At 32.3% G+C, this 72,089-nt stretch overlaps 1 protein-coding gene and 1 long non-coding RNA gene across 2 annotated transcripts; both read left to right on the forward strand.

Annotated features, from left to right (window-relative positions):
• The first annotated feature begins 10,678 nt into the window (after positions 1 to 10,678).
• On the forward strand, positions 10,679 to 11,105 carry LOC133201812 (uncharacterized). The gene is made up of 2 exons (XR_009723148.1): positions 10,679 to 10,904; positions 10,938 to 11,105. It is a non-coding gene; the product is annotated as an uncharacterized LOC133201812 (long non-coding RNA).
• A 15,746-nt stretch (positions 11,106 to 26,851) lies between these two features.
• Positions 26,852 to 35,257, forward strand: LOC133201726 (monocarboxylate transporter 10-like). The gene is made up of 6 exons (XM_061337516.1): positions 26,852 to 27,123; positions 27,401 to 28,008; positions 29,125 to 29,491; positions 33,146 to 33,252; positions 33,544 to 33,628; positions 34,120 to 35,257. The coding sequence occupies exons 1-6, from the start codon at positions 26,862 to 26,864 to the stop codon at positions 34,260 to 34,262; spliced, it is 1,572 nt and encodes a 523-aa protein (XP_061193500.1). The 5' UTR covers positions 26,852 to 26,861; the 3' UTR covers positions 34,263 to 35,257.
• Positions 35,258 to 72,089: the final 36,832 nt, after the last annotated feature.

Raw genomic sequence — 72,089 nt, forward strand, 5'->3', positions numbered from 1 at the left:
TTCAGTTAGAGAACAACCTCTTCTTAAAGATTTTCACAAAAATTCTCAGATTAATCCTCATTAATCACCTGCGCCAGACTCTTTTATACACACAAAATAAATTCTACCTCCAACCACGGGTATAAAACAGAGTACATTTCAAAAGTATATTTTTCATAAGCGTTTTGAACATGCTGAATTTCATTCAAGGGTAGGTAAGCGGTGTATTTTTAAAATATTCGGACATATAAGACTTAAAAAACCTTTAACGACCCGTGAATTTTGCAATAGCTATCTAGCATTTTACATGCAGTTTGAAATAAAGTGTTAAGTTCATGACACTCTCCCCGACATAACACCTCAAGTCAGTGACTTGACGTCATTTTCCATTATGACGTCATATTTTGGTAGTTCAGAGATGTGAAGGCACAGAGTGCACTGTGATATTCTACGGGAAGCCTTAACCTACCTGCGTGGCTACTAATATAACACAGAACATGATCATGTACATACATGTTTCTCTACAGCTAAATAATACAGACTCCTATAGGTATTTAGAATTTCAATAATTTTTGCAATATTTTTTTAAAATATTTGTATACAATTCTTAGCAGAAATTACTTTAAAGGTTGTATGGTTTACCCCACACCAATGAATAGGGAAATTAAAAAAAAAAATACATTTAACAAGGGTGACACTGAGTATCAGTTGGGTTTGTAAGAATGAAGAAATATCTATGTTTCAAGGGAATGTAAATAATTATTTCCATATAATTATTTCCATATAAATGCTGAAAATTTTAATTGATAAAAGGTAATCTTGATAAAAGTTGTTGTTAAGAATCAGAGGAATCAAACATTAGGTAAAGGGAGTTAGATATCCTTGTCAATATCTTTATAAATAACAACAGGTCTGACAAAACTAGACACCTTCACCTCTCTCTCTCTCTCTCTCCCTCTCTCTCACCATGTTCGGTTATCAAAGTTATTTTGTTTCTATCGTATGCTTCAGGTCAGAAAATGTAAATCAAATTTTAAAAAAATCTTCTTTTTTTTCTTATTTAATTTCATACGCATTATCAGGGACGTATATAGTAGAGGATTTGCGTTCCTGGCATTACTACATGTGTAATGTGAATACTTGCATGCAAACATTACTTGCTATAATTCCCGTTTAAAAATAAAGTAAGACGAAAAAATATATAACAGCATTAAATTTATTTTCTAAAGTTTCAAATATTGTAATCGCTGGCGTATTTCTTTTTGATCTATCTTAATACGCTTTATTTTTATGGTAAACGCGATTGCTATTTCACCGAGGAAATTACGATTAAAATCTCAAAATATGGAACAGACATTTCCACAAGCTCCATTTTCGATCAGGTTATCGTTCATATCGCCGATGTTATTCATTCCTGATACTTTAATACATCAAAAGCCGTAATCAGTCATTTTATCACGTATATTTTCCAACAGTCGATCCCTTGAGATATTGAAAGAAATCTCTAATCGCGGAGGCGAAAAGAGTGTTGAACCTAAACGGTACATGCGCCACCTATATTTAGGGGCGGGTAACTTGGAGTTTATTTGCAATTCTGTTGTTGTCGAAGATTGGATAAAGTAACATTTCTTCCCCAAAAGGAGAATAGTTATTCTTGACGTGCACGCCGTGCTAGAAAGCTTAAAAGAATTATCAGTTTGAGCAAAAACATTTCGATTCAATAAGGATTTGAAAAAGGAATTATGCATCATTGTTAATCCTCCAAACGAAGTTTTTCTCCTGATAGAGTAAATCGTGCGACACGGAGTAGTCACATTAATTTTTATTAGCATCGTAATTGATTGATTGATTTTTGTTGTTTAACGTCCCTCTCGAAAAATTTTCACTCATATGGAGACACCACCACTTGCCGGTGGAGGGCTACAAATTTTGACCTATACTCGGCATTTAGGGCCATTGAGCAGTGAGGGATCTTTTTCGTGCCAGCACCTACTGCGACACGGGACCTCGGTTTATACGGTCTCATCCGAAGGACCGGTCTCTACGTCCCGCAGTGGGATTCGAACCCGCGACGTAAGGATCATATACATGTACTCCTTACACCGCGACTCTAGAGCAGACACTCTAACCATTGCGCCACGCGGGCGACTAGCATCGTAATTAACGATCGTCGAACGCAAGACTGTGAACTGTTCTCATTGTCGAGCGAGGATAAATAAGTCGGGCAACTATTGCAGACTGTCGCCCGATCGTTTCGCAAGTGACTTTCTACAGTTAGCTTTTTTGAAAAGCTCCAGAAAAAGAAGATAGGAATTTGTAAATATCGGAAAGAACCAACAAAGGTTTGGTAAAAAATACCCACTAAGTATAATGTTTTCAAGAAGATATGTTGTTGCTGTTATCGGCCTGGCAAGAAGTGACCACTTGTCGATCGTAAGTAGTTTGTAGATTGTCGGTGCACAGTCTTCAACCACTGACAGTTGGTCAATAAATTGCAATCGCCCAACAGATTTATCAACCACCTCTGTCTGTCTTCTGATTTTTTTAGGAGCCTTAAACATTTAAAGTTGTCCAACAGTCTGTCGATTGTAGCGTGGTAGTGGGTCGCTTGGCTATACACATATTATCACAGCTGAAGAGATAACACAGTTGCGGGAGAAAAATTATAACATGACCTGGCGGACACAAAAATGGTCGGTCGACAGAAAAACATCCAAAATCAACAAGACGACGGCTGACAGACTTTAGACAGTCGCTCGAAAATTTTTATGTTATGCCTTTATAATTGTCGGTTGCTGGTAGGTTTTGGAAAAGGCATTTGTCGTATTTTAATACTTTATATATATTTTAAATTTAAACGTGTTTATTTTTTTTGTGGAACCAAAACATAATCCATATTTAAATTGACAACAACCGACAATTTAAATGTAACAGATCGTAAATAATGAAAGTTGATGGTGGAAAATCACCTCTAATGTTATACTGTTTAGTTGTTAGTTGGCCATATAATCGTCTAGTCAGTAAAATATCCAAATCTGAAATAGATGTGCCACACTTTGTGATGTCTATATTTCGGATTCGCTAGCATATTCCCAGTTGAATTATGAATTATGTAACTATTTCTAATTGTAGATATATCTGAATGTCGAGATGAAGGCGACAGCAAGTATTTCCTTTTTCTCATGTAGAAGTTTTTGAATAATTTGTGAAAACACAAACTGAGACACTGTCCTTTTACTTGACTCAGAGTCATTCAAGCATTGAAATCCTTGTCTATTGGCTTGTCAGTTCAGCGGGATGGGCTATTTTATTTTGTTTTTACTTTATTAAATTCAGGTAGGAATGGTTTTTCAATTCCTTCCTACATTTAAAAAAATCACTGCAATGAATATTTTGATATGGTGTTCCAAAAGGTTATCTGGGGCAAAAGTTAGAGAGAGGTTTCCTAATTCAAATTTAAAATCTACATCTGTTTTTGTTAATTGGGTGCTGCTTAAATTCTTTATCCTATTTTAAAACCCAAGACTAAATTCAAGTAAACTTCTTTTAAAAAAGCTAATTATAATGTGTTCAAAACTATTAATAATTTCTTGCTCAAAATGCTTAAATCATTTAAAAAGCTCCAAAATGAGGTACACCTTTGCCACACAGCAGCATTAATACTTTAGCTCAATGCTTTCTCCGAAGACAATATATTATTGGTGTTAGGTTTCTCTTTGGAATAATGGTTTCAGTGTAAGACTTTAATACTTAAAGCAAATAATGAAACATTCCTTTATGATCATCTGGTTATGAAATGGAATCCAATAATGATTATAGATGTAATTTATGTGCATCCACCAAATCTTTCTGCTCGTGATCTTCTGGAATACAAGAGCCACGGCAGTATTGGTATTAAAACAAAGCAATTTTAAAGAAGTGTATTTCATATTTGGTTTCGTAGAGCATTAACGTAGAACCTAGTCGTTTTACGTAATAGTTTATTTTTTGCTAGGTCTAAACGAATTTGTACCAATCTCAGCTAAGAACAATACACAAACATGATAATGGAAACATCGTGCAACTACTTAAAAGGCATGTAAAATTGCTGTAAAAATTTCAATTGCTATCAAAATAGTACACAACATGATGATGTGTCATCGGAATCATAGGTCTGTTTAAAGGTTGTATTTTCTGTTTGTTTTAATTTATATTATGGTGATATTTCCCTAAAAAAATAAATTTAATAATGTAATTTTTTTTAAAAAATATTTTCGCAGTAAATCTGAAAGTAGCCCCAAAACATTCTTACATGTATATTCATTAAAACCTCTCTAAGTGCAAAAAGGTCAACAGTAGTATAATATATAGGTATTACATGCGGGGAAAAGTATATATCTTATTTACTTTTCATAATAATTTTTGTATGTTCTTCATTGCATTAAAGATTGAAAAAAACCTGTGACAAAGATGATTGGAAAATATTCATAGAATCAGGATGTTTGATTGACTAAAAATCCTGTGACAAAATATTGAGTGTTATTGTCCATATTTGTTGATATGTGAGCTGGATCTTTTATGTCATTGGAAAAAAAGAAGTCATTGTTATATATTATTGCTAAATTCACTTAATGGTATCAGTCAACTATGCTATTTGAAACAAAATGTGTTTTTATTAGTTCTCGTATTGTCTCCAAACCGTGTATCGCTAAGATGGCAAAAAAATTTAGTAGGATCAATGATTTTCGTTCCAAGTTACACAGGCTGAACTACATTTAATACCTGGAAAATGACATTTATATTTAAATTATTAAAAAAGGGAGGGTAATCTGATAATTTTAAAAAGTTTGAAATCCTGTAATAAAAACGTACGACAACCATATATGGTCCATGCTTTGATCAAAAGTTTCCTTTTATCATTTATGATCAAGTCTCATATCAAATAATTGTTGTGCATCGATCTATACGGCCAATACATATATTCAGGGAAATTAGTTTTAAAAGCGAAAATAAAAGTCCCTAATTACACGTGGTTTTTACAATATGATGTCAGAAAAAAATATTTTTCAAGTTAGTTAGAATATCTTTGTATAAAAATAATTTATTTTTATCCAATTCGACGGAATATGCAGAAAAATGCATTACACATCCATGTTGGTGAATAAATATTTCATAGATATTATTATTATTATTATCGAAAATCAAATACAAACCAATATAACGTTATATATTTTGCAATTTACATTCAAGAAATATTTTAATTAATGGATTTTGAAGACACTATCTTTATTCTTTTGTTGTTATACCCGCACCTTCTAAAGAAAGTTAGGGTATATTGTTGTTACTCATGTCCGTCCGTCCGTCTGTCACACTTTCTTCTTCCTCAAACTCCTCTTCCATTTTACACAGTAGTCTAATCATCTTTTGGGAGATGGTTGGAGGTGTCCTGTAGATGTGCAATAAGGTTTCAAAATTTTCTTTTTCACCATTGGTGTCAAATGGGAGTCGAAAAATGGCTTTTTTTAATGCAAAAAGCCCCTGGTTCGCTGAACTCCTCTTACATTTTACCCAGTAGCCTAATCATCTCTTGAGAGATGGTTGATGGTTTTCTTTAGATGTGCAATGAGGTTTTATATTTTTCATTTTCACCCTGGGAATCAAATAGGGGTCGAAAAATTACGTTTTTAATGCAAAAAGCCCCTAGTTACGAGAAATCCTCTTACATTCTACACATTAGCCTAATCATCTTTTTGGAGATGGGTGGTGATGTCCTATAGATGTGCAATAAGATTTTAGAGTTTTCATTTTTACCTTGGGTTTCAAATGGTTTTCGAATATAATTTCACGGTTATCTCAAAACATCAGCTATCTCAAACTTTGATATTGATCCCATTTACTTTCAGATTTTTGAACAGGTTTGACTGTATCTATTTTAGTAACAATTGCAACACTGCTCATAAAAACAACTGAACAATGTATAAAACAATTGTTTTCTAGAGATTTAAACTGTTTATGCATATTAATTTCGTTATGTAATTAAATCTGAATGTTCTCCACGATCCCATGAGTAGATAATGCTTAATAATACGATCATCCAGCTTAAATAGCCGTTATTACATAAAAAGACAGGTATGTGCATTTTAAATGAATAATAAATCCGTCTATGTTTCCTCCTTTTTTCACTTTTTTGAACCTTAAAAATTGTAAGTTTGCTTTAAACAGTCCTATAGTATATTTGTCACAACGAGTATACTGGATGGACATCTTCTGTTAGCTATATATATTTCTTTTACTAGAATTTCTCTTACAAATACTTAAGTTCTGACAAGAAGGATCGGTGTTAAAAAGTAAGTTAGAGGTATATGCGAAATTAATTTTGAAATTTTTCAATGCAAGTCATAATTCTGACATTAGAAACAAGTTAGAAGAATGTGAAGCAAAAAAGGTATGCCAACAAACTGGTGCTTTAAAAGTTATCACTTTTTTCATAGTTACTTTGAATTTGTTCAATTCTACCAGTAAACAAGAGTAAATTTATAATCATCATGTGTTCACTTTGTACTTTTTCATTTTAATGAAATATGATGACCCTATTTTTTGGCTACAATACAAGGGCAATTGATATTGGTCCCTGAAATCTCAAGGTAAATAGTAACTGATGAAGGAACATATTAGTTGAGAATTATCTGAATAGGCTGAAATGCGTGTTTTATCGTATAAAAGTGGCGTTTTGTGATCTAGAATCACTTTGAGTATGGAGTCTCGAAAAGGATGCTCTTAATTATATTTAATCAGATACTACTGCATACATGTATTTGTGTCACATTCTCTTCCAATTTAACTTTGAGATTTATAATCTGAACTACTGTTGATTTTTGCAAAGTCATGGATAAATGAATTTGATTGGCGTCTGCAGTTACAATGTCCGTGAATTCTACTAGAATAAGTCAACTTAAAATAAAGGACAATAACATCCTCAACTTGACCGTCAAGGTAGCTCAAACGGTAGAGCGCTCGCTCCGTGATCGGAAGGTCGTGTGTTTGAATCACGGCCGCGACTGACCTAAGTTGATAAATAATAGGTAGCAACTGTTCCTTCTCCAAGCGCTCGGCACTTTGAAGTGAAAGTTGCGGGTCTTTCGGATGAGACCTTAAAAACCGAGGCCCCTTGTCACGGTAGATGTTGGCACAATAAAGAACCCTTACTGCTCAATGGCCTTGAGTGCCGAGTAAAGGTCTAAATTTGCTAGCCCTTCACAGGTTTATGTTAAGGTCTCTATATGAGTGAAAAATTCTCGAACGGGAGGCAAAACAACACACAATCAACCAATAAGTCAATAATTAACTTGATATAGGATTCCTAATCTTAAAACGGATATCATCTTATTCTCACCTTAAAAAGTTTTCGTTAAGCTGTTTATTTTAAGAATCGACTACGTTTTCCAATAGATAAAGTGTATTTTCCCGCGTAAACCTCTTTTGTTTTATGAACAGTGTTCATGTAGAGGGAAAAAAACACACTGCCCATAAATATGTGTACAGTGCAACAAACAAGATGAACAAATTACGCATACTTCTCAAGAGCACATTTATGATCAGATTAAGATATTGCATGTATAAACAAAATTACTTCCTCACATACAGATTATCAATTTAACAAAGAAATAGTGTTCTCATTTGTGGTACATATACGTATAAGAGTCATAAAACGTGTAAACAGTGTAAACAGATTATTGACGAACGATTAGATTTACTGTATGTTTCTTACAAATATTTGTGTCGTTGTTACATTGTCATAATAATTTATTTAAGTTAAGTATTCTCCACATTTTCTAAGGGTGTTAGGGATAGCGGAGTGCAAAGGGCTTAAAAATTAATAAGATGATAGAATTCCTGGTAAAAAACACCAAAGAAAAATTTCAGATGAACAAATTAAAATACAAGAATTAAATGAGAAAAAGAAGAAGAAAACAAAAATTATGCTTATTACGTATTCTTTAAGTATATCATGCAGCTAAATGTAATGAGGAAACTCTCTACACAACAAAATATTTAAATATGTCAAGTGCCATTTAAAAAATTAAAATATTGTTCAAAGATATAACTCTGTTCCAGATAAGGTTAAAACCTTTAATTTAAGTTAATTTTAAAACTTTTCACCTATTGTGAAAAAAGCATATATCGTATGACCGCGGAAAAACAACAATAGACACTTGATATGACTATAGTTGCAATATGTTTTTCTATCAAGAGAAAAGCTTACAATTGGAGAAATATCAATGATGTTTAATTCCTTTATCAAATCCTCACTGAATTCAAATGTATTTTGCTCCAACTGATAATTAGTTCGATTTTTTAAAGATTTTCTCAAGCCTATAATAATTTGCCTCATTGTGAGGAAGAAATGGAACTTTTTCCAATCGTCAACAGCGACAAAATTGAAAGTAGACATATATTAATATAATTGCTAAACTGAGGGAAATTTGGATGTCAAAAAAATTGCTCCCCATAACTGTTGAATGAAAAAACGACATGTGATACAACCACTACTGGTGGAAAGCGAACACTTCACGGATAAGTAGAATCAAAAAAGGTAGCTAGTCCTTTGTAGGAAATATAAAAAATCCAAAACCTGCGCAATATATGCATTAGTGTATATAATCTTCATTCTTTATCATTTTTTTGTAATTCATACTACGGGAAATAATCTAGCATGTTGTAAAACCATTAAGTCGGAACAAATATTAAACAATGAGTTACAATGAATTTGCTGCAAAGAATGTTTTGCTGAAATTAAAACCCTTGAGACAGACAAAGGAGACAAAAAATGCTTGATTTAATATAAAAAGTGCGACATTGCCCTCTTAACCTTTTTTCATACCGGTGGTTAATGAAAAAAAAACCCTCTTCCTTTTATCAAGACTCCAATGTTTTATATATAATCTTTTATTGACAATTTCAACTGCTTTCTCTGAGTTAATTTGTTGAAAGGTAAGTGTGTTGATTTCTCGATATTTACAACTGAATAACTGAATATCTGAATAATTTCACAAATGAATAATTTTACAACTGAATAAAGTCAAAGGTCAAGTGCCTAATATGCATGTCAATTTTCTACGGCTGTCATTGAGTCTGACATTAGTGTGAACATTTTAACAGGGTGAATTCTAAGCTAACTTAATCAAAAGTTGTTGGAGGCTGGCACAGATCAAGCACATGAGAATTATCTGTTACTTATGATAATGAAGTCTGTTCGTTTGTTTATTTGTTTGCTTAACGTCCATTCGAGATTTTTTCACTCATGTTGAGACGCAACCTTTTACAGGTGGACTGCAAATTTAGACCTGTACTCGAAATTACGGCCTTTGAACAGTAAAGGATCTTTTTCTTGCCAGCACCTGTGGAGCACGGACCCTCGGTTTATACAATCTCATCCGATGACCAATCTTCGAGTCATGCAATGGATTCGCAAAGTAAAGATCAACTCCTTACTCCGCCACTCTAGAGCAAATCCTCTAACCATGCTGGCTCAAGAAAGACATCAACTACAAAGACACTGTTTCACAAAATTCACCAAAGAAACTGGGCTGAAAACTAGACAAAAGCATTAATTAGACTTTTTTACTAACGTCAGGATGAAACTCTGTAATTCAGTTAACTGAAATGAGACTGAACTATTTGCTGAAAGGTGACTGAATGGCAAATCTCTGCCATTCAGTCGCCTTTCGAGACCTTCAGTGACCGTTCACTTAATTGAAAGATGCAGTTTTATCCTGTGAACGCAGTTAATCTCTTTTTGCTATTGGTTCATTTTGATATTATTGTTAATGTATGGTAAAAGAGAAATGTTTGGATTAATTCGAAATCAGTTCATTGATATGTGTGTCATGCAATTAGTTGCCGCTAATAATCTATTTTCTCATATGTTTTCTCTTTCAATATTTGGGGACTGGAGCAGCGGATTTGGTCATCTTAGTACTTTATCATTAGATTATCATTTTTAACATCTAAGTTATACATATTTCCTCAGTTTGTAATTATTTAGTTTGTTTCTAACGAGTTAAGTAAAATCACAAATACCAAAAGCAGATATGGTCAATTATAAAGTTTGAATAAAAATAAATCTGAAATTTACCTTTCGAAGCCCTAAATATAGGGTAAAGATTCTCCTTTCTTTTCAAATCAGTATATGACTTAACGCTTCAAAAATTCTATTATTATTTTTAGCAATAGCTATATATAAACATAGCTGGCTTCTTCTAGAGATTTAAACCTTAAATGAAATTTGACGCCATTACGTAATTGGGACAGAATATTCTCCAAGATCCAAGGAGAAAATATTTAACGTACGATTAGTCAGCTTAGATAGCCATCACTGCGTAAGGAGACAGGTATGTGCACATTTATCCATTATAAATCCATCCTGAATTACCCCCCTCTCTCTCTACTCTCCAGAATCTAAAAACATAACAGATTATTTGTAAACATAAAGTATTGTCTTCCTAAATTGGAGGGAATCTTTGCTAAAATTCATCTTATTCTGTAGAACAAAAAATCTTTCAGGCGAAAACATGCCATTTCATTCACTAAAGTCCAAAAATTGTATCAATTAAGGGTTTTTAAAATCAGTAACTCCCCAAACGAAAAACTGTAGTAGATAAGCAGGTGACACTATAATCTTAATTACATGTCATGATGAGCACATTAATCAAAGAAGAAGGTATGGTTTTAGCTTTATTGTGCCCTAAAAATTTAATGTTTTCAAAACGTTTTGAAACTGGCTTAAATATTAGTTGAGTATATGACTGTAACAAATCAGGAAAGAATATAGCATGATGGAGTACCATTCTGGATATATGACGTCATTAATTTGATGCATTTCTCTATTTCAAACAGAAAAAGCCTCAAAATGGCACATTTCAAGGGTTAATTTCCTTAAGAAAATAGTGTCCACAACCGTCGCCCACGTTAATTTTTAGATATATTGTGTAAAATTCTTTGAAAAATCACATATCTCAAAATCTTTGTGGGCGATGCCTGTGGACAATATTATCTATAAGAAAATTCCATTGAAAATTGATGTCTTCTGCAACTTTTTAAGAAAATACGGGAAAATGCACAAGTTTATGACGTCACAATTAGCATTTGGAAGGTCTTGTGAGAAAAAAGATTTGTATGATCTTTCTGCATGGAATTTCAATAATTCAAAAAGCATGAGTTTTAATTTTTTACATCACTTTTATTTTTAAGAAAACACAGGGCAAGATTTGTATTGAAACCGTACCTTGTTCTTTTATTTTTTTTTTATCTGGTGTTTTTCCTAATGATTTCGACAAATAGAAAATCGTCATTGCTTTTTTTGTTAATCTTTGTATCATGATGTTAATTCTGGATTTCATTCAAGAATAAGTAACAAACAATTGCTCCAGATAAAATCTGAATGAAAATAACGTGACAAAAAGATTTTACTCTGGAAATTCCATCATGATTATGAAAACTTCTTTTTTTGTACGTAGATAATGAACATTCTATCTACAATTTAATTTCATTTGTGTCTTTCTTGTTTAACTAGTCATGGTAGTCTAGTGGTAGGGCGTTTGCTTCGTGTTCGGTTCGATTCTCGTTTGGCGCTCCAAGTCAAACCTTAGGTGTAAACATAGGTAGTGACTGTTCCTTTGCCAAGCGCCTAGCACTAGAAGCATTATATATACTTTAAGACTCCTTGAATCTTACACTCTAATAGCCATCTCCTGCCGTCATATGTCTGTTTTTATTGATTGCCAAAGAAGATACGGTATTGGTTTTTCAAGTCCTGAAAATGTGTTAAATCATGTGATAAATCATGACAGAATTTTGCATAAACGAGGACTGCTCTGGAAATATGACGTCATTAAGAACAAGGTACAGTTTCAATACAAATCTGGCCCTGTATTTTTCTAAAATATTGAAATAATGTAAGAATCAAAATTCATCCTTTCTTAATCATAGGAATTTCATGCAGTAAAACTATACAAATCGTTTTTCTCATATGACCTGCCAAATGCTAATCGTGACGTCATGAACTTGTGCATTTTCCAATATTTTCTTAAAAATTTGCAGAAGACATCAATTTTCAGTGGAATTTTCTTTCAGATAATGCATTGCCCACAAAGATTTTGAGAAAATTTGATTTTTAAAGGATTTTTAACAACATATTTGAAATTTGAAATGGGTGATGGCTGTGAACACTGTTTTCTTAAGGGAAAAAACCTCTAAAATGAGTCATTTTGAGGCTTTTTTGTTAAAAACTTAGAAATATACCAAACTAATGACTTCATATTTCCAGAATGGTCCTTCTTTATGCCGTGTTCTTTCATGGTTTATCACCTTCATATACTCAACTTTTATTTAAGCCGATTTTATAACTTTTTTGAAAACATTAAATTTCCGAAGATGATTTGTAAAAATCATTGAGAAATCGAATTTCTTAATTTTTTGTGTGCGATGCATGTGGTCTATATTGTCTGAAAGAAAATTTCACTGAAAATTGATGTTATCTGCAATTTTTTAACAAATAACTGGAAAATGCTATGGAAAGTTTATGACTTCTTAATGGGCATTTAGGAGGTCATATAAGAAAAACAATTTTATGGTGTTACTGCATGAAATTTGAAAAAACTGAGAAAGGATTAGTTTTATTTTCCACAATAATTTCATAATTTGAAAATAATACAGGGCCATATTTCTATTAAAATCATACCTTCTTCATTCCTTTATTATATACTTCCCTCTAAAACTTAGGAAGTGTATCAATGATTAAATAATTTGTGCCTCCCAAACATGAAGATTGTAAGATATAAACTTATAAATAAGACGTTTTGAACTCGTTTGCATAACATAATAAATAGTATATCTTTATTGAAAACCAATATGCTTACTTTGGAACAATTAATTACAGAGTGCTTACATTTAAAAAAATCTGGGGCAAAAGTAGTTTTGAACCTTTGCCACCCCCACCCTACTGCCACACCTCAACAATAATTAAAATCAATTCTGTATCCTATTTCTATACCAAGGCCTCCCCATCATAAAGATATTAAGATTTGATATTTATTCAATATCAAATACCACAAGGTCCTAGTGATAAAAAAAAACAACAAATATTTAAATGTGAAAATCTTGCGTCAACAAAATAGTATAATTATATACATTTGAAACATTTATAACGTCAATAAATGTCACTTTCAAATTTCGATACTATATGAAACAACAGATAGAGGTAAAGTCAATAAGAATAAGTCATGACTGTATACATGGTTTATTTTTCTTCTCTTTGAGTACATTCTACTATAACAAAATATATGTTAATCTACCCACAGTTAAGACGCAATAGAATGCAATAATTCCTTTGTATTATGTCCAGGTAAACATGACTGATTCATCAGTTGTAAAAAGGAAAAAGATCTTTAGGTGTACATATATTGACATGAAAATTCTCCAAGGTTAGTTAAAGGATATTACTTACCATTAAGATTTTAACAATAAATATCCTAGAGTCTTCCATTCTTAATCTAAAAAGAGGTATTCAACTCTTAGCATTAGCTTTACTTATATTATTAAGGGCTTATTCATTTTGTTGTCAACAAACGGTATTTTTTAATAATCGTTTTCCTTTTTCTTCTGTTTTCATGAGAATGAATTGCAAATTTTATGTGTTATAGAAATATAAAACACTTGACATTATTTTATATCAACAAGTTTACATACACTACATAAGATTTACAAAAACAAAAGCTATTGGAATTTGAAGTTCCTCCTTTTCCCTCTGTCTTTCTCAGTTGGTGTTATCCCTTCAATGAAATTAAGCAGAGAAAAAACAACAGCCAGATCATTGTATTTAAGGAATTACATTATAAATCTTCATGAATCTTATTTCTTAAAAAAGAATGTAAAGTTTAACTAGATGTACAAATGTCATATGCATGTCATTCTTTTTAGTGCAACGTAACAACTATGTATTGAAATTATATTCTGTTCATATTGAAAAATTTACATTTTCTATGCTTTTTTACCACGCCAACTTTGAAATGCCATTTTCGTGTATATGAAAGCGAAGCGTTTTTTCGAAGGAAATGTAAAAAAAAAATATTACGATATAGGGCAGCAAAAACCAAAAATTGGAAATATTATTTTAGGCTTATAGCTTTAAGGACATACGCAACGTAATTTTAATTGTGTTGTCTTTTCCCCCTGGAGTTGAAGAGTTCCAATACTTAAAGAAACTGTGTGCTACATTTTAATGTCTATATATGCTGTTGTACACTTCTTCTAAAACAAGTTTTGATAAACAAAACGTCCAGAATATATGTTTAGTAATTTTTGTATATTTTTCTTTAAATCATACAAGAATTTTCATCAAATGGTATCTTTTCAAAACCCCTGGTAATGCATGCTGATTTTTTGTCTGTGTATATCTGATGGCACTATAATCTTAAATCCAGAATATCTTGAAAAATTATCAGTAGGTAAGGTACGTTGCGTATATCCTTAAAAATGTAAATATAACGAATGCGGTGAGTTTGTGAATGTTATTGGTGTGTAAATCACACGGGCGTGCACGTAGCCATATTTTTTCATGAAGTGCTAGCGCACTTCATCAAATATCCATACGTGACAAGTCAGTATGATTTATACACTCTAATAACACTCACAAAACTAAAAAAAAATCCTTCTATGTAAATCATAAACGGTACCAATTTTGATGCACCAGATGCGCATTTCGACAAATTATATCTCTTCAGTGATTCCCATGCCGAGAGGTTGGAAATCCAAAATATTTAAATGAAAATGATTTTGAAGAGCTGAAAAAAGTGCCAAAGACTGGAGCCAAATACGTCGAAGGATCAGAGCTATACAAGAGAGTGATAATCCTTAATTTTGAAATAAATTTCTAAAAATTTTACCACAGCAATTGAAGATATGTCCGTATTTTTAAACTAGTACTGAAGTACTTAGCTACTGGGCTATAGAGACCCTCGGGGACTAACAGTCCACTAGCAGTGGCCTTATTTTTATCAAACACTTAGAATCATTAAAATTGACTGTGTCTTCACAAAATACTCCAAACTGAAAAAAGAAAAGTGTAATTGTTTAAAGACATTATTAAATAAAATCAAAACAAGTACATGTTGTTTCCCTAACTGTTCATCACAACGCAAGGCCCTAATTATAATTAGATGTTAATTAAAATATTTGTAAAGGAAGGTTATTGCTCTCACAAGAAGTATAAGAAGGAGATTGCTGCTAAAATTCTAATATCATAACAATGAATAGCGATTATGATTCAATAACCCAAATTTCTCCATTGAATAGTTTACAGAATTTGATATATAATCACTCGACATCTTGAATATTTTTCTTTAACTTAAAGTTCGAAAAAAATGGTCTTTTTCCTCGTTATAAAATATACTGTAGAGTAATACGAGGCATAGATCAACAAATGGAATACATGTTTTTATACAGTTTTAAATCTCCATTAAGGTACATTTAAATGAGTCATTGACAGGTGTGTATGCACTTCTCAATGTTTCCTTTTGGAGATACAATTTTTCTAAAGCGATTAAGTTGAATTGCATATGACCACAACCGAATTACAATACTGATATAAGTTTAGTTGGAAAGTTCAATTTTTAAATATTCGAATTGCGAGTCCTTTCACTTTAATATAATGAAATATATGGAGATAACGAACAGTATTCAAGCTCAAAAGTCCATTACACAATACAAAATAGGAGCAGAGCAAACACGGACCTCCAAAACAACAGAGGTGGGTTCAGGTGCCATGGAGGAGTGAGCATCCCCTGCCGACCGGTCACATCCGCCGTGTGTTCCTTGTCCTAATCGGGAAATAACGGAAAGATCCGTCGACAATTCAGACAATTCAGATTTAATATAAAGTAATTCAAAACTGGTGTGTATGGAATCAGCACAAAAAGTTCGATACAACAGCTGAGAATATTATTTAACTTCTTGAAAATGTTTCTAAATTAGTCATGATACTTTACTACTGTCATCTTAATTCAAAATACTAGACTTAAAATTGGAATACATACTTTTCTTTACCTGATTTTGTTTTTATAGTGTTTCTTTGAGAAACATTTTAAAGCAACATTGGTCAAAAACAAATACATGTTACTCATCCATTTGTAAGATTAGAAATCCTGATCAGTTAACGCACCTTATTTTCAAATCTTTATGTACACTAAATAGCCCTTTTAAGGACCCTTTTGTTAACGGATTTTCTTTAGCATACTGAGAACAGTTTTGACTAGATGCATGCCGTAATAAGACAATAATACCTGCATGCAAGTATTTGTAACTAGAAACGTAGCTTGGTAACTAACATTTATTCTATAATTTACTCAAATATACATGCACATATATAAATCTTAGCATATACTTGTTAAATGATCAGGTGAACATATGTCCGATAAACATCTTATATTAACATTTCAAATAATAAAGTCATTAATTACCAGTCTGAAATTAAAGAGAATTTAATTTACATTAATTTGTTTAAAAAGGGGTTTTAAAAGATGGTAATAAATTCATTTATAGTTCACAAACAGCCTGCCTCCTGGGTGTAAATAAAATTCCAAAACTTTATCGATTCACCAATTATATTCCAAAAGATTATTTGGAAAATGAAAAAAAAAAAAGGTGAAGCTAGTGAACAGTGATTGATCCCAAAAAATCTATAAACAATACAATTATGTGAATTTGGCATAAAACATGGAAATTCCAGAGGTGGAATCAGGTGCCTAGGAAAAGCAAGCATCCCCTGTTGACTGGTCATACCCCCCGTGAGCCCTATGTATTGATCAGTTAGACGGAACATTCCGAAGTCAAAATTCAGTATAAAACAAAGGCCTAACAATTGGTAGGAAATTTACGAATATCTAACTTTAAACGAGGTTGTAGAAATGCCTGAAAAATCAACTTATCTGCCAGTAGCCTGCCTCGGTTCAAAATTGATCGTACTCGGAGCATACCTTTGAGTATCAAATAAATTAGGAGATGTAAACACCACATGCAGGTGACAGCGGGATATTACTACATAAATAAGGAAGGTTGACGATAGAAAAGTTGAAGTCATCTCGTTTGTCATACAATTCAGTGATTAGTTGGCCCTTATCGTCTTTTGTCAGTAAAACATCCAAATTGGGATAAGATGATTCGTTGTAGGAAGAAGATTTTTGTTGATTAAGGTCGTCTTTAACCCTAATTGGCCCCTGGAAGAAAATAGAAATTCTGAAACTTTATTGCACATCTACCAGCTCAGACACCACCTGTCATATTCTAAAATATGAACTGGCTACTTCTTGAAATATAAGAGAAATCAGAGGAGAAATTAGTAGCCGGACGGACGAACCCAGATGAAAAACAATTTTCCCAAAATTTCTTGAGAAAGTATTGATGTTAAATATATCAGATAGCTATTATTTGACGACTGTTATATAATTTGGGTTTATTTGTCTCAATTCCATTCATCCATACTATTACGCATGCCTCTCACATAAAGATTTTGCATTATTTTGTCATCGATACTCCATAATAGAGTACAATTGCAACTGTTACACTAAATAGACAGATATATTGATTAGATGTATTCTTTTGGTTAGCTTATTCATACTTAATCATCATATGTCCATCAATGATTTTGCAATTATTCTATTTTAAAACATATGCATAATTTACTGTTTCATGTGTAACATATCTTTTGAATAGAAATGTTACCACTTTGTTAAGCAATTAAGTTGAAAATTGTAAATAACTTTTTATTTAATACAAGTAATACAAGTAATCTATATTCTGTGTCTTTTAGAACCGTCTTATACTAGTTATATCCATGTAGAATTTTTTTTATTTATCAAAAACTTACCTCCGACGAATTTTTGCCAGGTTTTGGGGAAACAAGTACATGTAGAAGCATTAGCATTTTTATCCAAAAAGTTACGAAACACTTATTTAATAGGAATTAATAATTCCAGGGTTTTTTATAATTAAAACTTCGATAAATGTTTAGTGACTTCATTTGTAATTGGTATAAATACAAAAATAAAGAACTTCTCCGACGAATTTTCGTCGCAGTTAGGTAAACAGGATGTTATCATGTTCTATCTAAAAGGATTATATTACCCATATTACATAAAAGGTGGGGTTACGTTATTTTTAAAGCTGATGAATGCATAGCAAAAAACATTTTATACGATCATGTACCAAATGCATTGACCTCTTTTTCCAGTAGGTAAACTGACTCTTTTGAGCATAAAGTAAAATATTTTAAACTTTCCTCATAAAAAATAAAGGTAAATAAAATCAAATTTTAAGATAGTAATTCCTGACTTACTTCGAATACCTGCGAACACACAGTGCACTTCAGATATAACATTCATTTTTCTTCTTGTTAAAAAAACATCAAATAAAAGAAAACCTTGACTTCCTTTTAGCCACTCCAAGGAAATAAACAAAATAAAAGAAATAGATTTAAACGTTGAAAGATCTAGAAAATTGCATACTCTTTAATCTAGATAACATACACGTTTCAATGACAGGATATTACATAATGTGTGTAAAGACAACTGTAGACGTTCACTGTTAAAAAGCAATGCAAAGGTAAAAGTTTTTTTTAATTACTTTATGACAGTCTGCTTTTTTCTATTAATCAGTAAGAGATAAATATATTGAACATTTAATAATTGTTTTTAAAAGGATCTTTTTTGTCTTTTATGACCATTGATCATCAAGTTTCCAAATGGTCTCATTTATTTTAAGCGAGAAAACAGTCAAGGAAATGAAATATTAAGATAACGAACGGTAATCAATCTCAAAAGTCCATTTAAATCATACAAATCGGGAACAGAGCAAACAATGACCTCTAAAAACATCAGAAGTGGGATCAGATGCCACTGGGGAGGAAGCATCCCCTGTCGGCTAATCACACCCAGCGTGTGCGTATTGTCATGATCAGGCAAACGGAAAAATCCGTAGAAAGGACAAGATATTGTAAAGGCCGAATCTGGCCCTTATTTGATGTAAAAATCAGATCACAGTTAAAATTGTGATAGTTTGTAGTTAAGAAGTTTTAAAAAATGATGCTTGTTTTAAAGCCAGCTCTGATTTTGATTCAAGACATCCGCGGAGGCCACAAGAGGGTGCAAAAGAAGGACATTTTCCAGAATTTCCTCAATTCTGACCGAATTTCGTGAAATTTGAGATACTTTTCACTTCGGGAAACATACAGCACAACCTTGTCTATCTGAGATTTTTATACATAAGATGCATCTGATACTAGTGTATGAAATATATAAATTTGATAGATATTCAAGCTTGTGCTCTATGTTTTCTGAACCAAAATGTGCTGTAAAATCGATGAAAATTTGCATAAAAATGAGGAAATTCGGAAATTGACATTTTCCTAACCTCTATGTATCCCATAACTTAGAACCAATATTCATTCTGAGGCAGGGGAGACAACAGGTTTTTAACTGATAAACTGTTGCATCACTCTGATAGACACCCCGAACCGGGGGCCAAAAAGGGGTCTTTGCCTATCTTGTCCTTTAGTATCTAAATAATGTCCTAAAATTAGTATGAAAAACATCAGTCAGCATTCGACTTAATGATAGATTGTATTTGATAACAAGGTCATAGTATCGACCATAGAACTTGCGAAATGATGACTTTAAACGAGAGTACTGATATCCTTGTTTCATCAGCTTGTTTGCCAATAGCTTGCCTCGTTTTAGAAATTGTTCGTATGTGGAACATGCTCTTGCGTATCGAATCAACTGGGAGATATTAACTGTAAACAATTATTTTCAAAATCTAATACCATTACACTGATAAATGGTAATATACTACATGTAGAATATGTTTTAATTTTCTTACGTTGCAGGGTGAATTTCTGGATTTACATGTAATCAACCTATCATTTGTTCACTTGCTGCTCTAGAGGATATTTTCTGTCCTTTGACACCACATTGTTTTGTGTAATTTTTTGTACCTTATTTCATTGAAAGAAGATTAAAAGAAGAGTCACACTGGGGTTAGATTCCAAAGAAAATTTCTCCATCTTTAAACATTACTTAACATAACTCGCATTAAATTTTTTTATTGTGGGGGGGGGGGGGCGGAAGTAACACTTAAATTTTGAGGGTAAATACCAACCCTGCTGTGGTGAAATCAGCTCTAGATAAAAATGTTCAGCTATATATAGAACAAGGAAAAATTCTATACATGAAAATCTTAACCTCAAATATGTCGGTAAATTTCTGAGTAAAATACAAATCGAGAAAATATATGCATGAATATACAAATATCTTTATTTGTTTAGAAAATAATATATGCAATCGTATTTATCAAAAGGTTATGTGTATTTTCAATCTAGATTATAGAAGTTTTTACCCTATTCCTCTAATGAATTTTTTCTTTCTTTCTTCTTTTTTTGAAAGAATTTCATTTTTAAGTATAAAGAAATGGAAAAAAAAGTTAAATTATTTTTATGATAATCAATATTTGAATACATTTTGTCTATTGCTTTATAAAAATCAAGTCTTGGCAAAGACGTTTGCCTAAGAAAACAATTAAGCACTTTTACACGGATCGAAACCTCATTATTGAAGATACATGCATCTCTGCATGTTTTAAACAAATAGCCATTTTTCAATTCTGTTTTAAAAGCAGATTTTTTCAATAATTTTGGGCAGAATATAACATTGAAATCTCAAAAGTAATTGGGAAAATATGGTTTGTTTTTGGTATAGAGTTAATATTAACTGCGCACGGTAGTAACAATTTATGTTAACAATATGACGTCAAAAGGTATGGCTTCACCTGAAGGTACTTAAACACGTAGATGAACTGTTCAATATGCAAAAATTTAAAATAAACAATTTCACTTCTACGAGGGTATGTTAAGGCAGCACTTGTAAAATGTAACATTGATAAATCAGACAAACCGCGGATAAAACATATTTTTGTCCGTTGCATAGACGTCAATGAGTCTTAGGCTAAAAGAAGCACCCCACTACGATGTCATCACGTAGCGTCTATAAATAGAAAAGTATGCGTTATTGAAAAGTGAAAAGTTCCACAATAACCCTGGGATGATTCATTTCTATTTGTAAAAATAATTATGTAAAAATATCTCTGGGCAATGAAAAGTGTTGCTAGAATCATACTCTCCCGTCACAGAAAGAAAATTATTCTACACTTTTGCATGACATTTTCCCAAAATTTTTACATTTTGTACATAATTTTATCATCAATTCATGTTAACCACACATTCCAAGTATTAAAGAACACAAGCTATCGATATTGACAAAAATTACATGATGTAATACTGATCATGTTATACAAACTGGAAACTCCATAACTTTCAAAATCTTAATGACCTTTAGCGTAAATTCAAGCATGATGTGTTATCTAATATATCATAAATTGTATGACGTGTCTTACATGTGAGAAGTAGAATAGAACAAAAAGGAAACATATTGGTCCATATTGTTTGTCTGTATAAATAACCAATCTAGGATCCAACAAAAAAATTTAAAACATTATGTAGAAGATATTTTGATTTGTTTGGTAAAAGCGGTTGTTTTTTTTTTTTTCATTTCTGATACAAAGTAAAAGAGGAAGGTGAGCAATTATGCAAAGCAAATGAAAGGTATTTCGTAAAACTGTTTACGAAGCCATTTATAACTTAATTTTTATGTCGATCTATAATGTACATTTTAAATACAAGGTATACTTTTTCCTGTAAATAAATGATAGATAACCAGCTGAAGTACAGATAATTTGTCTATACAAAGCGCTTTATAATGTAGTAAAAGTTTCCTGAACTCAAAAATTGTCATAATTGTCATAATTAGTTTGTAAATGTTTATCGTGCCTACATAACTTCACAAGTATGAATTAATGTTGAATTAATGTTGAACGTAATGTAGCTTCTTAATATTTTAAATTAAATCCACTGAGTAGACAAAAGGAGCGAAAGCGCTATAAATTAAAGTTTGAGTACTGAATCTGACTTTGGACTTTTATTTTACTAATTGATTGCAGATTTTTAGGTTAGTGGGCACATTTTTTTAAATATTTTTTTGTATTAATTTTTAAAACTTCTGAGATTAACAGGATCCGGAGGTAATAATAAAGAACAACTTATGTGAGCATATTTGTCTTTGTCTTTATGCAGCATCGCATTTCTAACTACATTACAATTATGTAAAACGTTTTAAAATCAAAGGCGATTTTAAGAAAATTTAAAAATTGACAGTCCAGAGATGTGCATAACCTGGTTTCATGTGTTAGACATCACGTTACATATAATTAATGAAGCTCCAGTTATGACAGCTACATAACACAGAAGGTATGCTCACCTTTACCACTGATTTTTTTTAAATCTGATACTTAAATGTACCTGGATCCTTCAACACCAGAATGACGGAGTCTGTGGTGATGGGTGTTGCCAATCATAGGCAATTCAAGGACAATAATTCTCAAGAAATCCTTTAACTAAAATTTTCCAACAAAAGAATTGACATTGTAAACATTAAAGGTGCTTAGACACAGATTTTAAGTTAATATTGTCTCATATTTTCTGTATAATATCACGACTTATATATTGCAATAGCATTTCACACGAAAATATAATTAAAAACTTATTTTATCTGGAAATTATTGGAACTACAAATTCCTGGACGCGTTTGATTAACACATCCTTGCACTTTCACAAATTTTATCTTTATCCTTAATATTTAAGAAAAGAAGCGATTTTGTTGCGCATTAATGAAAAACATTACATCTATAATCCAGAAAATTCAGAGTAGAATTGTGCGAAAGCAAACCCCCTCACTAATATCGTCAGTCCGTGCTCAGTGTTGTATACAGAGTTTCACAAATTGAATACACCCGTGAAACGTAAACTGTTTTTGTAAACAGGGCACGAGCTCTGTTATTGTTAATGTTTACGATTCACCGAGTGTGTTCAATTGTTAAAGTCTGCACACACCATTGAGCACGGACTGACAATACTGTGAGTGGGTTTTGCTTTCGAACATTTCTACTCTGAATTTTCTGGATTATAGTTTTAATATTTTTCATTAATACACAACAAAATTGCCACTTTTTTAAAGTATTAAGAATAAGATTAAGATTTGTGAAAGTGCAAGGATGTGTCAATCAAACGCGTCCAGAAATTTGAAGTTTCAATAATTTCGAGATGAAATAAGATTTTTATTATATTTTAGTATGAAATGCTATAGCAACATATAAGTCATGAAATTATACAGAAAATTTGAGAAAATATTAACTTCAAATCTGTGTCCAAGCACCTTTAAAGAAGTAATATTCTTAATCAAAAAAAGGCCCAGTCTTGTATTTCACCATATTTCAAGTTGAAGTCCACACCTATTTTTTAGAAATATTCAGGGATTATTGCACCCAAACTTAAATTATAAAACAAAAACATCTACAGTGCCTAGATATTGAACATATTAAACAAAATTCTCCTACGTGTTCATTTTCACCCTTCATAGTCTTGCTGTACACGTCATTACTGGTGACGAGAATGTAGTTAACATTGAAGACCATAAATCACTTATTTAAAAAAAACAAAACAAAGAAGAAGGTACGGTTTTAGCTTTATTGTGCCCTAAAAATTAAATGTTTTTAAAAAGTTTTGAAACTGGATTAATTATTAGTTAAGTATATGAATGTGATAAATCCGGAAAGAATATGGTATGAAGGAGTACCATTCTGGAGATATGAAGTCATTAATTTGAAGCATTTTTCTATTTTAAACAGGAAAAGCCTCAAAATGACCATTTTCAAGGCTATTTTCCTTAAGAAAATTGTGTCCACAGCCATCGCCCACTTTAATTTTCGGATATGTTGTGTAAAATCCTTTGAAAAATCACATATCTCAAAATCTTTGTGGGCGATGCCTGTGGACAATATTATCTGAAAGATAATTCTATTGAAAATTGGTGTCTTCTGCAACTTTTCAAGAAAATGCGGGAAAATGCACAAGTTCATGACGTCACAATTAGCATTTAGAAGGTCATGTGAGAAAAATGATTTGTATGTTCTTTCTGTATGGAATTTCAATGATTCAGAAAGCATGAATTTTAATTTTTTACATCACTTTCATTTTTAAGAAAAACACAGATTTGTATTGAAACCGTACCTTGTTCTTTTAGGGAACCCAGATCTTTCAAATGGCAGAAATTTTTCAAAAATATTATGAATTATGACAAAGATTATGCCGAGCGATGGTACGAACATGAAATAGAAGAACTTAGGCACTCTCTTGTGTGGATTAAAGTATGAGACGAATGTTGAAATCTCGTGTTAAACGACTGAGGGGCAATATAAAAACAATCAAGTGATTCAGAAGTAAACAAAGAATTACATGAACTACATGATCAATATGTACTGTTCCTAGCTGACAAAGCAAGGAACAACATGGTCTTTCTTTGTAAGGCTCAATAAGACAATTGTATTTTAGAGGAGTTTTGGAATCCAACTTAAATTCATTTTTTTTTTTTGATGAAATTCTTCAGAACCCTTTATGTCACTTTAAATAATATCTATATTCCCAACAACCAAATTGAATTCGAATTACCACACATGTATCTGTATTTACGGAAGCCGGTTGGTGCCAGGTAGAAAAAGTATTTTATCTGGCGGCCGCCACATAAATAACTGGCGGTCGCAAGAAACTTATTTGGCGGCCGCCAGATAATTATTTGGCGACCGCCAGATCTTTTTATCTGGAGGCCGCCAGAAAATTATTTGGCGGTCGCCAGTTATTTTTGTGGCGGTCGCCAGATAATTATTTGGCGACCGCCAGATAAAATAGTTTTCTACCTGGCACCTACCGGCTTCCGTATGTACTGGATTCCAAAATTTAAAAAAAAAATCCTTAAAAACAAAGATACATAGCAGGTTCTAGTAAATGTTCTCTTTCTATTTTCCTAAAGAAAATATTAACAGCAGTGAAGGAAAAACTTCAGAAGTACTGTACAATTTTTCCACTCTGACTGTTCAAATGATCGATTTAACAAACATTTTTTTTCCTTTTCCCCCTTCAAGATGATTTTTATTATGTGATATATTAAAATCGTCTGTAAAGAACTCCGAACGATAACATTGTTCTCCCGCCTACCTCCAAGTCAATTTTCAAAAGTTAACACATTTGAATGATTTTTCTTATCTATAAAGATATTTATATGAATTTTCATAAAACATTACTTCTTTGGGAAAACGAAAAGAGATAACTATAATTTTGGTAAAACTTGTGTTTTTCACTATAGAAATCAACGGAAAACGGAAATTTTTTTAGAACATCCCCCCCCCCCCGACAAAAAAAAACAAACACAAAAATGCTTATTTTTCACCAATTTCAAAGGGGTTTTACACCTAAAACATTGTATTTTTTAAGAATATATGTTTAATTTTATATAAGTAAAACATAAGAAAAGATTTAAGCTACATTTATTCATATCCAAGAATATTTTAAAATATTGTGATGCTTTAAAGCCCGATTTCAATGAAAAATATCGTCTAACCCCCTTATTTAAGAGCTGGAATTAGGGGTATAATTAACTATTTAACACTGGTATTAAAATTATCAGTCAATTAGGGAATGTTTTTAAGTTTTGTGTGAATTATTGATGTGTAAATCACACAGACTTGTCACGTAGGCATATTTCATGAAGCGCGCTAGCGTTTCATGAAAAATATGCCTACGTGCAAGTCTGTGTGATTTACACACCAATAATTCACACTAAACTTAAAAACATTCCTTATATTTACATTTTACATATTCAAAAGCACCAATAATGTACTCAATATTTGAATTTCTTGCTGCCCTATATATATCGTTACATTTTTATTTACGTCTCTGTAGCCTCATTGTGACGTCACTTTAGCGCGTGTTTCACCGTGTATATTTCTACGCGTGAGTATACACAAAAATGACTTTCAAATCCATTTCACAGTTGGCTTAATAGAAAAACACAGCAAATGTAAATATTTATCATTGAACTGTTCTTTGCACTCAACAAAGATTTTACGGCCATATTGCCATTAGTATTGAATTAAATGGATGTAAAATGTAGGCAGGAATCGAGAGTTAGTGTGCGTAGTTCTTTTGAAAAGTTCTTTATAAATATATATGTTGAATTACAGTTTGTTCTAACAGGCATATTTCATTTTTTCTACTTTGAAATTCAGTTACAAAAAGGAAGTTTACATCTTCAAATATCTTCAGATGCTTCGTACGGTCCTGTTTCGCTTATAAAGATATTTATCCCGTCGTCATTATTGTAAACCAACTATTATTCGCGTCACCTATATTCGCGATTCGTCAGTTTGAAATCAATTCGCGACGATTAATTCTCACGCCTGAGGAAACATTCTTTACAAATAAAAGGCAAAATTAATGGTTCACGGCAATTAATATTCGCGAGTTAAAGAAGGTCGCGAAACTGGTGGATATTTCTTGCACGCGAATAAAAGTTGGTTTACAGTATGTTGTGTTTAGTACACAAGAGGAGACTTAGAAATTATTGACATGTAATTACTGGTAAATGTAAAACAAACCAACATTTTCTAATTCCCCGGGAATAAACGTAGAGTCAGATATTTCATGAAGAAAAAGCAATATGAAAAGCTATTTAACAATATGAAACAGAAAAAATGTTATAATGTAGATTTTATGGTATGAATGATAACCAATCATTTTTTTCTTCCTTTTAATTTCTTCTCTCAAAATCGTGTATGAGTCATGAAGGAAGCAAAACAATGAATTATTTCCTTACGAAATGAAAAATACTTAATGTTTCAGGAAAGATCTTAGGATGTCGAACGATGAAGAGAAAGGAGAACTAACAGAGACTGACAAAAAATGCACATCAAAATTTCTGAAAGAAAAAGACCACATCATTGATCCAAATTCGAACGAGTTTGTCCCTCCTGATGGTGGATGGGGTTGGGTTGTATGTTTCACAGTCTTCCTAACTAATGGAACATTTTGTGGAATACTTAACACTTTTGGAATTGAATATGTTTACTTGATCGAGCAATATGCGAAGGGAGACCCAGCAATTTCCTTTAAAACATGTAAGTTTTTTGTTCAAATACATGAACACATTTATCTCTCTCTCTCTCTCTCTCTCTCTCTCTCTCTCTCGATTGATCGATCGATCGACTTCCAAGGACACAGACATTTTTAAAAGCGTCAAGCCAGTAACTCTGTAAAAATCTTTAAGTTAAGTTAATAGAACTGATTTTCATCTTGATAAATTTCCGGCATTTCATTACAAATAATTCCTAACATGCATTTTAGATGGACTTGTGAAGTATACCTATTTATTTGTTTTGTCTTGTTTTTTTTCAGCATGGGTAGGATCAGTCTGCATGGGTGTAACATTCATTATGTGCATTTTTGCCGGTATATGCAATGATCGTATTGGTATCAGACCGACTGCATGTTTTGGTGCAATTTTAGGAGCAGCTGGACTTTTTAGTAGCGCTTTTATCACACAATTAGAACTTCTGTATCTAACATACGGTGTTTTGCTCGGAATTGGTGGGGGGTTCATCTTTTCTACCTCCTTAGTTATACTCGGTCATTATTTTAAAAGGCATATTGGATTGGCAAACGGAATTGTTGCGTTTGGAAGTTCGAGCTATACCATAGCATTATCTGTTGTTCTTCCAATTGTTCTGGAATCGTTTGGAATCAAGTATACCTTTCTTATTCTAGGAGGATTGTATTGCATGCTTATATTCGGTAGCTTGACGTGGAAACCATTGATTCATAGAGATAAAGGCATCAACGAACAACTTTTGTCCTCAGACAAGAGTGTGATGACCCGTGAGGGTTGTTGCTCAAGGACAAATGAATACTTAAACTTGAAGATTTTTAATAATCAGGCATATCGTATTTGGTTTCTTGGATTTGTCACAGCATTATTTGGGTACTTTGTACCATTTACACATTTAGTAAGTACACAACTTTAAAAATTTAAGTTAAATAATATTTAGTGACCGGGCAATATTTATCACCAAAGTGAGACAGGAGCAAAGTATGACGAAGACGGTTCTTGTTCTTTTTTGGCCATTCATAATACTGGGGCAAGCAATTTTTTTTTTTTTTTCAAAAATAATACGTATAGATTGAGCAAACATATTTTTCTTTATAAAACTGTATGAAACAAAATTTATGACTTAAAATAACAAATCATAAATTTGTATGCAAATAGCCAATTAAGATATATGTACCTAATTTTAATATTTATATAACTGTATTTTATAACTGACTGAGAGAGCAATTCATTGTCATAATTATGTACATAGTAATTAACGACTCTGAAATATAAACCTACGAATCTTAGGTTCCTTAACAATGGTGAATTAAAAGAACATACCAATATCAAAGTCCTCTAAAAATATCAGAAACTCCACTATTTTCTAAATTAGTAGTGTTTAAAGACAAGTATTAAATAAATAAAGTACGGTTTGCAAGGTATGTACGAAAGTGCTTAGAGGTATCCCTCATCTTCCTGCAGATTCAAGATAAAATAAAGCTTATATTCCTCATTTAACCCTACTTTTATACATTTTCAGGTTGCAGATAATCCAAAATCACAATTTAAATTGCCAAACATTTACTTCTGAGATGAAGATAAATGCCAAAATTACTTGAAGTGAATGAAGTTAATACATACATGTTATAGTTACTAACCCACTCCTCTAGATGGTTGTTGCTTATAAGTGGAAACGTTATATATGTATGCATATTAATTTGAGTTTCACACGAAATGAGGATGAGCTATATATACTTTTTTCATTCTGTATGGCACACTGTATAGAACAAAGACTTTTGGATTTTTTTTCACCGGTCCTACACTGGTGAAAAATATTGCCTCGTGTCTTAATCCCGATCCAATAGAATGTGTCAATGTGAACGCAAAAACGTTTTTATGTTTTTGAGTTTCTTTAATTTTGTCAAGTATTCAAAATATGCCTATGATTAAGATAATCAGGTTTAATTCTACTGAATGAACTCTTCCTCTACATTTTTATTGCCGCAAATATTTAAAATGTAATGTATTTTAGGTAAAACATACTCAGGATATCTTTCCCAGAGAAAATGCCTTCATTCTCATAACTTGCATCCAAGTCACTTCCGGTGTGGGAAGGTTAGTCTTTGGAAAAATAGCGGATCTGGAATGTGTGAACAGAGTCTACATGCAACAGTGTGCTTTCGTTGCGATGGGCATAGTAACAGCATGTATTCCATTCTCAGACAGCTTTGAAGGACTAATAGCAATATGTCTCGTTTTAGGATTAACTGATGGTATTGTGATTTTTCTGATAGGTCCCATTGCCTTTGATATTGTGGGTCGTAAGGATGCATCACAAGCTATCGGTTTCCTGCTTGGTGGGTTTTCTGTTCCATTTTCGGTTGGACCTCCGATTGCAGGTGAGCTGTATTTCGAGAGAACACGGTGTAAATTTGTCGTATTTGAATTTAAGAAAAAGACATATACCAAGAATTAGATATGCATTAATTCTTATGTGGATTCAATTGTTAAAATAATATTTTACACAGGACGATATATTGATAAAGGCAAACGGGGTTTGTTCCTCTATCACTAAAGGGCTCAAAAAGAGATACTGTATAAACATGTTTAAACTTTTTTCCTAATGATGTTTAATTTGAATCAAAATACGAATGTCTAAAGTACTCATAAGAAGTATTTTTTCTGTTGAGTATCGTCAATAAATTCTACGCAGACGCAAGCTGTAAATAACGACATCTTCAGAAATGTTGAGGATTCTAAGGCGAACCAAACACGGTTAAATTTCACACATATGCGATTATAGTTTCAAAGTTTGTTGCTAATGCAGAGGATAAAATTACATATTGGTAAATGAATTGAAACCAATCAGATTTCAGTGTTTTACATAAACGTCTATTGATACCAAATCTAAAATAAGATGATGGTAAGAAAATAACAAAAAAGTGTGGGATTAATTTTTCAATCTTATACAAGTTGTTCTAAATAAACAAAAAGTTTTTTATAGACATAACAGTTATAAATGAATCCGCTTTCAAGATATCTTAACCTTAATACAGTTATCACTTACGGTTCATTCATTTCATTCTGGTGGACTGTTAGTCCCCGAGGGTCTCTACAGCCCAGTAGCTAAGTACTAGCTTGAAAATACGGATATATATTTAATATCTGTGGTAAAATTTAGAAATTTATTTCCAAATTAAGGATCATCTCCCTCATGCATAGCTCTGATCCTTCGACGTATTCGCTGAAGAGACATAATTTGTCGAAATGAGCATCTGGTGCATCAAAATTGGTACCATATATGATTTACATTATGATCCCTGGGTCGAGGCCCTTGCTGGTGGACTGTTAGTCTCCAAGGGTCTCTAGAGCCCATTAGCTAAGTACTTTGGTACTAGCTTGAAAATATGGATGTATTTAATTACTGTGGTAAAATTTAAAAAATTATTTTCAAATTAAGGATTATTTCTCTCATGCATAGCTCAGACCCTTGGACATATTTGGCTCCTGTCTTTGACCCCCCCCCCCCCCATCCCACCCCCTTTTTCAGCTCTTCCAAGTTTTTCAATTTAAATATTTCGGATTTCAAACGATTCGGCTAGAGCATCACTGAAGAGACATAATTTGTCGAAATGAGCGTCTGGTGCATCAATTTGGTCCCCAAGGGTCTCTACAGCCCATTAGCTAAGTACTTCGGTACTAGCTTGAAAATACGGATATATATTTAATTGCTGTGGTAAAATTTAGAAATTTATTTTCAAATTAGGCATTATCTCTCTCATGCATAGCTCAGACCCTTGGACATATTTGGCTCCAAATTAATTGTCTTTTTGTCTACAATCATAATTTCTAATTTGTTATATGCTTGCGTAAATTTTAAGTTTTGTGAAAATAATAGATCATCAAAATCTGTCACTGTATGTTCCCGTGTATAGTTTCTTATTAGCTGACCGGGGACTGGTGCGGACACCTAATTAAGGTCTATTGTCTAACCAGTTGATATACTGTACTCTGTTTATTTTACCCCGCTTCCCAATGTGTATAAATCTGGTCGGATGTCATGTTTAATCTGATCGACTGTTCATCTGAAAATTGATTTTGAAATATCAATTATTGAAGATCGACTATATTTTGATCAATTCTTACTTCTGCATTATTTTAAATAAATTCTTACTTCTGCATTATTTTAAATAAATTCTTACTTCTGCAGTATTTTAACAGAAAGAAAAAATAATGGCACTTAACCACGAATTAATTCAAATTATTCATGAAGTAATTCAATGATTGGCAATATAGTCTATACTTATATATATATATATTTTTATATCTTAAACATTTCTCTACCCAAAGAAAAATTAAGAGACTTAGAGATATTCCAGAAGAAAATGACTCTGATTACAATATAATTTCCTATGAATTCGGCAGCGGAACATGGCTCTCCTAACACTAAAGAAAAATACGTGCTTTTTTGAAAAATTAATTTATATTATGTATTTATGGATAAAAATAATTATAAAACAAGTATTCAAACAAACTTATTTTAGGTAGCGAAAATTTTAAGGCCTTTGGTGAAGTTATTCTCAGTTCCCGAGTTTATACACATTGACAAAAATGTTAGAAATAGCGAGAAAACATTATGAATTGAATAAGTATTTGCGTAAATGATATTGAAACAACTTTAAACTTAACAAGTTAGTTTAAAGACTTGATACTGGATGTGTTAAGGTGGTTTAATTAAGTTTAGTACATGTTTCACATCTCGAACAAAGGGTTTTTGCTGCCACCAAATCACTTGGTACACTCTAAACCCAAGCTTCATGGCTGGATGACTATGCCATTGTGTGAATAATTATTAAACCTATCATTATCAATGATAGATTACAGTCATTGACACAGGGCAAGGTCACTAAACAATGAATGTTGGATCTGATGTGCCAAACAGTCAATAAAATATATTGAATTAATAAAGGAAAAAAGATCTTTTTCCTTCCCTTGTCTTTCTTTCTGAATTAATCATCTATAGCCAAAATTAAAACATTAAAATTATACAGAAATTTAAGAAAAGTTTAGTAATTATTTGAATATTAAGGATTTAGCAATAACACCATTATAACTTACAACTAGAATTATATTTCATCAAAAAGTGCAAAAAAAAAGGTTACTCACCATCTTGCCTTTGATTCTAATTAACAGATTAAGAGGACACAGCAAGAAGTCAAAATTTGATTTTTTTGCAAAGTTTAAATACAGGGATATTCCTATATTGCTCAAGTAGTGTGTAAACTTTCCCTGTAATTGTTGTACGCCGAGACAATCCAACCATATAAAGATTTTTTCCCTTTTTTCTGTTTTCGTTTTCTGTGGAAATCTGTGCTTTTCAAGAGCAATTTATCCATTTTACCTCCAAAAACAAATCTTTACTAATTTCCACAAGTCCCCTGACTTAAATCCCATAAAAATGACATGAATATATTTTGAATCTATAGAAATGAACCTTATTGTGTTTGAAAACTACTCACTGTAGACTGTCATCTGACCTGTTGCAGACAGGTATATATTACCCTGAGGGGTATAATTATCACATCTGGGCCTGTACAAAATGGCAACAGTCAGAATCAAATCATCGTTATCTTGATTAAATAACAAGTAAAACACAAAGAATTGTAATGAAATAGATACAGACACAAAAGGTTTAATTTCTCGTGTGAAACATGTACTAAGTATGTTGTTAAACTTTTCCCCTCGCCATTCGATTTGGTCCCTCGCTTCGCTCGGCACCAAATCTCATGGCGCTCGGGAAAAGTTTACCAACATATACTTGGACATTAAGCCACCATTAAGCTTCAGCTTAAAGGTGGCTTAATGGTAGCTTAATGAAGTTTGGACATTAAGCACCTAAAAGCTGCGGTTTAATGGTGGCTTAATGGTGGCTTAAAGGATTAACTTCTATAAGCCACAATTAAGCTACCATTATCAAAAATAAATTGGTAGTATTTAGAAGTTTATGATTCTAGCATGTCAGATTTAAGAACATGACATACATGCCATTTCAGGTTTCATTTACGACCATCTTAACACCTACGAAATAGCGTTTGTTGCTGCTGGTCTTCCACCCATTTTAGGAGCCATAATAATGTGCTTCATACCGAGATTACAGAAAGTAGGATATTTCTGTTTAACGTATCGTCAAGTTTTGTATTATTTTAGCACTACAAAATATATCAAACATAGCAACATAAAAAAAGAACCTTTAAAACAAACATTAGTTCAATATTAGTTTTGAAACACCTATTAGCATTTATACTTAAGTCAAACAGTGTATATTGCATATCTTTACCTTTTCTATCTATAAGAGATATTCAATAGTATAATCAAGTTTTGTAACTGAGATTATTTTATAACACCGAAATTATTTTTTGTCTTTTTAAAAAATATAGACAATCTATTACAGAATAAAAAGGTCTCAACAGATCAAGATCTCGAAGGTGAAACTGTCTTAATGTTAGATGATTATCCTCTACAAAAGAGTGGGTCAGGTAATATAATTATATAATATTAAAAAATACATATATTTCCACAAAAATGAATAAAATCAGTATGAATCTTTTACATATGCGCATTGGGGTTTATACTTTTTTTTTATACCGTATCATATTTTATTCCTGATATGTTTTAATTATCATATTTAATTTATGATAGGTTTAATTATCATATTTAATTGATTATTATCGAAGTTCGTTACATATAACTGTAGAACGAGGAAATATTCTTAAAACGAAACAGAACATGCTTTAATAAGAAAATCTTTATGAGCTCCTTTTAAGCAATTTTTAAATCAATCAGGTACACTTTTTTTGCTATGATATTTTTTTACTACATTTTAACCTTCCCACATCTTAAGCGTTCATTAGCGGTGTTTAATTCATTTATAAATGCTAATACGAATAGCACTGCTTTAGATCAAAAGAAAATATAGAAAATCTGTGTTCCAGAATTATCTCATAAATAGAAATTGCTTTTATTGCAGAACTCCCATCCCCTACAGAGCACGAGGAAAAAAGCCCTCTCAACTTACAGAATGAAATAAAAAATAGAGAAAAATGCACCAGAAACTGTACTGATAATGAAGATAACACACTGGAAAAAGATTCAAAATCACTTTTAGATTAAAATTGGCACTGACCAATTAAAAGTTTAATGGTTGTTGTATAGAGCATATAACTCTTGGTTAATTTCATTCTTCTCCATTGCAATTGTTGAATTAAGAGTAAGTTTTGTTGCGAATCGTTCAGGTATGTGAATATACTCCATACATTCGGCGTCTCGACGCCACCAAGCACAATAAAAATGTCGACTTGGTATATCCCAGTGAACTTGAAATGAAAGACACTACAGAGTATGCAACATCTGTTTCATATTTTGATGTTTTACTGACTACAGACGGAAGGGCCAACTAACAACTAAATTGTATGACAAATGAGATGACTTCAGTTTTTCCATCTTCAATTTTCCCTATTTATGTACATGTAGTAATAATCCGCTATCACCTACTTATGGGGTTTACCTCTCCGAATTTATTCGATACTCAAGTGCCTGCTCTGAGTACGATCAATTTTTTTCCGAGGCAATCTACAGACAGCTAAGTTGATGTTACAGGGATTTCAACAACCTTAATTAAAGTCAGCAATTTTAATTCTATGGTCGTTATAATGACCTTGTTAACAAATATAACCTATCATTGGATCGTATTTCGGCCGACATGTTTAATACACATTGTTAAGCCTTTTTTATACTAAATTGGACTACCAAATGTTCCGTCTCCCAGATCAATGCATAGGGCTCGCAGCGAGTGTGAATGGTCAACAGGGTATCGATATACCCCCATGTATAAAATTAATCCCCTGTTGTGGCCCGACTCTAACGCCCGAATTCATGATTGCTGTACTTTTTGATATTGATAATGTAAAATTACATATATTCGTAGGGTGGGATTTTCGTGGTTTGATGAAAAACATGGGTTCGTAGGGATTTCATTTCGTGGATGAAGAATTGTTGAGTAGTTATGTATATGATATTTTTCATTTGTGGTGGACATGAAGTTGTGGGTCTCTTCATACCTCGAAAACAATTATTGAAAAATTAAACTTCCACGAAAATTAGTGATTTCACAGTGATTATATTTATGACAAATCATAAGTCTGTTTCTCTTGAATAGATATTTTCAGATTTTTACATTATATATTTTCACTGCGTGTCTGCATATATATATATATATATATATATATATATATATATATATATATATATATATATATATATATATATATATATATATATATATTCTATAGATGTTTTTAGATGAACTTGATATCGATGTAAAATCCTTATCTTTGGATTATTCGTAACTTTTAAGTATTTTGTCAACACGCATGGAAAAAAAATTGTAAGTTCCGTTCTTGATTCCAATCCTATGCTACCTTTTGATTTTCGTATCGCACTCTATCTTAAATAAGGGAACGTCTTCTTATCGATAAACCGTTCACGGTAGCTCAGTCGGTAGAGCGCTCGCTCCGTGATCGGGGGGTCGTGAGTTCGAATCTCGGCCGCGACTGACCTAAGTCGATAAAAAAAATGGGTAGCAACTGTTCCTTCGCCATGAGCTCGGCTTTTTGAAGTGAAAGTTGCGGGTCCTTCGGACGAGACCTTAAAAACCGAGGTCCCGTGTCACGGCAGGCGTTGGCACGATAAAGATCCCTCACTGCTCAATGGCCTTGAGTGCCAAGTAAAGGTCAAAATTTGAAGCCCTTCACCGGTATATGGTGACGTCTCTATATGAGTGAAAAATTCTCGAATGGGACGTAAAACAACATACAATCAATCAATCAATCTTATCGAAAATGACAAAATTATCAAGCATATTATTATATTCTTTGATCGATTATTAATATTATTTTTTTAAATATCGAGGAAGATCACTCTTTCCATTTTTTTTTCTTCTTTTTTTTTTATTAAATATATATTCATTTGTATAATATTATATAATATACACAGATAGTTCCAAGATAATATGACAATACACTTAATCAACTGATAAATAATATCAACCTAAAATGATACGTTAATTAAGATTGTTTAGTACACAGGGCGTATTACTCTTTCATCACACCAATTCAACTGTTTATACTACTATATTCAATAAGGAATAAATTATTAATAATGCCACCAACATCTGTATAAACCATATATGTATATATGCACAATACACAGTAATAGATACATAAAACTCAGAAAGTGAAGAAAAATTTGGAAAAAAGGAAATTTTATGCATATATAATTGATTGTTTAATTTTTTTATAACAATAGAAATATCATATACACATATACAAACATGACCCTTGTTACAGTGGGAATTTCTAGTAAAAAAAAAAAATGAGTCCATCACTCCCGCTGTAACTTGTATCGAGGGCCAGGTCACCCTCCAATACGGGTCTTTTTATGTTATAATGCTTAACAAAAACAATACTTAGAGTATTTTTAAAACAACAAAAACAAAACAAAAAGCAAAACAAATTTTCTGAATATATGTATAATTTTTTCACATTACATTTTACGGGGAAAAAATGAACTTAACATTCATTTTAAAATTATTTTAATCATAAAGTTTCCAGTTACTATTGTGTGTGAAAAAAATGACACAAGCAAATTAAAGTAACCTAAACAGTAACTAGTGTAGTAAGTGTGTCAGCTGATATTGACTATTACTAGTATTAGAAATACATAGGATTTTGAAAAATATGATTCATTTTCTCCCTTAATTGAAAATTGTAAAAATCATGTGATTGTAATAGGAAATTTGATTTCATTTCATTTTTAAAAGCAATTTTAATACTTGAGTCATTTACTTTTAGATTCTCATATTTAACTTTATTTCTTGTTTTCCATATGACCCATCTATAGATATATATTAAGGTATTAACAAAAGTTCTTGGAATTTGCGGTTCCTTCAAGTACCCTAATATTATTGTTTGCTCATCAACTGATAAAAAACCCTTCAGTTGTAACACATTTTTAATTATGTCTTCTACTAACTTAAGTGTTTGTTTAACTTTTGTGCAATGAAAATAGAGGTGTTGTTGATTTTCCCTATGGTTTTTACACAAGTTGCATAAACCATTGGAAAGTCCGATTTTACTTAATTTATCTTCAGTATACAATATATTATGCACACTTTTCCATTGGAATTCTTGAATTTTATTTTTTTACTTTTACTCTTGAAATACTAGTACTGTCCCAAACTAAATTCCACTGTATGTTATTTTGATATATTTTTTTCCCATTTTTCTTGACTTTTTGGAATTTTTTTCTTGCTTAATATTTTTTCTATGTTTTTTTTAACTTGAGATCATCATTATTTACCACTTTATTAGTACCTCTTTGAATGAGTAATTTATTATTCAATTTATAAGGGAGTTTTATTTCGTTGTTGGATATTAAGTTGTTTCTTTTCATTATTTGATAAAAAGATTTAGGAATGGCTGCTTTTATTTAACTATATTCAAAAATCCAGCATCTTTTGTCTAATAATTCATTAAAAATAGTGTCATTGTATTTAAAACAGTTTTTCTCATCATTCCAAATGTCTTTAATTTGAAAAAAAAAAACTTCTAATAAATGATTCAACATATAGGGCTTTCCCATTAAATTGTATAAGTTTATTACCGAACAGAGAGAGATTGAGTATTTCTTCTCGACTTTCTGGCTCAAATTTTGACTGAAATTCGCTATATGCGATAAGTGCTTTTTTTTATGAAAACTATACATTTTATTTAAGGAAATTTGAGATAAATCAGAACAAGTCCATAAGTAATATTCTTGATTTAGATGTATATTTTTACTCTGCAACTAGTACTTACCAATTGCATTCTATGTTTCTAACTTTGAATGCATAATTTTTTTTATTTGTTTACTTTTTATAAAATTAAATATATTTGTCATATTCATTCCTCCTTCATGCTTGCTTAAGCAGCACACATTTCTGTCTATTTTATTCAATTTATTATCCCAAATAAAAGACCAGATAATGTCGTTTATTTGTTTGGCATAAATATCTGGATTTCCTCTGGATTTCCTCTCATTTCTATTTCATAACCAATAATTGGAATTATCAAATTCTTTATTATCAAAATTTTCCCTTTAAACGTAAGGTTTCTAGTTTTCCAGACATGCAAACTGTTCATATTTTTTTTTTATTTTTTCCAACCATATTGCACAATTATCGATATTATATCCATGATGTACCCCTAAAGTTTTTATGTTAGTTTTTATCCATTGGATTTTTTTAAATTTTGGTATTTTACCCTTTGATTTTCCGATAAACAACCCTTTAGTTTTTAAAAAGTTGATTTTTGCCCCTGAAGCTCTTTCATATACTTCTAAAATATGAAAGGAATTTATTATAGATTCTTCATCTTTATTAAATAGCTGTGTGTCATCGGCGAACATATTCATTTTACACTCTATATGTTGATCTTTTCCAGAAATTAAGATGCCCTTTGTCTGAGGATTTGGTCTGATTGCACAAGCCATAGGCTCTATTTGAAGCACGTAAAGTAGGGGAGCTATAGGGCAACCTTGCCTAGCTGATCTTGATATTGAAAAGTATTTTGATACAAATCCATTTGTTTTAATGCAAGTTTTTGATTTTATTTTTATCCATTTACAATATTTTTCACCAAAGTTAAATCTCTGTAATGTGGCTTCTATCCACCCCCATTCTATCCTATCAAAGGCTTTCTGTTGATCCAGAAATATTATTGCCCCTTCTAAATCTTCTTTTTCTGCATAATCGATTATGTCTTGAATAAATCTATTTGCATCACTTATATTTCTACCCATAACAAAACCTTTTTGATCTGGGTGAATTAATTTTGGCAATACAACCTTTGACCTCTCAGAGAGTATCTTAGCAATAATTTTATAATCGTTGTTAAGCATAGTTAAAGGTCTCCAATTTTTGACATCATCTCTTTCATTTACTTTATGTATTAATGAAATAACTCCTTTAGTTTGCGAGTCACAGAGAAAATATTTTGAAAAATATATTTTATTACCTTTGAAAATTCAATTTTAATTGTATCCCAATATAATTGATAAGAAGTTGACAGTATTCCATCTTCCCCAAGTGATTTATTTGGTTTTAATGACATAACTGCTTTGTAGATCTCGTGATCAGTTATATCGCTGTCAAGCAACTTTACGTCACCCTCATCTAATTTACATTGTACTGTCTCTAATAATAAATTTCTGCTTTCTCTATCCCAACCCTCAGTATGTAGTAATTTGTAATAAAAATTTATTTGCTCTTCAATTATTGAGTCAATGTCAGTTTTATAAGTGCCATTTTTTGCTTTAATTCTAGTCCACAATTTTTTCCTCCGTTATTTTTTTCTAATTGAAAGAAATATTTAGAAGGCGCTTCTCCTTCTCTAAAACCGTTCACGGTAGCTCAGTCGGTAGAGCGCTCGCTCCGTGATCGGGAGGTCGTGAGTTCGAATCTCGGCCGCGACTGACCTAAGTCGATAAAAAATGGGTAGCAACTGTTCCTTCGCCATGCGCTCGGCACTTTGAAGTGAAAGTTGCGGGTCCTTCGGATGAGACCTTAAAAACCGAGGTCCCGTGTCACTGCAGGCGTTGGCACGATAAAGATCCCTCACTGCTCAATGGCCCTAAGTGCCGAGTAAAGATCAAAATTTGAAGCCCTTCACCGGTATATGGTGACGTCTCTATATGAGTGAAAAATTCTCGAATGGGACGTAAAACAACATACAATCAATCAATCAATCCTTCTCTAAACCACCTACATTTAGATCTTATAATTGCAGCTTCTGTATAAATGTCTTTAATTTTTTGTTCAAGATCGTTTTGATACTTTTTATCATTTGAAGGACTATTTTTAATCTTTTCTAATTCTTTTTCTAATTTTGCAAGTTTCTGTTTATTAACATTTAATTTTTTTGACATCTCAATACATAATATTTTTATTTTATATTTTGTTAAGTCCCACCAATGTAGAATATCCTGACAATTGTCTAAGCTTTTCTTGTATTTTTCCCAAAAATCAACAAAAGTTTTTCGGAAATCTTCATTTCTTATAGTTTTTTCATTCATTGCCCATAGTCCTGGGCCTCTTTGGATATTATCCATTTGCAATTTTAATGTTATCAAGTCGTGGTAACTAAATGGAACGTGTATAATTGCACAGTTGTTTACCTTATGTAATATATTTTCACTTGTAAGGAAAAAGTCTATTTTTGATTTTGAATTGCCCCTGTGAAATGTATAGCATTTTTTCCCCGGATTTCTTTCACGCCAAATATCTTGTAATTCATATTTTCTTATTAATTCAGTTAGTTCACAGACTGCAACATCTTTACGTAAGGGCACCGGTTGCCTATCAAGCTGATTGCTTTTCGCGCAGTTGAAATCTCCACATATGATTTTATGATTTGCTGTTTCATCAAATTTCACAGAGTTAAAAAAAAACATTATTCGGTGTGTAAATACACTTAATTTCCATTGTGAAATCATTTAATTTTATGCTTACATTTATTTCCCTTCCTTCGTTATCAAATGTTATTTTATCTATTATTAATTCCGGATTTTTGTAAAGAATAATATTCCAACACCACGTGATTCGCTGGACCAATTATTCCAAATAGAGTTATACCCTTTAAACGTTTTCCATTCATTTTCCCACTTTTGCGTTTCTTTATCTGTTAAGGGTGAATTTAAAAAAAATGACCACCAAACTGATTTTTTTTTTGGGGGGGGGGGGGGGGCAAAATTCAACTACTTATAACATATTTTTCACTTATATCATCATATTGCAAATGCATTCTAGTTTAAAATCCTGAAGTGGCAATAGAATAGACAATTGGATTAAAAAATTTCAGAATTTTTATTAGTAAAATTTCTTTTGAAAAAAGAAAATATCATTACACCTTAAAAGACTTTCAAAAATACATAATCACAAGAAATTATAGTTTGTTATGCTTCAAAATGGTAAAAGGGGTGTAAATGATTAAAATCTAGAGCTTGAATGAGTATCTTCTCTTGTACATGTGACAAAAATTGGCTTTTTGATTGTTATTTTACATTATTTTTCAATTCTGGTTTGAAAAGTTTTAATATGAAAAAAATATGAAGCAATAAAATTCCCCAAAATTCACTTTTTTGTCCGTTCAAGTCAATTCTTTAAATCTAAGCCAAAAAAGAACTGTTATATACGAGTTCTCTTACAAAAAATACTAGATTTTGAAGTGACCCTATGTTACATTATTGTGTTGCACTCCTGACATCTGATATGTATTTTATTTAACATTGTTTTAAAAATTATAACACACAGTAACCCATTCTTACTTTGTAAATCAATTTGTCGTGTTGATATTTTTCATCGTTTACAGCAGGTTTTTCATATTTTGAAGACCTTAAAACACGATTATTTGCAAAGTGTAATATATATAAATTGTATTTAAAATATATGTGAAATGATGAAAACTGACTGTAAAACTTCTGTAATTTGTTGGTAGACATAGTGTTTTGAACATCAAATAGTATCAAGCATTTTTTTCAACTTATTTTTTAGTAAAGATAGTTGAAAAGCATCAGTAATTATGAAGCAGTTTTGTTGCACTCCTGACTGCAGTAAAGTTTAAAATTAAAACCATAGAACACAAACATTCATAAAGTGTTGAAAACATCAAGTGGTAATGAAATTGTGCAATACTTATAGTCCAAAACTTCATAATTAAAACAGATGAAAGTATTTAAAATTCGCATTTTATCTGGAACTATACCCTATTTTATGCCAAAAAACTAGCTTAAATGTATATTTAGAAGATAAAATATATTTTAAAGCATATTTTCCTTTAGAAGACAAACACAGTAACCCACCAGAAAATTTCTACTCATCATTTTTTCGTTATTTTTATTCTTATTGGATGATTTATAATTCTAACATATTTGTTGCACTCCTGACCAAAAGCATTGGGGCCTTTAAACTAGAATTGTGAAGTGAAAATTACTTAAGAACTTGTTCTGTTGTTTCAGTGAAGTTGAGGATGAATTACTTGAATTTTATGACAATGTTTTAGTGTGTTTATTTTTAACGTTTATTTAAAAAATCACAAAAAAGATAAAAACACATCTAAATTGATAAAATTGAAAAAGGAAGGTTTTTAATAATAAAACTGTCAATAATTTAGCTTTAAATTATACAAAAAGATCATTATTAATTAATGAATACTTCTAAGCATGAATAGAAGTCTTTTCTTCACACAACTTGAATCTTTAAAAAAAATGTGTTGCACTCCTGACCATAGAAATATGGATCTGAAGCACAGACAGATCCTGTAATTGATAAATCTATTTGGTAAAAATGTTCTTTGTGTCTTTATTTTCCAAAATAAAAATCAGAAAATCATATAATGATAATCTTTTTTTCATGCTTGGGAGCAAAACATCAAATGTTGCACTCCTGACATTTTGGGTATGCACATATACTTGACTCTCATTAATGCTGCTTGTGATTTATATAACATTTTTTAAGTTTTAAAATGTATATCAGTTATTATTTTACACTTCCAAAATTCTTTTTTGTCTTAATTTTCTATAAGAATTTTACAATTGATGTTTTTTCGGCACCACTAATTTTTTTCTGTTGCACTCCTGACATGGTATAACATTTTTTTAAACATCAGCCATGACCACAACTTGATTAAACAAAAGTTATGACAGTCCACATTTAAAGCTCAATACTTTGAATATTATCAGGAAAGTCTTTATTTTCAACATGAAGCATTATTTTTTATTTCACAGATCTCCAAAAAATATTGAAATTTCAGAATGTCACAAAAAGGTGTTGCACTCCTGACAATTTTAGCATCATTTTTGGGCATAACTTTTTTGTTAATTGAGATATCAACGAGATATTTGGCTGGTATTTAGATACTATCTAAAGACATATGCTGAGACATAAAAATCTATTTTCGTTGCCTGTATTTTTAGTGTGGGTTGATAAATATGCGTTTGGTCATTTTTTTTAATTCACCCTTAAGTGTGTTTCTTGTAAACAAATGATATAGTATTTGCGTTTACTGAACCATGAAAAAGTACACATTCTTTTTTCTTATCTCTTAACCCGTTAGTATTTATCGAGGCAATGTGTAAAGACATCGTAATGACAATAATGAAAAAAATCTAAAAAGACAAAAGGAGGAAAGAAAGAAAGAAAAAAAGACCTATATATACTAGTAATATGTAGAAGTATGCTTATTGATGCCCTGTGATTTTAACAGTATGAATCAAGGTCAGCGAAGGGTGCTACACGTATTTACATTTTTGGATTTTACCCTGCTTTTCGGTCGAAGCTGGAATGTTTGAACTTAACTTCCTTTTGGAGATACTTGGTTTTCGTAGGGGATTATCTACAGAGTTGTATTTACAGAAAATGTCGGCTATTTTCTCGGCTCCTTCGCTGCTAATATGTACACTGGGGTCGTTGCTGTCGTAAAATACTTAGCAAGCCCTTGTTCGTTAATGAAAGAACTGCATATATCAATAACCGATAAACGTTCGTTTTTTTCACAAAGTTTTTCTATGAATTTATTGACATGCCAAGTATTGTCATTCATTTTTTTAATTGCGGCGCTTTTTCCTTTCCTTGGGATGACAGTGCATACGGCGATTTGCACTTCGGGGAAGGCTTCTTGAATTTTGTTGAGTCCCGTCATTACATTGGCTGTTAGATCTCCAATTTCATCCCGGCATCTTGTTACGTCATTTGTTCCCAAGTGAACGATAACGTTTTCAGGTGAAGATTCTCCTAATTTTTTTCTTGCGAATTCTAATAATTCTGAAACGTTTTCGTAGGACGATCCGGAGACCGAAGTATTTAAAATACTTGGCGGTAAGCTTTGAATTCCTTTGCAGTTTGACGCCCCTAAAATTAGAGTATCAATCTGTTCGTCATGCTTTTCGTCCTGTTTTTCAGCTTCCGCATTGTTGTCAGGTCCGGATTGGTGGAAATCGTAGTGTAAGGCCTCTCTGCCTTCGCTTATTTCTGCGGCATATTTACCATAGTTTGTTAGCATTTTTTCTGAAAGTACCTCACAGTTCTCTTTACTATGACCCCGTTCCTTACAATATCTACACACAGGATCGTTTTCACAGTCTTTTGCTATATGACCCTGTTTACTGCAGTTGTAACAGATTGGTTTGCTTACAGGTTTTTTAATACATTTGTACGAAGGGTGATCAGAATTTCCACAATATGGACATTGAGTGCGATTGTTGTCTGCAAAAAATCTGTCTTCATAATTTTTTTTTTTACATATCAAGGAAGATTACTCTTTCTTAAACATTGAAATAGTCTATACATTTTTGCACGTAAAAAAAAGAAAAAGACGTTAAGGTATATTTTCCTTTTCATTAATTTACAATGTTATTATCCTAAAAAAAAATGCTATAGTTAACAATACTTTACTTTAGTTCACTTCAGTCTCAAAGTTTCAACTATGGTAAATCAAAGTTTTACTTAGGTATTAGTATTTTAACAATCGATTTCCGATTGTTATATTTTATGTACTCCAATCTTATCTGCACATTTTTTTTTTATATTAAATGGAACTATTACTTGAATACTTGCGTATTATTTATAAATTTACATCAGTGTTATCAAATGTAAGAGATTTTCAGCTTTGAAATCTAAGAAAATGTTCTATAGTAAAGTTTTGTAGTAACTTGATTCGAAGAGTCGTATCACGTCAAGTTGACAGGCGCGGATCATCAGATCAAACGAGACTCGAAGCGTCGAGTTTGATCTGATTACTACTAGTTACTGTAGTTACTGTTATAATGATAAATTAAATAAATACCCCTCTACAACTAGCAAAATATAATGAAAGGAAACTTTTTGGATCAATTACATAACATTTATCCATTAAATCATTTTTGTCAAGGAACTTTAAGATGCGCGAGAATAAAAGCGCCATTTATCTGTGTACTACGTCACGTGATTGCATAAATTCAACAGTAAAACTGAGTGACAAACAGTTGGATATATAATAAATCAAAGTATCAAAGTTTTTACTATAATAGTTATCTTTAGTAAATTTTTGTTAGGGTCTTACCTGAAAACAAATTCTTAAAGTTTTTTTTTTGATTGAAAGCCTTGAATCATTTTAAATATAAATAACTTTTTTAACATCACTATGCAATGTACATCATTTAAAATTTTTCCAAGTGAAATGAATTTACAGAAATTGTCCTTTAACCGGAAACATAGCAAACTTGTACGAAAAATAGCAATGTGAAATGAACATACAAAGCATTTTACAGATTGCATTTAACTGTTTCCATTAAGAAAGAGGATTTTCTATTCCTGTCCTCTTTTTTTATATTTAAAATGAAAAATGAAGACAGTGCAATTTCAGAAATTGACGATTTTTTTTATTCATTTTCCTGATTGAATAGATTAAGAATTGGTGAGAACACCAATTTTTATGTTAAAACAGATCAATAAGGTATCGGTATTCTATATAAACAGTCAAAGGATTGGTGAATACACCAATTTGAATTATCAAATATCTTCAAATAAAGATTGATCTTGGTGGTTCCACCAAGAAAACAAGAGTGAATTTGACCATTCTACAATCCATTCAAAGAATTGATGAACTTAACAACAAAACAACTAAAATATCTTCATGAGAACTTGGTGATTCCACCAAAATTACAAATAGACAATTTGGCTTAAATTTATAAAAACGATGTGGTGAAATTCTCAATATTACTTTTAATAATGATGATACTTTTAAAAACCACTTTGGTGAATCCACCAGTTTTAAGACACTGAAACAACCCATTGAAAGAAAATGAGTGGTGAAGCCACCAAAAAAAAAAAAAAAAAAAAAAAAAAACTAAAATTGTCCTTAATACAGAGTCGGTGGACTCACCAAAATGCAAAAATTCAACTAACAAGACATTCATACTTTCTCTTATAAATACTTGGTGGATCCATCAAAAATACAAACAGGAATACACAAGAATACTTGAATGATATACTGTAAACATTACGCGTGTATTTATCAGTAGTGGGGAGTTTGGTGGATCCACCAAAAGCATTAAAATCAAAAGGCATTCATAAGTTTCCTTTACAATGACTTAGTGACACTTCCTTAATATGTTTATATACACAAGGGCAAAAGCTGGTGGATCCACCAGAAAAGTCAAAAATCTACAAGTAACCCAAAGTTCGATTAAATTGTCCTTAAATACAGAGAGGAGTTTGGTGGACTCACCAAACTGTAAAAAAAAATCGAATAAGAAAGCATTCTCAATTTCACTTACAAATACTTGGTGGATCCACCAAAATACAAACAGGAATACACAAGGATACCTGAATGATATACTGTCAAAATTGCCTTTGTATTTATTAAAAGTGGGGGTTGGGATGCTTGGTGGATCCACCAAAAGCATTAAAATCAAAAAGCATTCGTAGTTTTCCTTTACAAATGACTAAGTTCCTTTCTATGCATTAGTACAAAAAACTGGTGGATTCACCAGAAAAGTCGAAAATCTACATTTTTACTTTATGTTGATACATTCGAAATTCAACAATAAGTGGACCTATCAACACATGATGAAAATAAATATGAAATACAATGTCAAAGTTCAAAAACAAATGTGCATTATCCAATTAAGGCACAATATTATATAAACAATATATAAAAATAACCCTCCACATGCCTCCATATACTGTTTTATCTGCACGCTAATAAATAGCTGAATGAAACACTTCTTTAACTCATTTTTTATAAACGAAAAAATACTTTGTTTCTTAAACTTCCCTTGCTATTTGAAAAATTTCCGTGCCTGCGCCTACTGCATGTCCTGTAGTGGGATGCGAACCCACGACGTGCGGATTAACAGTTAGCTGCGTGATACTCGAGCAAACGCTCTTACCATTTCGTTATAGGAACCTCAAAAATTATCTTGAGCTAAATATTTCAATTCATACACTCCTCTGATGAAATCTGTGGGTGAAGCAATCAAAATACAATAACTTACTATTCTCATATAAATATATTGAAAACGTAAGAAATTAATTCTGCACATGTAAAAGGGGCAATGAGCTGTGAGGATCATCACCAATTTAAATAATGAACACCGCACACACTTTAAATAAAAAAAAAATAGACCATGTATTAGTCTCCTATAGATTATGAAGTCATTCCAAATAGAAGTAAAATTATACATGCAAGCTCAACACAATCACAATATGCAAGAGTAGAAATTATGCATTTTTGTCCTTGTTATCCCTAAGATTGATGGAAATACATTTGTATCCCTTTTCACAACTTTGACATGCTTTGCTAGAGTCAAGGTCCAAATTACTGACTGTTCCAAATTCTGTTTGCGAGGTGAGTTTCCTTGTTCCAGTTCGTAGGTAACATTGTGATATAATCCTAGTGGTTGGGCCTTGATCTGTATCATTTGACATCTGATATGAATTTTCATATACACGTTTTTAGCAATCCTTCCACTATGAACTGTTGAGTACTTCCCCTGATGTTTCTTGAATAAAAGGACCATTATTGTTAACCATTTTACGTTAAACCCGTCATCAGAATATTATCATACCGATGATTTCCTGTTTAATACTGTTCTCTTGTCTCTTTATAAATGTATCATTTAGACATCTATGTGTTTTCTGTTTTTACTCCTTAGACATTTTGGTGGCTGCGGTCCTGCTGGGTTGTTTACCTCCATCTTATGCCCTATGATAGAAGTACATGAACAAAGTCTATGAATGGTGCACAAAATTCAAATGATTCTTATTTTCTGTTGTTTTTTTTTTTATATTCTATAGAATTTCAAATTTTGAACAAGTAATTAAATTCATTTTCAGTAAACAGAATTTAAGAAAGTCCCATAGGCCACATCGCTGAAATCAATTAAGTATTGAAAAGTTTAAATACAAAAGTTGTCCCGACATTTGATCTCAAGTGCATTGCCCTACACAAGGCAGATGATTTGAACACATTTGTATCTACACCACCTGAGGATGCTTCTCAATAAATTTTACTTATTATACATTATGTATGCATAAATTAACGCATTCAAATCGTACATGTGTGTTTGTTGTGGGAAAGAGGGCTACAAAATTATCTTGACAAAATGACTCTGCTTGAGAACACAGTTTTCACAATTTTGTTATTTGATTTATTTTGTTCTTTTTAATATGAGAACATTAACACGACTACGAAAAATTCTTATAGGCCTGACTGCACCAGGTTTGTTCTCTGCTTTCAAAAATTGAGTTCTGGATTTTAATGTTCTGAAATTTGGGTTATTTGATTTTCACTTTCGAGGAACAAATTGATTTACAATAAATCATCAATTATTTCAATAGAATCTAAGCCAAATTTTATAGCTGGATGAGAATCACTAGCTAGAATTTTATCTTTAATTCTAGCAATTATAGATTTAACAACAGTAGGCTTTGACTCTCAGTACTCATGATTTAAAGTGAACGTACTTTGTTTTTTTTTCACAATGCATGCAAATGAAAAAATTTCCAATCCCATTCCCTATAGCCCCAATTAAACAAATAAATACTAGTATATCCTGAATTCTTTGTTTTCTTTGAAAACTTTTTTTTTCACATTAGAACCCGGAAATCTTTGTGCTTGATATAAAATTTTCAAACATTTCTCTGGACAATGTTGTTTGTTTTAATCATTTTATGAGTGTGTTTGTCACATGTATCGATGTGTTAATTCAAAAAATTATACAGAAAGTTTTCTTATGATTCAAAAGTATTCGAATATGATTTTTAAAAATCAAATGGGCTAAGTAAAGGACGCGCGTATTAACATGATAATTGTGTGTACCAACACTAGTAGATTGAACACACAAATAAAAAAGGAAAGTATATGTAGACCTTCATCAAATTATAAACCCATTTTGTTTACAAAAATTTCACTTGTCCCATTTTATTTATCCTGATATTTTTTAAATGTTCTTTACTTCTTTATCAACAAAATATCCAACAAGATAGACACACATTCTTCATATTACATTTCTGAGTTTCAAAATAAAGGCGACTTACCATTATAACGCCAACAAATTCCATTCAAAAACAATCAAATTTAAAGCCATGTTTAAAATTCACCAGTATATCAAGTCATTTTTTCTCAAAGTATCGCTCATCTTATTCCATTTAACTGAATTGTCTATAATTGGGTGGATTTAGATAGCTCTTAGCAACCTACATGTACCCAAATATGTCAAGCTTAAGGACGGATGATACAAACTTTTATCAAAAATTTAATTCATGATATGATTAAGATTAAATATTAACCGCATTGAATTTTTTTTTTTCAAAGTTTCAAAATAATTTAATTTAAAATGACAGAAATTTGTATAGAAAAATAAGGATGGCTGCAGAAAATGGAATTTTGGACATCGTAGAAATTTTACAATTTCTTAATTATAGCATTTTTTTTTCAAATCATTAACAGCAAAAATGTGTCGACTTCATAAATATATACCAATTTTTTTGTATCATTTCTGTCTTTACGACAAGCAAATATTGAAAAATGAAGATTATGAAGAAATAGACAGATACGGTGTTCAAAATATTTTTTTTCTAGGACAGTTTAACATTCAAATTAAGATTCGCTATAAAATGTCACTAAAAATAAGACCAATTAATTTAATGAAATAATTTTATCTATGTTTCCTCCTGTGCACACTTTTCCTCTGGGGTCTTAATTAACAATGACGAGTACCACGACATTTAAAAAGAAGAAAAAAAACTAATACTTTTAGTTAAAAAATACAGCAATAACTCTTTACTCTGCCCTAGAAAGAGGAGAGATACCTACCAACAGGTAAAACTTCTGATTGGATCTTTGGTGAAGATAAATGCTGGTTTAGTTCGTCAACATCTCATTTATCTCCGTACTGCTGACGTTCCGCTTCAGTTGAACATGTAGATTTGGTCTAATTTGAACTTTCCAAAATACTTTTCCACTATCTTCTCTGTCAGAAGCAGCTTTTGATACTTTAAAAGACTATAGTTTTTAGAGTGCTTTAGCATGTTTAGTAAATAGTAAAATATAACGGAGAAGTTGTTTCATCTTCGAAGAATAAGCAATGTTACAGAAATCCTCAAATAAGATGGTGATGATTCAACACAGAAAACGCAGATAAATTCTAGCCAAACCACTTATATGTTGCACCACTTGAAATGTAAATCCAAGAATATAATTACATGTTCACTAAAGGATCTACGTGCTCCTTGAAATTCACCATCCTAAGTTCTTGCGTTTTCTTCTGCATTCCCATCTTTGATTTAAATAGAATATTTTCACTCCCTGAAAATAGCGCATTAAACAGAAGTATAGTAAAGTTTTACTTCTAGAAGTTTCTGTTTCAACAAATAAATTGAGTCTAGCATCTTTTAAAAGAATTACCTTTAAATTAGAATTATTTCCATTCTCCTTCTGCGTGGTCCAGTGGGCACATAAAACGTTATTTGTTGCTCTTGGATTTAATAATTAGTAGAAAGTGAAGACAAAGCTGAACATTTGTAAGATCCGTCCTGTGTACATTTCGTACGCCTAGCCCAGTCGAGACTATCACCAGTCACAGCATGTGGCCATTGCATACACAAATTTCCTGTATTGAGTTGTGTTGAACTTATTCCCACATTACCTAGTGACTATTTCAGCTCTCTAATTCTAAATATTTACTCAATCTATATTTTATTTTCAGGGAACAGAATAATTTCAGTTTAATGCAGCGTCATTGATGTGAATTCATTTTAATGGGCTGATCTAAAGGGGGGTCTCCCCTGGAATCTGCAGAGTTACTAAATGTATATTATAAAGCAACTAAAAGTGACCTTGGACACCCCACTCCCTTAGAAACGCAGATCCCTGTTAAGTTGGTTAGAAAACTTATACATATGAAGCATAAGATTTGATCCCCCCCCCCCCATGAAATATGTTTTTCACGTATGGAAAGGAGTTCACGTTCTTTGACTTGTCAAGGAATTGTGGTGTTTTTTTTGGGGGGGGGGGAGGAGGGACCTCCTTGGAAAAAAATTCCTAGATCCGCACCTGTTTTCCTATTTTTTTTTTATGTATGGAAATATTCATATACTTTTGCAACAAAATTGAAACAATAAATACAATTTGATGCAATCTGAGCAAAGAACGGATTGAATAACAAGATTACAAAAAACCAAAGTCTAAACAATTCCATAAATGAATGAAAGGATCTTTACCTTGGAAGTTTTTTTAATGAGATTTACTTGTTATCTAATGTCTTGGCGTCAGACATTATAGACTTAATAGGTCTTGTTGGTCAGTTAGTTCAATAGAATTATTGCGATAATCAGTAGCATGAAGATCATAAGGATTAATGACCTAAAGGAAACAGAGCATAAGACCTGATGTCAATATTATCAGATTATATATTAAGTTACATAACATTTGGCCATTTTTGAATGCATCATTCATCATTCAGATCCGCGGCAAAACAGCAGGAATGAAACTGGTCGGGTCAGCACTTGGCGGTATAACTCTAAAAGATGTCTTTTTTGAATGCAAACTACGTTTCTTTAACTTAAGCTTTAGACTTTTAAAAGTCTTCACACAGTAGTAGTCATATCTTTCAGACCTTTGATTTATTCATGATCAAAACTATAATATTCATGTGAAAGATATGGATGTTGATTTTTTGTGTGCTAAAATTCAAACTGAAAGATGTTAATCTACGTACTAGTTACAAGTTTATAAAAAAAATTATTGCATGTCAATCAAAAACAAAAAAAAGTTATAATTCACATGATTAAGAAGACATATCAATATAAATAAGCTGTTTTTTGTAGTGTACTAGACTAAGTATCTTATATCCTGATTATTGGGGGGGGGGGGGCACGGTGATCCCCCTCCCGCTCTCACGCCCGGTTTCTACGGCCACGAGAAAAGAAATTACAAGTAACTCTGTATTTAGAATAAATTAATATCTGAGTTTTATTCAATGTTGATGACAATGGAGTTAAACGTTTTCTAGACTCTCTAGATTTAATTTGATTACGCTGGATTCAAGTTTGATTCTTCGTATAATAAAGAATTTGCATTGTTTCATAGCGTTATGTGATACTTTCACATCTGCAGTATCGCTAAGACAGGATTAATGTGAACACTTACAATCGCATCAACCTTTCCAAATTGCATAACATTGATCCATTCTATCTCGAGTGAATTATTTTCCATGGTAATGTATTTCATGTCGAGCAAAACAGCAGGAATGAAGCTGGTCAGGTCAACACGTCCTGATTATCCAAAAAAGATAAATTTATGGCCCCCTGCCTTGAAAATTTCACTTTAACTTGCGTAGAAGTATTAATAGTCCTGTGCTTTCTGTCGGGAGCGATTACTCCCATGTTTTCTTTCTTTTTTAAAAATTCCGTAGAAAAAAATATTTTAAATAAATCAAAATTATCCGTGTTACCTGGTTTGCCAGTTTTATATCACAAGGTGGTTTTCCCTGAATGATATCAGTTTCTACCATGTTTTAAATTCATTTCATTCAACCCCCTCATTTTCTCATTTTCTTTTGTTTTTTACCCATTTCCTTCACATTTGCTTTTAAAATGACAAATATTGACCATATATGAATATTTCTATTCAGAAAGTAAGTAGATGTAAATAAAATTAATTAAACAATTTACAACACTCTATCTTCTTCACCTTTCAATAAAATTCATATTTTGAATGTTGATGACAGTTTTATCGTAATTAACATGACTAAGGCCTATGATACAGCGCTACAAAAAATACCAAATACTGCTCAAAATATTAGTCATTTATTTATTTTTTTTTTTTACTAGTTGTATATACACTGATTAAAAAAAAAAGATTTATTCCGTATTGCTGAAAAAGAAAAGTACGGTATAAAAATAAGTGGAAATTCAAAAAAAAAAAAAAAAAAAAAAAAAAAAAAAAAAAAAAAAATGATACAGTCGTTACAGTACAAGCCAATCAGAATTCAGCATGAATCTAGCGATAAAGTGAGTAAAAATATAGTTAAAATAAGTATACGAACAACTATGTATTCTAAATCCATGTTTCATAAACGGAGCCCCTCTCCCAAATATATCTCTTTTACAGGTCATTCACTAGCCTAATAAAATTTATAATAAATTAAACCCATGAAAACAATTAATATGTGCCAAACGTTCCTATCCGATTATATTAACATTAAAGCAGAGGTATTAAGATGTCCGACAGTTGAATTTTCAAAATAAAAAAAAAGTTTTCAGCCGCAAATTCCCTAGTAAACGTCTCTCTTGTACATGTGCCATTAAACATAGACGGCCATTTACGATGATAAATATTCATGTATATGTAGACTCCAAATATCCGGTATAAAATAGAAAAATGCACCAAAAAACACATTAAAACGGACTTGCATATATAACACCTCACATTATGATGGTACTAGTACATTCTCGCAACAAATATGACATAACATGATTGAAAGACCAAACTCAATAAAAGACGGAAATCAAAACTGAAAAGAAAAAATGTATCGTGTTAACTTTGTGAAGGGCGGAGAGGTGGTGTATCCTCTGCAAGCGCCAGCGGACAAATTTAATTGTAAAACTAGCACATGTCTGGTATTAATGCAAGCATTTAATCTAGATTATTTGAACCAGTATCTTTCTGTTAAAACAGGTAGATGGAATTGCACTCAAGAAATGAATAATTTGAAATATGCGAAAGTAAACAGATATGAAATGAATTTCATAATAGATTGTTCAGAGAGTAATGATTTGAGTAATATGTAAATAGATTGTTTGAAAACTTTGTTCTGATCTAAAGCCCATGAATTTTTGAAGTTATGTACTCAAAAATACCGAAAATGTTATTTAAAACCGTGTACATTAATTTTATTCCTAAATTAAGAATAATTATGCTTTCGAAAAAATGTTGATCCGTATAACAAACATATAGATATGGCCGACCTTTACCTTCTCTCAAAGTCTCAGGTGTCGTCACGCCGGCTGGCGACGCTAACCCCCCCCCCCCCTTTTCCACTTTTTTTTACAGCTGAAAATGATATACTTCTCTTGAAAATTTTACATGTATGTGGTATTTATTCGAGTTTTAGTTTTTCTGTTAAATTAATAGACACACTGTTCTAGTAATTATAAAGCATGTGTATCCAAGAATGTCAGCAAGTCTAATTTACATTAAATTGTACAAAACAAAGCTGTTATTTTATTTAAAAATGGGGTAGTTAAAAGAAATTCCATGTCAATAAATCCTGTCTGATTTAAATTTCGGATGAACTCAATAAAAGCTTGGTTTATGTTTATAACAGATGTTTCCTTAAACATTTCCTTACTGGCAATGTTGGTGCCATTTTACAATTTTAGTACCTGCAGCTGACCAAAACCCATTGGTGATTTCAAACAAAAAGTACTCGCAATATAGGTGTTTTTGGTATTTATAAATGGATAGGTGTTGAATAGACAATTCCAGTCAAAAAGATTGGTGTTGCTATATTGCGGAACGGAAAACGGCACGGAAGGGAAAACGGAAAATATGACTTTAGAATAAATCACTTAATACACAAATTATATCAGAAACGATATACATGTATATCTTATACAAGGATTTTCACATTTAATCCTTCATTGTTAAATACATGTTGATTTAGTCAAGTTCAGTCTGTTATTCACGAAAATCCCTGACAAAGGCAAAGAATAGGGATTGGAAAAGATATACAGTAAATGTATACCTTACATGTAAATGAACATGAAACATGTCGTTGTTACAGTAGTAAAATATGGAATAGTGCAATAACTTGGGTGTGAACAGTCAACAGGTGATGCTTACTCCTCCTAGGCGCACCTGATCCCACCTCTGGAATTCCCAGGGGTCCGTTTTAACGGCTCTTCACAGTTTTGTATTGTTGATAGATTTTTTAAAGATCGGTCACTATAGCAGTTCAATATCTCCGCCCTTCTCTTTCTTCATTAAAGACCACCAATATATCAACATGAATGGCAAGTATTCGATATCTAGATGAACCATGGTAAAAAAAAAATGTAAACTAGATGCTGTCATAAGACAGTAATACCCGCACTAATGTGTTTGCCTCTAAATGCAGGCACGTAGCATCGGGGGGGGGGGGGGGGCAGAGGTGGCCTGCCCCCCCCCCCACTTTTTTCGAAACATAACTTTTTACTATTGAAAATGTTCATGAAAGGGTGGTTCCCCCCCTACACTTTTTGTTGCATTATAGTCAAATTAAGGAAATGTAGTAGCGTACATATAAAATTGGGGTACTGAAAGAAGTTGGAACCCACCCCAACCCCACCCCACCCCACGAAATAGGATTTTTGAGTTTTGAAAAAAAATTGGCTAGTCAAGTTTTTACAGGTAAGTTGATTTTTTTTTTCTCTGGCTGTCCCCCCCCCCTTTCAAAAACGTTGCAATGTCCCTAAAATGTGCTCTGACTGCTCTCCTTCAAATTCTGGTAACCAGGGAGGAAGTACACATTTAAATCAAGCATAAAATGCTCAGGTGAACATGCAGCCCATATGGGCATCTTATGTAAATCAGGTGCGGATCCAGGAATTTTTTCCAGGGGGATCCAACCCAGAAATTTCTTGACACGCACAAAAAAATAAATAAATAAAAAATAAATAAAAATAAATAAATAAAAAAAAAACACTTAAACTTCTCTCCCATATGTGAAAACCTATTTCATGGTGGTGATGGTGGTGGAGGGGGAAGGAGGGGGGTTTGGCTGCTCACTTGTATAACTTTTCATACCAACTTAACAGAGGTCCGTGTTTTCTAAGGGGGAGGGGGTCCAAGGCCACTTTTAGTTGCTTTCGTAGATGGGTTTTGTATATAGGTTCCGGACCCCCCCCCCTCCCCCTCTAGATCCGCGCATATAAATATTTCATTACCAGTCTGATATTACCTAATAAAGTAAATTCTGATAAAGAGAGAATTTTTGCAAGATTTGTGTAAAAAGAAAGGGGGGGGGGACTGGTTAATTTTCTACCCATAGTTGGAACTTCTTGAATTTATTGTCAAAACAACAAATATTGTTATTATTTTAGTGCATAGCTTTTTTGATGAACTTAAAAAAAATGACAACTTGTGCAAATTTTTATCAGTATTTGGGTAGGACTCTGAGAACCCCTTTCCAAATCTTGACCCAATCAACTTTGTCAAAAATAAACCCCCATCCACTATTCACCCGTTTTCCTGTCATATTTAGAATAGATAGCACAAACTTATGAAAAAAAATTGTATGTAATTATAATATAAATTTTACAAATGTACACCTTTTTAGAAAATTTCTAGACTCTTGCGTGGAATCACACAGCGAGCACTACTTTTACCGTTATCATTATTGTTTTGCACATGGTGTATGTACATCATTATTACCACTGGGATTATTGATATTTAGTGTGTGTTTCAACTGGATTTACATGTATTATTCTAGTTATTATTCAAGTTAACAGTACCTATAACAGGCGGTAAGTACATTATGAATATATTATTTTAAACGTTTAGTATAGAAGGGGGTTTGTTTGCTGTTTAACGTCCTTCTCGAGAATTTTTCACTCATATGGAGACGCCACCACTTGCCGGTGGAGGGCTGCAGATTTTAACCTATGGTCGACGTTAAGGCCATTGAGCAGTGAGGGATCTTTTTTTTGTGCCAACAACTACTGCACCAAGGGATCTCGGTTTATACAGTCTCATCCGAAGAATTGGTCTCCAAGTCCCACAGAGGATTCGAACCCACGACCTAATATTCTTATGCGATGATTATCATTTGCCAAGGAATTTAAGTGGGAGTCTTTTCAATATTAATCCTTAAGAATGAAAATCAGAACGCCATTTTTTTTTTATTTTATTATTATTTTTTTTTAAATAATTTTCATGCTCTTCTTTACTCACGCGTCGCACTGCGTTGATTTCTGGCCTTGATTATATATATATATCAAGCTGCTATTATTTTAATTGAACAAACGGAAGCTTAACTTCTATAAAATAAAGACTTTTAAAAAATTTCTTTAGGTACGTCTTATCTAACAGTCATAGTTAGATAATTGCAACTTGTAGTACGTAACTTATTGCCTGGGTTGTACAACCATTCATCAACCGCTCAATTGTTTTTCTTCAACACTATAACTTGTAATGACGTGCACAGCCCCCGTCCCCAAATTAATCAATATTGATTATACATGTAGCGAATTCATAACAAATGAAAAAAAAAATTGTACAGTTTTAAATAATCACATTTCTGTCTTTACTTATTTTTAAAACTAGTTTATCATTCTAAAATTATATTTACTACCGCATTAATTTAACGGCTATCCACCTTTCCGCAGACACAATTTAATAAAAATTCCATGTCCACGCAGAAGGGGAAGGTGGCCGAGGTGGAGGGGGTGGGGTTTACAAGTCAAGATGATAATGTTTAAGCGATTTTTAAACCTCTATTTGGTATCAGTGATAACATCCTTTAAAGGGAATATTGACGACTACCCTCGCTCATCTCGAAAATCTTAAGCAGAATTTAATTCTAATGAATCAATTTCGACTTCTTTATCAAAATTTTCCCCAACTTTTTTTTCGTAGACCTCTGACTTTTCCCTTAATTCTTTAACACTCGCAACTCGTGAGTTACACGCTAGGTGTCGTTTTTGCATCACTTCCGTAATTTCTCCTTTGACATTTCCAATCTTGTAGCACGTTTCACGTTTGACGATGAATACTCGGATTATTATGGAGTGCCTGGGCAATTGAATATCACGATTAAAGACAAAAATATCTGCCGAAACAAGATATCATGACACATTTTGGTGACATGCATTAGGTAAATGATATCCAAGAGGGGTCCAGTGTAAGCAAATGGAAGTGACATACTTCTCTATTTTATAATACCGCGGGTATGATTTTTTATTAAAACGTTAATTCTGCGTTATTTTTTGGATTTTTCTTATGGAATACATTGTAAATGTGTACTAGAAGAATAATTTATAAAAAAAAAATACACAAAAATATTTTTGACCCGTGGGGTATATTCGGTTGGGGAGGGGGGGGGGTCCTGTCCACAAGTACCTGTACGTGTTGCAAGTGGATAGATAGAGTCTTGAGTCTTTTCTGTGGTAAAATTAATTTATTGTAGTATGTACACCTTTAATGAACAGGCCCGTAGGAAGCAATTTCAGTTAGGGTGGGGGGGGGGGGGGGTACAGGCATACATTTTCTGTTCTCAACTACCAAAAATTTCTTGACGAGCAAAAAAAGGTTATCAGACGTTTTTATTTAGGGGGGCACAAGCATATGGTAGCTATGTTTTCTATAGTATTCTATATATCGGCAAAATAATTGGGTGGGGGAATGGGGGCTTAAGGAAGCTCTAAACACTGCACACTAAAGAGTACTATTTGTAGGGTAGTTTTATTGAGTTAGAGTGATCTGCCCTTAGAAGAATAATAGAATAAATGGGAATCTAGTTAATGACACAAATTGTTATGAATTAAAGTATTCTTAATGTTATGTTAGACTAAGATTAAGTAATTAAATACATGATTTCCATTAATTTTTCCGATGTAAGTAAACAACAGCGATTTCTGTTCACAGATAGTTCATTGTCTTTGAACATTTTTCCTGCAGAAATAGGACAGGCACCCTATGTTGAAAATGAACTAGATACACTGAATATGTGCACCTTTATCATGTTTATATGATATATTTTTCTGAAAGTCCAAAAAGCATTTTTGATTAGTGTTTAGAGCTTCCTTAAGTAGTCTATATATCGGCAAAATTATTGGGGGGGGGGGGGGCATGGCAACATAATGAAGCGCTGCTTTTGAAATCAGAATATCACATTGTTTTCTGTGCTTGTAAAATAAAATGTATCCATCCACAAAAGTTATCTTTCCATTATTATTTTTAGTGAAAAAAAGATAGTTATTTGATTATAGAAATTCTGCATCTGAAATTTCTGTAACAATTACAAGACTTATATGTTAAGAGATAGACAAATCTCAATTTTCACAGTATAAATGTTTTAGGTAAACTATTATAAGTAATTAATAAAAATATTGGCAATAGCAATTATAGTTGCAGATTTTTTTTTTTTTTTTTTTTTTTTTTTTTTTTTTTTTTTTTTTTTTTTTGGAGAGCTACAGTTCTGCAACTATAGAAAATAGAAATCATTACTGTACGACAGAACAGATTTGAATGAGTTGGTCTTCATTATTAAATTCAGGGGATTGCTTGGAATAATTTCCATGGTAAGTTTTCTCTCTTATCAGAGGATTTACACCTTAAAACAACTGATATCCCCTCGCAACGGAGTTGAAGGGGATATAGTAACGCAAACGTGTGTGTTCGTTTATGAGTGAGTAAGCGCTGTCCGAAACGGAAGTAAAGTTATTTGCATCGGGATCGATGTCAAATGCTGTTTTTTGATTTTTTTAAACCTTGTGATTACATTTTATTTGTAACATTTATAACTTTATTCTCTCTCAGTGGACTACCGCTGCCCCACCCCTCCCACTGGATTTTTAGAAAATTCCTATGCAAAATTGCGTAAAAGTATGGAGCTCCGACAACTTTAAGAATTACATGTACAAATGTAAATGGTCTTCCCCATAGCAGGTGTTAATAATGATCCTTAAATTCTGAGCAAGGGCAAAAAACAATTAAGAAAAATACTTTTATTTACCCTCATTTAGAGGTATCAGTCTTGTATTGCCGGTTTGCCACTTAATTTTTGAAAAAAAAAGAATATCGCAGACCATATATACCCCCCCCCCCCCGCTTAAAAAGCAGGGGGTATATAGTGATGGGGGTGTCCGTCCGTTCGTCTGTGCCCTACAATGGACTTAACTACAAACCAGAGGTACTGTGACCACCGAGCTCACTAAATGATACCCCCCGCCTCCCATATGAGTTGTATAAGAGGAGTTGCAAATAAGAAATTGGTCTCCTTCAATATTATAGAAAGAATGGCAGTGTCCATGTTTTGCTATGGGAAACCCAAAATATGTGTCCTGATCAAAAAGTAAACCTGGAGGTATACAATGGCACTATGTAACAAAGATTCTGTGAAAGTCTCATCATATTTCATTCAGTGGTTTAGTTCTATCTAATTTCGAAACTGACAAAATGAGTATTGATACTAAAAATCTTATAGAACGTAGACCTTTACGGACTTCATATTTTTTTCATTTACGAAATATGATAAGAGTCTTTTGCAGCGCAGACAAACATCCACAATAAATACAGGTACGTTTGCTTAATTATGTTAATTTTAATAAATTACTCCTTCTAATAATACATGTAATTGGCAAGAATTATCAGACATGTGTGTAATGCTCAACTTGTCCGAGCTATACAGTGAGTTTTGCTAATCTTTTTTACTGACAAACAATTCTATAAAAAATGTAGTGTGTAATGGCATGTCTTTATTGCCAGACCTACAGCTAATACGTAGAATTCACATTTGGAAGTACAAGCATCCAGGTACGAAGTGTCGTTTTGGAGGGGGTGGGGATGGGGGGGGGGGGAGCTGTCTCAAGTTAAAAAAGGAAAAATGGTAAAATGTCAAAAATATTATTATATATTATATTATTTATCATTATAATTAGATGAAGTAATATCGTGTATGTATTGTGCCTTAACGTAGCCATTTGCACTAGTACCGCATGTAGCTGTGTCTAATCCTTCAAAATCGTGGAAAGATCTAGCCCGTTCGCGAAGTAAATGTCTCAGTCGGTACTTAAATCGGATCAGTTCGTCCTTCTATCGTATTTTGTGGAACAGAATCGTAGTATCACGCTCCAGCAAAAAATACCACACCCTATGGAAAAATCGTAAGACTGACCTGGCGAATAACGGCAATCATGGGTAATCGTGGCATAAATCGTGACAATGTAACAGGGTCTAAAGAAAATAATAACTTCTGCGGAAATTTGTAGTCCTAACGACACTGCAAGAACCCACGATATAATGCAAGTGTCCTTTAAACCAACAAAATGTTTACAATAAAAAGATACGGAAAAAAGCCGTGCGATTGGATCAAGTAGGTCTATATCGATGCATACTTATACTCAAGAACGTATCGTATAAGTAAATTTGGCGTGCGATCTGCTGGAATAATGCATTTTTTACAAATGCATTTTAGGTTGTTTTTTTTAAGTAAAATGCAAACATATGACGTTTCAAAATCATGAAGAGATGACCCAGAGATAGCAAATTTTTAGAAAAACATTTTAAAAATGTAACTTTTTGTACCAAATGACTCATCTACCCAATTTTCAAGTTCATTTTTGGCAATTCAAAATTCAATATCGGGAAAATATTTCCCTTTCCTACTTGACAGGAACCCGATACATAAAAAATACTAACATTTCATTTAACAAATTATATATAACTCGGTCTGGCAAAATCAAAGGTATGGAACGTTTGATTGAATAAATGATTAAAAATATTAAACTTGAAGCCTATGCCTATGGCAAGGACATTTAACAGTTTAAGTACCGTACGGTGCAGACCGTCTCTAGGTTTCTACTTTTTAGGAAAGGGAATGGTGGGAGGGGTCTTGACAGCTATCCCTTGAGCCAGGGAATTTTAAATAAATTGGTACAATTTTTATGGGTTCTTTAAGTTATCCTTTCCATTTAGAATCCATGATTAAAATCTAGAAGTGTTGATTTAAACAAATGAATAATCAATTTAATTTAGTTTGTGAATGTTATTTTCGAAAACTACATAGACAGACAAATAAATTACACAAGATGACTATTATAACTTACTAAACTGATGCTGTGTTTTCCTTAACATGGGGGAGGGTGTGCAGATCGGTAGCTGCATGTTAAATAACTACGAAAAGAGAAAAAACAAAATGGAAAGAGGAATAAAAAAACAATAGATGTATACTTTTTCGTCCCTTATCGATTAAAACGAAGGCACTGTAGGTTTCATCCAAGTCTGTTCGTCTGTCTAGTCTGTCTAGCTGTCCCTTTGTCTGTCTGTTAGTCTGTCTCACTGAGTTTTCCGCACTGTTTCCTTACACGCTGGCAGATATTAAGGTGATTGTCTATTTTACGAAGTTACACGTACATATAAGATGAGGTTTAGATTTTTTCCACTTGGATGACTTTTGACGGAATTATGACCTTGTTGAGTTCTAAGATTTTATGTTACATCTTCCGGTAGAGGACTAGTATTGCTCAAGGCAATTCTCAGAAGAATATTTGTTTTATTAGAACTAAATGCATCACTATCAATTTCAAGGGCCGTTTGAAATCACTAAAAATACAGTCAGTCTTCGAAAGTAAAATATAAGTGTGGTGTTTGTGTGTGAGAGATATGGAGTATTACTTCGTTGTGGCAAAGGGGCGGTGGGGAAGTGGAAGGGGGGGGGGGGGCAAGGTCCTTATTAAATAATGTTTTGCGATCAGAGGATTTAGGAGCTGCAAACCCCTCCTAGACCTCCCATCCCACTGTTGTTCCAACGTCAATGCATATTCACAATGTTTTTGACACATTTATTGGACAATCTGATATGTTTTTTTTTTTGTTTTTTGTTTTTTGTTTTGTTTTTTTTTTAAATGGCAGGGTCATATTGGTTTAACATTTACATCAATAACTAACTAAGATCTGTATTCAGTACAATCAACATTAATTAAATATTGCATATTAGAATAAATCTATTCATTTAACTAAATAGCGAAACTTCGAGTAAATATCACATCAAGATAAGTCAAAATGCATGTTCTATATAGTGAAATTCAAATGTTAATTAACATATTTTATTTGTGAAGAAGTTTATAACTCGAAATTTTTAATCGATAGGAAAAAAAATGTTTAATTACTAGTATCTGTACATGTACATGTATTACCTATAAAGTGTGATACAGAAATTGTGGTATAACATACGTGTACATGTACACGTATGTATCGAAAGTTAAAAATTTACGTATTAAATCGTTCAAAATTTTCAAACAAAAAACATTTTTTGTTACATTTTCACCACATTTCTGTGAGTTTTTTATGTACCCTAACAATTTAGAGCGAGGAGATTCAGGATTTAAGAAATATGTTGTTCACAATTGTTTAAAAGCGTAAAAAAGACCCACGAAGACTTTGAAAATAATTAAACAAGAAGGAAAAATATTAGACGTTTCATCAGTAGCGCTTAAATTAATATCAGAGAGAGAGAGAGAGAGAGAGAGAGAGAGAGAGAGAGAGAGAGATTTCCTCTACTAATTGCTTGGATTCAGTTACGATGAAAGTAACACTCACTCATTCGTGCGTGGGAGAAACTCCACGACGCTGGTGATCTAATCATACAATCTTACAATTTACACACACTATCGGTCATGTATCGTCGTCTGTGCGCATTGGGTGGTCAGTGAATTCAAAGTGACCATAACCGCGCAGAATGTAGTAAAGTGGGTTTTTTTAACGAACTAGACCAAATTTACTTTTCATTGACAAAACCGAAATTCTCTGTTTCACAAGTTACCGGAACGATGCAGATTGATGCACATTGACGTGCCACGCATTAAATACGTGCACTCTCTACCTTTAGCAAAAATGATAACTTTACTGGGTCAAAATGTCAAGCTTCATTGGCTGCTTAAAAAGTCTGCTATTTTTGAACCTGCATATCGACTAATTTATGTTTTGGATGCTGCTTTTTGTCGTTTTTGCAATTTATTGTCATTGCCCTATAAACTTTTTTCCCTAATATACGACTTTTGATGCACTAGATCTTTTTAACATAAATAAGCTATAAAAATCGAGGAAAGAAGTAAATTAAAAGGCATATTACATTGTATTTAATAAATTAATTCTTTGGAACATATCTTTGTAAGTTTTTTTTTTTTTTGAATGTTTTGAAAAAAAGGAAACGAATTAAAAATCAATATTGAAATTATATATATTTAAGGAGTTACCCATTTTATATGGTACATGTATAAAGTGGTTTGGGGCAGTTTACGCTTTAGAAACCGCTAAGCGGTTCATAAAAAAAGCGTAAACTGTTCCAACCCAGTTAATACCGTATAAGTTGGGTTCATTCCTCATAATTTAATTTTCATTCATTTGGTGCAAGAAAAAAAGATGATTGTCCTTAAAAAATGGCTTCAATTTGTACAAAATTTGAATGTAACGTCAGGAGGATCGATACGTTTTTGACGCAAGTCATTGTGACGTACTCGTAGGCAATCCATTTTATACGATATAAAGTCAATTTTTTATCCAATCAAATACAGCGTTACAACCATTACAACCACAATATATATATATATATATATATATATATATATATATATATATATATATATATATATATATATATATATATATATATATATATACTGATCTATTTTGCTTTTTTTCTGTTGAATGCAGTTTCACCTCAAGCTAGGGTAAGGCTTGAAATTTTAAGGAAAAAAATAAATATTTAAGATTCACAGTTTGATTCATAATAAGTTTCTAGGAGGTGTAATTAGAGAAAAGCACAATAGTAAAAAATCTCATTTATAAACACACAAGTACATTACTTTTTTTTTTTTAATGTTATGCTCCATCTAAGCGAGGAATGTGTTGCGCCCATCTATTAATTAACACACTGGTCATTTAGACGAAATTAACATCTTGTATTATATAATTATATAGTCGGTGTGGAAATAAAATGAATGTGCAGACTTTTCCAGTGCTGACGCCAGCTTCAAGCTAGGAGCATTAAAACCACCTGTAAGAATAATTTCTGTGAGACCATATCCTATCGCTGTCATTAGGTCTTTTTCACCAACAGGAGAGTTCACTGGTTGCCGATGTGCGGACAAATTAGAACTAAATGCGTGTTACCTAACTCAATTCTTTACACACTCCAAAGTATCTGTACATTATTGTGTATTCACTAATAATACATGTATATTTTTTGGAGTGTTTTATGTTACTTTTTACTTTTTATAAAGTTATTATGTTACATTTTAAAACCATTTAAAACCAACATTTCAGAATGAGAAACACAAAAAGCATGTATCCTCTTCGTAATCAAGATAAGTCGATCTCTGATGCATGCACTAAAGATTTGGCGGATTCTATAAGTATACTTTATTTTGCTTGATGAATTGAAATTTATCACAATAAGTGTGTTTTCTTTTGCTGTACGATTATAAAAACATATAGTTAGATCACCAACATGACAAATTAAATGATTTTTTGTACGTCATTCCAGAACAACCTAAATGTGATCATTATTAGCTCTTCAAATGCAAAGACTCCAGGAGTTAATGCAATGACCTGGCGTGCTTGCGTAAGCCCCCTGCTTTGTAATAATCATTATAAAGCTTATGTTAACAAATCCTGATCAGTAAAACTACGGATTGTGTGTTTATGATATCATTAGACTTAGAATTGAATATCTCCTTTAAAACCATTTAAGATGTGATTTAAAAGACATTAGAAATACATTTCATTCTTATTATTCTTACAGGCAGCCTAGCTTAATTAGCTATTTATCCAAGTCAACCCAGTTTACTTTACATTCATTAGCGAGAATAAGGAAATACAAGATCCACATCAGTTTATAGCAATTCCAACTTCTTGCTCCTCGCAATACATATGACTATTTTTTGTGATAATGAATACTTAAAACTTAAGGTACAAGTTCATTTACTACACTCACATCAAAAATCAGTGGATGGAACATGAGGTATCGTATTCTAGAAAAGAAATGCTCATGATATTACCTCTTAAAATACTTTTAATTAAATTCTGATACATGTTTTTTTTTATTGTTCAGAAAATAGACTGATTTTGTTTAGGGATCAGTTAATATAACGTTAGGGGTGTTGAAGCAGGGAATATCTTTTTGAATGCGAAAGCGTATTATATATTTTTGAAGATGGATTGGAAAAAAGTTTTAATTCAATATTCAAATACCACATTTAACGCAATGTATGATATAGTATAAGGTGGATAAGTTTTTTCCCCTAAATCGGAGGGAGAGGGGGATCAAGAGGTCCTGAATTTATCCATACGACATCAATGACTTCGCGGCGCAGTTATATGATCGCTGGAATGTAAAAATTGTGATTGCAAGTTCGAGCCCCACATTTTTTTCTATCTATGTGTTTTGATTTTTTCTTTCTTTGTGCATCTTTTCTATGCTTTTCTTTATTATGTTTTATAAATGATTACATACATGTATGTCTTGAATTGAAAAAGTACATTTATCTATAAATAGAAACAGGTGATTTCCTTTTAAATGCTTGAGTCGGCCGTGTCGTCGGTGAGGCAGCTATGGCTCTTTTAGCTATTTTGTTCAAGTTTATTTGCTTCTACCCCCTCCCCGTGTGAGACGCAAAAAGGTTTTATCTAAGCAGAAAGAAAAGGTTTTATCTAAGCAGTAAATCCGCCGAAACATGGCTGAAATATTGCCCACGGCGTTAAAAAATAAACAATCAATCTAAGCGGTAAATGTATAAACCGCCTTTATTGTTCAAATTTCTATAATAAGACCTCAAATATTGTGTTATGCGAAAAATGCACCGTGAAATAAACAAGACTCGCATCTAACTTTTAGCAACTTTGATCCAATCTGATTTCCTGTTTATATTATAAGAGTGGTATGAAAATGTCTTACAGCTGCTATGTCGCTTGTTTTCTTCATGTTTATCTTTCACACTAAGTTACTGAAACAGTTGACCGGAAAGTTTGTTGAAGATTTTTTTTTTCTCCCAAAGTTATCTTAAATATCCAATTAATAGATAAGTAAAAAGATATACTAATATTTTTCAAATAAAAAATATCATTTGTAACATTTTTTATTCTTACATATACTTATTCTTTTTATTTTTATTCTTACATATACACCTTATAGAACATAATATAAATGTACAAAAGTTATACATGTTATAGAAAAAGAATTTTTTTTTTGAGAGAGAGTGAGAATGAGAGAGATATTGAGTGAGAGTTAAGTTATTTACATGTTCCAACAAAAGTTGTTATACTGGAGAAGGGGGCTGAAACTAATAGCAATCTCTGTTGACCATCAGAGCCCGCACGTGTTACAACATCATAATTTGAATCGAATGAGAGTTGGAATTACGCATGTAACAGGAAGTAAGGCTGCGCATTGCATTGTTTATAGTAGACATGGAAGATAAAGTTTATATCTAAGCTTTTTGAATGGAATATACGAAAAACACTCAATGACAACTACCTGAATGATGGCAGAGTTACTGTATACATTGGATCATAATGCATGCAGATGAAAAGGACTCATTTAACATGTTTAAAAAGATGAAGGCATTTGGAAGAATCAAAGAATTTGTTGTTGTTATAATGGTAAGTCGCATTTATTTGAAAAGTTAGAAACGTAATATGAAGAATGTGTTTTTATCTTGTTGGATATTTTGTTGATAAAGAAGTGAAGAACATTTTAAAAAATATCAAGATAAATGGAACAAGTGAAATTTGTGTAAACGAAATGGGTTTATATTTGATGAAGGTCTACATGTACTTTCCTTTTTAGCTCACCTGAGCTGAAAGCTCAAGTGAGCTTTTCTGATCACCCATTGTCCGTCGTCCGTCCGTCTGTCCGTCTGTCCGTCCGTCCGTCCGTCCGTCTGTCCGTCCGTCTGTAAACTTTTCACATTTTCATCTTCTTCTCAAGAACCACTGGACCAATTTTAACCAAACTTGGTACAAAGTATCCTTGGGTGAAGGGGAGTGTAAATTGTTAAAATAAAGGGCCAAGTCCCCTTACAAGGGGAGATAATCAAGAAAAGAAAAAAATAGGGTGGGATCATTAAAAAATCTTCTTCTCAAGAACCACTGGGCCAGAAATACTGAAACTTATATGGAAGCATCCTGGGGTAGTGTAGATTCTAAATTGTTAAAATCATGACCCCCGGGGGTAGGGCGGGGCCACAATAGGGAATCCAAGTTTTACATTGAAATACATAAGAAAAATCTTTAAAAATCTTCTTCTCAAGAACCACTGGGCCAGAAATACTGAAACTTATATGGAAGCATCCTGGGATAGTGTAGATTCTAAATTGTTCAAATCATGACCCCTGGGGGTAGGGCGGGGCCACAATAAGGAATCCAAGTTTTACATTGAAATATATAGGAAAAATCTTAAAAAATCTTCTTCTCAAGAACCACTGGGCCAGAAAAACTGAAACTTATATGGAAGCATCCTGGGGTAGTGTAGATTCTAAATTGTTCAAATCATGATCCCCGGGGGTAGGGCGGGGCCACAGTAGGGAATCCAAGTTTTACATTGAAATATATAGGAAAAATCTTTAAAAATCTTCTTCTCAAGAACCACTGGGCCAGAAAAACTGAAACTTATATGGAAGCATCCTGGGGTAGTGTAGATTCTAAACTGCTCAAATCATGACCCCCGGGGGTAGGGCAGGGCCACAGTAGGGAATCCAAGTTTTACATTGAAATATATAGGAAAAATCTTTAAAAATCTTCTTCTCAAGAACCACTGGGCCAGAAAAACTGAAACTTATATGGAAGCATCCTGGGGTAGTGTAGATTCTAAACTGCTCAAATCATGACCCTCGGGGGTAGGGCAGGGCCACAGTAGGGAATCCAAGTTTTACATTGAAATATATAGGAAAAATCTTTACAAATCTTCTTCTCAAGAACCACTGGGCCAGAAAAGCTGAAACTTATATGGAAGCATCCTTGGGTAGTGTAGATTCTAAATTGTACAAATCATGACCCCTGGGGGTAGGGCGGGGCCACAATAGGGAATCCAAGTTTTACATTGAAATATATAGGAAAAATCTTTAAAAAATCTTCTTCTCAAGAACCACTGGGCCAGAAAAGCTGAAACTTATATGGAAGCATCCTGGGGTAGTGTAGATTCTAAATTGTTCAAATCTTGACCCCGGAAGGTAGGGCGGGACACAATAGGGAATCCAAGTTTTACATTGAAATATATAACTTAAAGAAAAATCTTTAAAAATCTTCTTTTCAAGAACCACTGGACCAATAAAGCTGAGACATATTTGGATGCATCCTGAGGTAGTGTAGATTCTAAATTGTTCAAATTTTGACCCCCGGTGGTAGGGCGGGGCCACAATAGGTATATTATAAAAGGGGGAAATCTGGTAAAGAAAAGCATGGCCAAAGTTACTCAGGTGAGCGATGTGGCCCATGGGCCTCTTGTTTTATTTGTGTGCTCCCTCTACTAGTGTTGGTACACACAATTGTCATGTTAGTACAACGTGCATCCTTAACTTTGCTCATTTGATTTTTTAAAATTATATATTTGAATACTTTTGAATCATGTTCGTGAATTAACGCATTGATACATGTGACAAAAACACTTATAAAATGATTAAAACAATCCTCATTTCCGATAGAAATGTCTGTATATTTTTTTATTATTATTATTGTTATTTATTATTATTTTATATTTATTATTATATCAAGCACGAATATTTTCGGGTTCTAATGTGAGAAAAACGTTTTCAAAGATTAGCCCGCTCTTTTTAAGAACAACGCTTTTGAGATAGGATGTACTACTATTTATTTGTTTACTGGGGCTATAGGGAATAAGAATGGCAACCTTTCAATTTCATGTATTGTGAAAAAACAAAGTACGATCACTTTAGATCATGAGTACTGAGAGTCAAAGTCTACTGTTGTTTAATCTGTAATTGCTAGAATTTAGGACAAAATTCTGGCAAGTGATTCTCATCAAACTATAAAATTTGGCTTCTATTCTGTTGAAATAATTGAGGATTTATTGTAAATCAATTTGTTCACAGGTCCTCGGGAGTGAAAATTAAATAACCCAAATTTTAGAACATTAAAATCCAGAACTCAGGTTTTTTAAGGGATAAGTTTAAAAAAATCAAGAATAAGAAAGCCATAATAAGTAAAATTAATTGAGAAGCATCCTCAGGTGATGTAGATACAAATGTGTTCAATGCATCTGCCTGGGGGTAGGGCAATGCAGTGGATATTAAATGTCGGGACATTTTTTTTTTATTTAAACTCTTCAATAATTAACCGATTTAGCGATGTGGCCTATCGGCCTCTATTTTAAATTCTGTTTACTTGTTTAAATTTAAGATTCTATAGAATATATATATATATATATATATATATATATATATATATATATATATATATATATATATATATATATATATATATATATATATAACAGAAAATAAGAGTCATTTAAATTTTGTGCACCATTCATAGACTTTGTACATGTACTTCTATCACAGGGCATAAGATGGAGGTAAACAACCCAGCAGGACAGTAACCACCAAGATGTCTGAGGAGTAAAAACAGAAAACACATAGATGTGTAAAGGATACGTTTATATAGAGACCACAGAAAAGTATTAAACAAGAAATCATCGGTATAATATTCTGATGACGCTTTTAAAGTAAATTGGATATATAAACAATAGTGGTTCTTTTATTCAAGAAACATCAGGGAGAATTACTCAACAGTTCATAGTGGAAGGATTGCTAAAACGTGTAAGTGAAATTTCATATCAGATGTCAATTGATACAGATCAAGGCCCAACCACTAGGATTTTACCACAATGTTACCCACGAGCTGGAACTAGGAAACCCACCTCACAAACAGAATTTGGAACAGTCAGTAATTTGGACCTTGACTCTCGCAAAGTAATGTCAAAGTTGTGAAACGGGATACAAATATATTTTCATCAATCTTAGGAGTAAAAAATGCATAATATCAACTCTTGCATATTGCATGCATCATTTTAATTCTATTTGGAATGACTACATAATCTATAGAAGACTAATACATGATCTATTTTTTTTATTCTTAAAGTGTGTGCTGTGTTCATTATTTAAATGGTGATGATCCTCTCAGCTCATTGTTCCCTTTTACATATGCAGTATGAATTCCGAATGTTTTCTATATCTGTATATGAGAATACTTAGTTAATGTATTTTGATTGCTTCACCCAAAGATTTCATCAGGGGAGTGTATGAATTGAAATGTTTAGCTCAAGATGATTTTTCGAGCTCCTATGTCAAAGTATTAGAGCGTTTGCTCGAGAGTCACGCAGTTAAGTGTTAATCCTTACGTCGTGGTTTCCCACCCACTGCAGGACATGCAGACTAGGTGCAGGGAAGGAAAAATTCTCCGATTACAAAGGGACGTTAAAGAAACAAAGAAAAGTATTTTTTCGTTTGAAAAAATGAGTTTAAAGAAGTGTTTCATTCAGCTGTGTATTGGGGTGCAGATAAAACAGTACATGGAGGGTTATTTTTATATATTGTTTATATACTACTGTGCCTTATTGGAGGAAGCACATTTGTTTTTTAAATTGTATACACTTTTTTGACATTGTATTTCATATTTATTTTGATCACATGTTGATAGGTCCACTTATTGTTGAATTGCGAACCTATCAACATAAAGAGGGGGTAAGATGTAAATTTTCGACTTTTCTGGTGAATCCACCAGCTTTCTGTCCTTGTGTATAGAAACGAACTTAGTCATTGTAAAGGAAAACTACGAATGCTTTTTGATTTTAATACTTTTGGTGGATCCACCAAACTCCCCACTTTTAATAAATGCACAGGCAATGTTTACAATATATCATTTAAGTATTCTTGAGTATTCCTATTTGCATTTTGGTGGATCCACCAAGTATTTGTAAGTGAAATCGAGAATGCCTTGTTATTTGATTTTTTTTACAGTTTGGTGAGTCCACCAAACTCCTCTCTGTATTTAAGGACAATTTAGTTGAACTTTGGGTTACATGTAGATTTTTGACTTTTCTGGTGGATCCACCAGCTTTTTGTCCTTGTGTACATAAATGTATTAAGGAAGT

The sequence above is a fragment of the Saccostrea echinata genome, unplaced genomic scaffold (genome assembly GCF_033153115.1).
Source record: "Saccostrea echinata isolate AGI-Se365-2 ecotype Australia unplaced genomic scaffold, CSIRO_AGI_Sech_v1 ptg000045l, whole genome shotgun sequence".
Lineage (NCBI taxonomy): Eukaryota > Metazoa > Mollusca > Bivalvia > Ostreida > Ostreidae > Saccostrea > Saccostrea echinata.

Excerpts from the sequence above, each read along its gene's own strand:
- LOC133201726 (XM_061337516.1), top strand. The coding sequence starts at position 26,862 with ATGTCGAACGATGAAGAGAAAGGAGAACTAACAGAGACTGACAAAAAA. Across the intron at positions 27,124-27,400 it reads AGCAATTTCCTTTAAAACAT|CATGGGTAGGATCAGTCTGC; the intron begins GTAAGTTTTTTG and ends GTTTTTTTTCAG. Across the intron at positions 33,629-34,119 it reads TCTACAAAAGAGTGGGTCAG|AACTCCCATCCCCTACAGAG; the intron begins GTAATATAATTA and ends CTTTTATTGCAG.